This window comes from Schistocerca cancellata, chromosome 8, assembly GCF_023864275.1.
Source record: "Schistocerca cancellata isolate TAMUIC-IGC-003103 chromosome 8, iqSchCanc2.1, whole genome shotgun sequence".
Lineage (NCBI taxonomy): Eukaryota > Metazoa > Arthropoda > Insecta > Orthoptera > Acrididae > Schistocerca > Schistocerca cancellata.
The window spans coordinates 158,321,592-158,393,680 of NC_064633.1; positions in this window are offsets into that span (position 1 = coordinate 158,321,592).

Below are 72,089 nucleotides of genomic sequence, written 5' to 3' on the forward strand. Positions count from 1 at the left end.
CCATAATGATAAAGTGTCAGACTACCGAAAAAAGGTCGTGTTTTCGTTCCCTGATCTGTCTCAGGATTTTTATTGTCACTTCCGACAGTGACTATTAATGTCGAGTTGCACCGTGCTCGGGAGTCCACTTTAAAACTGCAGGTCCCCCTATACCTGGTTGGATATTTCAGTACGGAAGTTGGAGAAAGGCAGCTGTATACCATATCCAATGGGACCAAGCCTAGTAAAACACTATGGGTTGGCATGAGGTTTACCTTTAAAAAATTAAAAGTATACAGTATATGTAAGCATAGTGTACATGTAAGGTAATGTGTTACTGTTACGCACTTCCAGTTTCCAATTTTATTCTTCAAAGATGTACTTTTGGGAGAATTTGTTATGCATCTTGACAGGGGGCTATAGACAATTTCATGGGTATTTCTCTACTGTTTGGATGTCATGAACGCATAAGCGGCTTTGTACTGTTTGAAATTATCAGAGCGTAGTGTCAGCATAGATGCTGTGTCGCCTGGAGTCTTCTTTGGAGCCGGCCGGGGTGGCCGTACGGTTCTAGGCGCTACAGTCTGGAACAGCGGGACCGCTACGGTCGCAGGTTCGAATCCTGCCTCGGGCATGGCTGTGTGTGATGTCCTTAGGTTAGTTAGGTTTAAGTAGTTCTAAGTTCTAGAGGACTGATTTCCCATAGTGCTCAGAGCCATTTGAACCAATCTTCCTTGGACCACCTCTGCTTTGCAAGATGCCCGGGAGATGCGCACTGTTAATCGTGAGGTGAGGAGACACAGTAGTCGGCAGTTCTGCGTCATAAGTAGTAATACGGCATAGGCTAAGTGATACAGTTGCAGTTATGTTCTGAGGAAGTGGAACATACTGATTTACTGGTTAATTGCTTGAGATGAGGAAAGAGATTGAAAGATTTTAAGAATCATATTTTATTACCATTATTTTGATGAGTAATAGAACAGGATTTAATTTAAGGTAATGGATTTGGGATACTTTATTGTGGCAGCTTGCAGTTACGTATTCTTGGTTCAGACATACAGAGGCTTGAGTATAGGGAAAGAAAAATAGCGGTGCATAATTTTCAATTTGAAGTTGGGAGTCGCAGTAACTGTTGAATATTTAATGTCATTTTTACGAGTTGCATTTCTGAAAAGATTTCATTTGATGTTAAAGACTATTTATGCTTGTCCACTCAAGAACGGTAATCTTTTTTTGTGTATTAATGTTTTTGAAGCAAAGAAAGAAGTAATTTTTCAGTACAGAACCTTTGTAATCCGAAAACTAATTACGTTTGATGTTAAAATTTGTCCCGAGTCATTTCCGCATTCAAAATCCGTGCCAAAACATGAGTAAACATTTGTACTTACTTAGATTTGTTATTAACCAAGTACGCTTAGTCTTTTTTAAAAAAGAGAGCACATTGCACCAGGCGCAGCTCAGTAGTTAATTGTAGCTCAGAAAATGAGACGCTCTTTCAAGACAAGAGCAGTGTCACGATACTTCCATTATGCAACAGCTAAGACAAAATTCAGTACTAAAAAAGGGAATATTGAGATTTTTCTGGGGCCATTTTATCAGTTTAAAAGTTTAATGGTTCACGGTTATTAAATTCAGATAGTATTCTTGCCATTACGAATGTTTAAAAAGCAGGGAACCAGATAGGCACTTTCAAGTTACTTTCTCGCAGTTACATTTTGTAACGCATTGTTGCAGTCGAATTCCTATGTTCAAACCCTATGAATTCTTATGTTGAAACTTTCGTTTGCTGTTTTTTATTTAATTATCAATCGTCAAAGCAGAAAATGTATGTTGTACAAACCATTGTGAGACAAGGTGGTCAATGCCTTCATATATAAATTTGCTTAGGACGAAGAGAGGCATGCATGGGCCAAACATGGATCAGTAGGCAACCAAAAAAGTGACACCATGAAGGCAGTGACCGTCTTGTCTCACGGTATGATAAATGTATTTACAGTTATTGCGATTACTTCAGAGATTATAAACAATTTTTTTACATCTGTTTTGTTTTCATTTGACGGCGCCATATATATGCTCTTTTTTTCTTTGGAAGTGCAACAATTATATTCTCTTCAAAATCTGACGCAATTTCCCTAGTTTTATAAATGTCAGTCACAAACTTACACAGTCCTCGCTCCGCCTGTTAAACTGCAGAGCGCAAGAGCCCCACTGATATATTTCTTCAGTAGCTGAGCATCTGTTCCTTCAGAGTTGGTGCGAAGCTTTTTGAAATTCAGAATACACCATTGTATCTTCCCTATCACCTTCTACGCTGTGTACTTATTTTCAATTGACCTAATTTCTGCTGGACAAATTTCAAGTTTCTCCAAATATTGCTTCCATCTTCTCGCTTTATTTTAAGCTTTCCTTACTCAGTTTTTCAGACAGTAACGTACAATCTCGTAACAAGCTCTGAGGCATTCTGCAGCAATATTCGTTCCCGTGAGAAATTACACGATTAAAAATTGTAGGCCTGGTGCGTCATCGAATCCATGTTAGCGTATGCATGAAACTCTCTCATTTTTCCCCTGTTACAGTACCATTCAGTCGTCTAGAATGTTTTCTTTCATTCCGCATCCCGCAATAGAGGGATAACGGGCGTGGTAGCGAAGCGCACTTCACGTAATTTTCGGCCGGGATGTTTGTCGAGAGCCAGGCAGCGCGCATGAAGGCCTCGTTGATGGATGAATGCCAGCAGTGCGCGTCCCCACATGAAAGAGAAACCGTTGCTGCGATATTACACGCTCGGAGAGAAAGCAATGAGTGTGGTGCCGCAACGCCATCGATCGCCATAGCGACATTTATCTCCGGAACCGGGGTGGTGCCTATGGGCCGCTCGATATATGTTTATACTTCTTCCATTAAGCAGGCGGAGGGCAGTAATCGCAAATGCATCCTGTGCCAAAACTCAGAACTACTTCAGTGATGCACTTAGTTAGTACAACGTGTTCAGAAACTAAAGCAATCTTGTGGAAATATGTTTCTACACTCCTGGAAATGGAAAAAAGAACACATTGACACCGGTGTGTCAGACCCACCATACTTGCTCCGGACACTGCGAGAGGGCTGTACAAGCAATGATCATACGCACGGCACAGCGGACACACCAGGAACCGCGGTGTTGGCCGTCGAATGGCGCTAGCTGCGCAGCATTTGTGCACCGCCGCCGTCAGTGTCAGCCAGTTTGCCGTGGCATACGGAGCTGCATCGCAGTCTTTAACATTGGTAGCATGCCGCGACAGCGTGGACGTGAACCGTATGTGCAGTTGACGGACTTTGAGCGAGGGCGTATAGTGGGCATGCGGGAGACCGGGTGGACGTACCGCTGAATTGCTCAACACGAGGGGCGTGAGGTCTCCACAGTACATCGATGTTGTCGCCAGTGGTCGGCGGAAGGTGCACGTGCCCGTCGACCTGGGACCGGACCGCAGCGACGCATGGATGCACGCCAAGACCGTAGGATCCTACGCAGTGCCGTAGGGGACCGCACCGCCTCTTCCCAGCAAATTAGGGACACTGTTGCTCCTGGGGTATCGGCGAGGACCATTCGCAACCGTCTCCATGAAGCTGGGCTACGGTCCCGCACACCGTTAGGCCGTCTTCCGCTCACGCCCCAACATCGTGCAGCCCGCCTCCAGTGGTGTCGCGACAGGCGTGAATGGAGGGACGAATGGAGACGTGTCGTCTTCAGCGATGAGAGTCGCTTCTGCCTTGGTGCCAATGATGGTCGTATGCGTGTTTGGCGTCGTGCAGGTGAGCGCCACAATCAGGACTGCATACGACCGAGGCACACAGGGCCAACACCCGGCATCATGGTGTGGGGAGCGATCTCCTACACTGGCCGTACACCACTGGTGATCGTCGAGGGGACACTGAATAGTGCACGGTACATCCAAACCGTCATCGAACCCATCGTTCTACCATTCCTAGACCGGCAAGGGAACTTGCTGTTCCAACAGGACAATGCACGTCCGCATGTATCCTGTGCCACCCAACGTGCTCTAGAAGGTGTAAGTCAACTACCCTGGCCAGCAAGGTCTCCGCATCTGTCCCCCATTGAGCATGTTTGGGACTGGATGAAGCGTCGTCTCACGCAGTCTGCACGTCCAGCACGAACGCTGGTCCAACTGAGGCGCCAGGTGGAAATGGCATGGCAAGCCGTTCCACAGGACTACATCCAGCATCTCTACGATCGTCTCCATGGGAGAATAGCAGCCTGCATTGCTGCGAAAGGTGGATATACACTGTACTAGTGCCGACATTGTGCATGCTCTGTTGCCTGTGTCTATGTACCTGTGGTTCTGTCAGTGTGATCATGTGATGTATCTGACCCCAGGAATGTGTCAATAAAGTTTCCCCTTCCTGGGACAATGAATTCACGGTGTTCTTATTTCAATTTCCAGGAGTGTATTTAATTAGTTATTCATCGCGCGGATTTACTTTTGATTTCACATGATCTCATGGGGAGCAAAGTGTTCACTATACAGGGTTGTCCATCGATCGTGATCGGGCCAAATATCTCACGAAATAAGCGTCAAACGAAAAAAACTACAAAGAACGAAACTTGTCTAGCTTGAAGGGAAACCAGATGGCGCTATGGTTGGCCCGCTAGATGACGCTGCCATAGGTCAAACGGAAATCAACTGAGTTTTTTTAAATAGGAACCCCCATTTTTTATTACACATTCGTGTAGCACGTAAAGAAATGTGAATGTTTTAGTTGGACCACTTTTTTCGCTTTGTGATAGACGGCGCTGTAATAGTCACAGTATCTGAATCCTTACATTTGTCCTCTAGCCATTCCTGCTTAGTCGCTTTGTGCTTAATGTCAGTCTCATTTTTTAAACGTTTGTATTGCCCTTCACCTTACCAATTTGCTGCATTTTTAAATTTCCATCTTTCATCAGTTAAATTCAACATCTCTTGTGCTATCCAAGGATTTATACTAGGCCTTGTCTTTTTACCTATTTGATCCTCTGCTGCCTTCACTTTTTAGTCTCGTCAAGCTACCGCCGGCGGGTGTGGCCGAGCGGTTCTAGGCGCTTCAGTCTGGAACCGTGCGACCGCTACGGCCGCAGGTTCGAATCCTGCCTCGGGCATGGATGTGTGTGCTATCCTTAGGTTAGTTAGGTTTAAGTAGTTCTAAGTTCTAGGGGATTGATGATCTCAGATATTAAGTCCTATAGTGCTGAGAGCCATTTGAACCATTTGAACCATTTTCTCGTCAAGCTACCCAATCCTTTTTTACCATATTCCGTTCCCTCGTTCTAGTCAGCTGTTACCTAATGCTCCTTCTGAAACTCTCAATAACCTCTGGTTCTTTCAACTTATCCAGGTCCCATCTCCCTAATTTACTACCGTTTACCAAATTCTTCAGTTTTAATCTACAGCTACAGAGTCCATACCTGCCCCTGGAAATGTCTTACAGTTTAAAATCTGGTTCGTATATTTCTATCTAACCATTTTATAACCAATCTGAAACGTTCCAGTGTCTCCAGGTCGCTTTCACGTATAGAACTTCCTTTTATGATTCTTAAAGCAACTGTTAGCGATGATTAAATACCTTCTGTGCAAAATTTTTCCAGGCGGTTTCCTCTTTGATTCCTCCCCCCCTCTCCCCCCCCCCTCCAAGTCCATATACACCAACCATTTTCCTTTCTCTTCCTTTCTCTGCTATCGAATTCCAATCTCCTTTTACTATCTCCGTCATACTTTTCTTCAATCTCTTCGTCATTTGCGAAGCTACTTGGCACATAAACTTGTGCTTCAGTGGTAGGCGTGGGCTTCGTGTTTATCTTCGCTAGGATAATGCGTTCGTTAGGCTGTCCATTGTACCTTACCAGCATTCCTACTTTCTTATTCATTACTAAACTCACGCCTGTGTTACCCCTACTTGACTTTGTATTTATACCACTGTATTGGGTCTAACCGGAAGTCCTGTTCCTCCAGCCACCGAAATTACCAGAATAGCTATACAAAGTAAAGGCTTAGTAGAATAAAAGTATCAGGGAAGTATTGGTCAAAACGTGAAAATGATCATACAATGATATGGCCTGAAAGCGATGCCTATTGAGATATAGGCCAATCTGTTTTCTCATTCTCATCCGTCTGTTACATAGAAGCAAACATTACAAACAAAGCCGCATGTAGTTGCTACGGACACTGACACAGTCAGTCCTTCTTCACACTGAATCACGCGCTCTTTCAAATACTACTGGATCCATTAGGATTGCTTCACATGCGTTGGTCACATGCTCCTGTAACGTCTGCTCATTGTCGATGGTTTCGGCATACGGAATGCCTTTAAATGTCATCACAGACAGAAATCCAAAGGATTCTGGTCCGTTGGACGGGGAGGCTATGCTACTGGACGCCCTCCACCAATCCATCGCTAATGAAACGTTGCGGTAAGGTACCGTCGCACGATTCATAGGAAATAGCGCCTCGTCCCGTCTTTCTGCAACGATAAGCTTTTCCAGTAGCGCCCGTAATTCATCACTAAGAAATCAGTGGTACGCAGCACTGATTAGCCTGTCTGGTTAAGTGTATGGATCTATGAGTCTGTCATCGGTTATTTCTGCCCACGCATTGATACTGAATCTATCCTTATGCCTCACCACTATTATTGCTCCAGTATTTTGCATCTGTCCACACGTCTGTGTAGTGGTAATTTGCTACGCCATATCTTGTAGATACTGGCTCATCTGTAAATAAAATGCGACGGATCTTCAAAAACATATCCCAGCAGGTGCTGGTTATCGGACTTTCCATTAAAGGAACTGTTCTTCTGGTTTTGCCAAATACAGCCTCTTGTGGGAATATGACACTTTCTTTTAAACACCATGCATTTGAATCTGCCTTTAAAACCTAGGCGCGCTTCAGTCTGGATCCACGCGGCTGCTACGGTCGCAGGTTCGAATCCTGCCTCGGGCATGGATGTGTGTGATGTCTTTAGATTAGTTAGGTTTAAGTAGTTCTATGTCTAGGGGACTGATGACCTCAGATGTTAAGTCCCATAGTGCTTAGAGCCATTTGAACCATTTTTTTTAAACCTAGGCTTCACCTGTCAATGACGTGGAGATACAGCAGGAACGACACATGGTTCGGACTCTTTGTTACACTGCAGGGCCCTTCTCCCGGAAGAATCCACTGGGGTAGGTCAGGGACGTGCAAGTCACCGAAGTGGCGTCCATTTGAAAGACTTGCATCAGGGCGTTGAATCACATGGAATTAGTACTGCCGGATTCACTGACAAACAACGAATACTCTCAGCTGCATGGTGCAAAGTATTTTCTTCCTCAATTAAACAAGGCTCGCACCTGCAACATACACTCCTGGAAATTGAAATAAGAACACCGTGAATTCATTGTCCCAGGAAGGGGAAACTTTATTGACACATTCCTGGGGTCAGATACATCACATGATCACACTGACAGAACCACAGGCACATAGACACAGGCAACAGAGCATGCACAATGTCGGCACTAGTACAGTGTATATCCACCTTTCGCAGCAATGCAGGCTGCTATTCTCCCATGGAGACGATCGTAGAGATGCTGGATGTAGTCCTGTGGAACGGCTTGCCATGCCATTTCCACCTGGCGCCTCAGTTGGACCAGCGTTCGTGCTGGACGTGCAGACCGCGTGAGACGACGCTTCATCCAGTCCCAAACATGCTCAATGGGGGACAGATCCGGAGATCTTGCTGGCCAGGGTAGTTGACTTACACCTTCTAGAGCACGTTGGGTGGCACGGGATACATGCGGACGTGCATTGTCCTGTTGGAACAGCAAGTTCCCTTGCCGGTCTAGGAATGGTAGAACGATGGGTTCGATGACGGTTTGGATGTACCGTGCACTATTCAGTGTCCCCTCGACGATCACCAGTGGTGTACGGCCAGTGTAGGAGATCGCTCCCCACACCATGATGCCGGGTGTTGGCCCTGTGTGCCTCGGTCGTATGCAGTCCTGATTGTGGCGCTCACGTGCACGGCGCCAAACACGCATACGACCATCATTGGCACCAAGGCAGAAGCGACTCTCATCGCTGAAGACGACACGTCTCCATTCGTCCCTCCATTCACGCCTGTCGCGACACCACTGGAGGCGGGCTGCACGATGTTGGGGCGTGAGCGGAAGACGGCCTAACGGTGTGCGGGACCGTAGCCCAGCTTCATGGAGACGGTTGCGAATGGTCCTCGCCGATACCCCAGGAGCAACAGTGTCCCTAATTTGCTGGGAAGTGGCGGTGCGGTCCCCTACGGCACTGCGTAGGATCCTACGGTATTGGCGTGCATCCGTGCGTCGCTGCGGTCCGGTCCCAGGTCGACGGGCACGTGCACCTTCCGCCGACCACTGGCGACAACATCGATGTACTGTGGAGACCTCACGCCCCACGTGTTGAGCAATTCGGCGGTACGTCCACCCGGCCTCCCGCATGCCCACTATACGCCCTCGCTCAAAGTCCGTCAACCGCACATACGGTTCACGTCCACGCTGTCGCGGCATGCTACCAGTGTTAAAGACTGCGATGGAGCTCCGTATGCCACGGCAAACTGGCTGACACTGACGGCGGCGGTGCACAAATGCTGCGCAGCTAGCGCCATTCGACGGCCAACACCGCGGTTCCTGGTGTGTCCGCTGTGCCGTGCGTGTGTTCTTTTTTCCATTTCCAGGAGTGTATTTATACTCATATATTCATAAAGATTTCCACCAAGCTATTAAACGAAACAACGTCATCATAACAACTCGATTTGTTGTTAGATGCAGTGATATGTTTCTGCCCACTGAATGCAAATAATTGCAAAAGGGTACAAGGGCCTCAAAACGTTTCCGTAAGACTTTGGCGCAGGTGGGTGCATTTGTGAGAGAAATGTTGCAAGAACTGTGTCCATGAAAATCGCCAATGATTGTTGAATAAGTTAATAGCCTAAAGAAAAATGCAGAAAAGTAAGTACAAGCATCAGTTATCTCGTCTAAGTGCATACTGAGTACAACTAGCTGTATTTATTAATTCAGGAAAACGGAACTTTGACGTGAAACAAATAACTTCGTAGTCCTCTCGTCACGACATACAGAAATACGGGCCATGCTTACCACTCTGCAACTAGTCAGTTGTATAGGATAGTTGCAGCAATGGCTGAGAATTCAGAATTCAGTCCTGGCACAAGTGATCAGCTCTAAGCCGAAGACAGGTCACTCTATAGTAGTAAAGTGTAGGCATCTCTTCCTGAAGAGCTAGAAGGAAGTGATGGATTGTATTATGCCCTGAGACAAAGAGTCTATCTCCTCTCCTCCACTAAATCTAGCTGGTTCTGCCAGCGCTGGAACCTTGGTAGCCAACAGCAGTTTATTTTCCAAGTTCAAACCAATAAAAAGTGTTTTTGCCCAAGCTCTCTCTCAGGAAGGGGCAGAAGGCAGGAATTCTCCCGCATATTCAAGTTTTGTCCAATAGAAATGGCTGCACGTCCACACTTGGATGCCTCCAACACCGCTCCTAAATTAATTGTTATGAGCAACCATGGACCTCCTTACAAAGTTTAAACATCTGCACCTGCAGCCTCTTCTGGCCCCAACGACCCACGCCGAATGTGTCATTTTTCCCTCTTCCGTTTTCTCATGTTATCTTTTCTACAAGCGTGCTTTAGACTCCCCACACACTGAAAGTTTACCATGTGCTGGGAACTCTAGGTGTGCCACTCCCCAATGGCAACTGCCGGTAGTCCTTCCATTTGTCAAAAAACGGTGGTCAGTTCCCAGTGTGTACCCGACTGAATCCAGGCTTCCAGCAGCAACTTTTTCATTGTCTGCATTCCGTGGTCCCCTAAGAGCTCTTGTGTGTTCTCTCAGTTGGCTAGTCATGCCAAGTTGCAGAAAAAGACCACAAGGACCCATCGCTGTACAGAGTTAAACAGTACTAATTAGACTTGCAGCCATCAGTGTTGGATTTAACTGTGTGCATACCTTCACGCAGTATAATAATTCTAATGGATTGACTATCTCGACGTGGTACATCTCAGAAATGGCTACGAGAAACTTGAACAACAGATGCAGCCATGCGTGTGCGTCCTGTTGTAACAGTAGCAGCCGAATCAGCGAGTGTTGTGACAGTAGTGCGTGTTTTGACAGCTGTGGGGCCCATGCTAGGCCCGACAAGCTTTGTGGCAGTGTCAGTAGGTGGCAGCACTGCTGAAAGTATGAGAAACCTTGAGTGCAGGTCAGCTAGCCAGTGGCTCTGATCTCGCGGTGAGATAAATCCGGCCGTCAAGGTGGGCTTCCAAGAGTATCCGCCATGGCTGACTTGAATGAACAGAAAATGTCAAATATGGGAAACTCTGACAAAAAACAAACCCAGCCAGTGACGGAGAAGCCAGTAATATGGTTTTAGAGACAACATTTAAATGAGTGTATGAGTGGAAGCGCCATCTTGTTATGAGATTTATTTTTCAAGTTATTTAATGTCCAATTTTTCTGATACTACATTATCCTTAAAAATTAATAACTCACTGATCCCTTAAGTGATTCATACAATGGCTAAGGATAGGTATCTGGGAGTACTATGGAATCGTTATTGTACTTTTTTTTCGAATATTACTTATTTTCAATTTTGAGCATGAAAAAGTGTATGTTCTAGGAAATAAAAAATGAAATTGTAAAAGTAGTGGCAGCATTAGCCAATAGATGTAATTAGGGATGTATGTCCATAGTTAGTTTCAATTGTTTATTTTTATTGATGACATAACGACGCAAAATAGCGTCCATGGGCAAAAACACTATCTGTGACCAAAGTATTAAGGCTACAGAAAACCTGCGATCAGCATTAGACAGCTGATGAAATTTGCGTTTAAATTAATGAACTAGTTTCGTTGGGAACTTGTAATATTTCACGTGTGTCGATCGCAAATAGTATGAAACATTTTCAGTTTGTGGACACCTAAGAGGGTGACTGCACTTAAAAGTTTGCAGGTTCACAATTATGAAATTACTACTATAGACTTATGGTAAAGCAACTTCGACTAAATTCCGTCGATTTTTCTGATGTTTATCCGAATTTGTGACATTGACCAGTTTATTAAAACCCTCGCACAGAGAATCATTATTTCAGTAATAAAAGACTGTGAAATGTGAGAAGTGATAACTTGTTTTACTCCAATTTGTTAAAAATTAAAATGCTGTGAGAAGTGAACATTATTTCACCCACATTTGCTGCCCGCATATATTTAACTTGTCACTGAAACTATTTAGAGTTAAAGAAACAGAGGCCACAGCCAACATTTTACAAACCCAAACACGCATTAAGGAGATACTACGAATAGTGTTTGTCTTGCCTTCACTTTTTTTTATTATATGGTGATGCGCTTGGGGGCCCAAGGGTCGTTATTTTGTGAAAGTAACAGTGCTTAACCTCACTATTCGTCAATTATTTATCTGTCAGAGTTAGCAAGAAGAACACCTGACCATTTACCTTCATCGTAATTCAATCCTATACTTCGAAATCTTCATCTGAATAACGCGTTATTAATAAAATTACAGAACAGTTTTGGAAATACTGTCCTGTAACAAAATTATTTGAGTGTTTACAAATTTCCGTGATAAAACTGTGGGTATTAAGGTATGACGGTGGTGATTTCCAAACACCTTTAATTGCACATTGACTCCCATGTTCGTTTAACTGAGTGGTGACACGTCCCTCCTTAGTTGTAATATAAACATGATCACAACTGCACGGAGCTTCTTAAGCGTCTGCTGTACGCCATTTTCATTTTGCAAAATAGCTCTGACCACTATGGGACTTAACATCTATGGTCATCAGTCCCCTAGAACTTATAACTACTTAAACCTAACTAACCTAAGGACATCACACAACAGCCAGCCACCACGAGGCAAAGAAAATCTCTGACCTCGCCGGGAATCGAACCTGGGAACCCGGGCGTGGGAAGCGAGAACGCTACCGCACGACCACGAGCATTTTGCAGATGGTTTTGGTTTACACGTGGTTCTTATCCTATATTTATACAGAATTTTGCCAATGCGATGCGCTACTGCTTTTGTACACTGCAAGAAAGCTATAGGTCTCAGTGGTTTTTTACTCCTGTTCCTCTTCTGATGATACGGAGGATGTATTACCTAATGCATTTCTTCGGATGCGTAGCCACTGACCTGCAGAATACTTATATGAAACACCTAACTGGCTGAACAAGCATATTTCCAAACACCATTAATATATTTCAATTTCCAGAATGAGATTTTCACTCTGCAGCGGAGTGTGCGCTGATATGAAACTTCCTGGCAGATTAAAACTGTGTGCCCGAGCGAGACTCGAACTCGGGACCTTTGCCTTTCGCGGGCAAGTGCTCTACCATCTGAGCTACCGAAGCACGACTCACGCCCGGTACTCACAGCTTTACTTCTGCCAGTATCTCTTTATTTCAATTTTTTTGAAAAATGAAGTTTTTTTTGTACTCCCATCTTTCTTTTCTTAATGACCTTGCGTCAACCTTCTCATCTCAACGTAGCTACACAGCCTGCATCACCTATAACCTGTTTTACTTATTTTAATTCTTGCCCGCCCAAGTGTGTACCTGATAGTGATAACGTGGACATTTACAGAGACATTGTGCCCGGTAGACAGAGAGATCCGGCCGTACATCAGTGGCGGTTCCTCGCCATCAATGCCAATAGATACCGCAGAGATTCTTATCAGTGTTTCTTACTTCCTGCTAGAAACGTTTTGTCCACCAGAAATCTCATCAGTTTACTTTCATTCTGTTCCTGTTATTTCCTTTCACATTCCTCAGTGTTTCTTCGACGTTTAATCTGAGCAACATTTCATTAGTTGCTGCACCCATGCCTTACATCCTCCTAAAGACGAAATTGTCATTCTTCACCGCCCATTCCAATTTTCTCTTGGTTTTTGCAGCCTTTGTAGATTACTGTCTATGTGTTTAATAGTCTATTTATGTACTGCAGTGTTACAAACTCTTTTATGACACTCATTTTTCAAAACAGTCGCCTAATGTACGCTCGACATTTTATTCAAGTTTTTAGTATATTTTGAATTTTATGTATATATGTCATGTGGCTACAGAAAATGTGTTTTTTGCTCATTCATGTAACGGCTGATCACGGTGAGAATGTGTGACACCTTTAAAGACGAGCCGCACTGTCGATTAATTGGTCATAAGCTGTAACGCGCTAAGCCCATGTTCCCTCAGAGCAACGATTATGTACTACCCCTTTTTTCAGCTAGATTCTTATCATGATTAATATAAAACTTTGTTCTGTAAAAATTCAGGCTGTACTTTTAGGTTCCTGCCTAACCACCATCCCGCAAGCAGTTCGAATCATTTTAAAACGATCATTTTAAGTGGAATTGCTGCGAGCGAACGGATGCTTGGCATCACTTCCTTCGGCCGTTCGGGTGAAAACAAGGCCTCCCTAACTTTTAACTGCCCGATAACGGAACTGGCTTCAGTCAAGCCTAATTTCATTAGATAGGCTTGATTATTTTAATATACAAAGCTTATTACATTAATAAATCTTTATTGAAGATTGGAAATTAGATAAATATTTGCTCCGGATTTTCATATATTGAATTTTATGGAGGAGACGGAAATTAATTTTATCGGAAGAACACGTAAATTTTATTACACGCTGGAGCCTGGAGGGTTGTTTTCCGATCGCACGGCAAAAAGCTACTGAATTATTTATGCATTTTAAAACAAGTTTTATATAGAAGAGTTTGATTTAAAATTTTTGATCCGTGTACAGAAGTTATCTGCCACTCAGCGGCGTTTTAATGAAGGCTGTTGACGACGGATATATTAGAAGTGTATCACATCCCTGCTCTAAGTATACTATTATCTTTTCCATCTCACGCTGTATAAAAGCGAACCTGCAGTCTGAAAAAGGGAAATTGGTATTACTAGTTAATGAAGAATGTTGGTACACAGCAGAGAACATAGAACACTGATAGAGATTCTTTGCTGGTTGAATCGTTATGTGATGTTGAACAAACTTAGAGGAGATGAAATATGATAGTGAAAATAACGACTACGACGCCACCACAGCATCGGTTCATTCGTCCACAACCGCTGAAAATTTCTGAAAAGAAGTGCTTTTCCTATGCAGGCTGTTCGCTTATTTTGAAATGAATACTTTATTTCATTATTTAGTAGTTAACTAATTTGACATCTGTTTCATTTTTAGGTGTTGATCATGCCATGTGTTTTCCAACTTCAGTAGTTACGTTAACGAGTTTTAATATGTCGTGTATTCTGGCACACTGGGAAAACCCGCTAAAGATTTACACTTTTCCATTCTACGTATCGACTTCACATTTTTGACAGTTCTGCTCACACCTACCGCAGCCGTACAAATGTGCAAAACTCTTTTCAGAGGGGTCATCATTTATTGCTTTTTTTCCGAAATGATGAGTGCAATATAACTTGCTTAACCATCGCAGTTCTTATTACCGTGTAGTTTGAAAATATCGAAGTGGGCGAAATTGGCTAACTGTTAAATACTGAAAGAATCTACGATATTTATTTCAAATAAAAGACCAACTCACGTAGCAAAATTACAGCATTGTCTTTAAAAATGCTGTGTGTTTACTTCAGTCTCATTCGTCTCAGCATTTGGAAAATCTAATTCCAGCTTATATTGCCGTAAGCTTTCATTAAGTCCACAAATATTAGACAAAAATCTCGTTTTTATACTTTCACACATTGCGACAAGATCGCGGATGGAAACAGCGATCCAGAGAGCGTAGAAAGATTTTATATTATTTCCTCCAATCATCACAAAATTTTTTGATCCTTAGACTACCAACTTCAGTAAGCAATGACTATCTTCAGATGGGATACGGAATACAATTAGTGAACAGATTACGTCTTAGAACAATAAAATATGCCATAGCGAAAAATTATTACTCTCACGGATATGGAAACATGCGCTCAAAATATAACAAGGCATACCTGTTTCATAATTTATTCTAAAATTACAAAGCCGTAGTGGCATCGTCACAAAATATACACAAAATCAGCATAGCATCGTAGCACATATTTAAAATGTGATGTAAACCAGGCCACAACTCTGCCAGAGTCATACAGTCTCTATGGCTACAAGTCATAACGAACTGCAGTATAGCAGCCGCAACATATGTTTGTGCCGTAAGCACGTTAGATGTCGCTATTGTAAGTCTACACGTATTCGTCAATTGTAAACACTATACAGTATGCAATAAGTAAAGAGTACAATAGGTAAAACCTATAATGAACTCGCCCATTGTATAAGATATAACAGTGATAAAGTGCACTAATTAAAAACATGAATAAAGATAAATTTTAAATCGTTAAAAGTAAATGGTTAAGTGCTAATACGAGAGTCATTGCAAAAATCAGAGTAACTATTTTTTGTCGCGAAAATTCTTAAATATGCAAATGGAAGTTTAGTTCATATGCAAACATTACATAAAGGGAAATGGATGAAAGCGCACACCGCCAAACAGATATAGCACGAGAAAAAGACGAAAAAAGTTTTGTCATTGCAAAAATATTTTACTGTGAATAGCAACACTAAACAATAATACAGTATAAACTACGCGCATTCCATGGTATCAGGAGCTCCCCAAAAATCCACTGAAACGTGACACACGCCAGATGGCAGTCCTTTCCAGGAGAACGAAATGTGAAGATACACCACAGTGTGAGTTGAGCATTCGCTCATGGTGAGGCCACGAGCATTCAGCTTCTTTCAGAGCGTTGGCAATATGTGATGGGTTCGTTAGAAGACTATTTCGGGGAGCTGTAAGATGTCACAGGTCCGTGGTCTTGCCCTGTACATTGTGTACTGTAGCAATTAACAGCAAAACACTTTTGGAACCACAAAATTTGTTTCGTAATTTTTCTCGTGCTATATCTTTATGGCAGTGTACGTTCATCCATCTCCCCACATATAATGTTTATATATGCAGTAATCTTTTTTTCTTTATTGGATTTCGATTTCCCCCCCCCCCCCCCCTCCCTCTGGGGGTGTGGTCTGGCACCAACGTAACATGCTGCTCTTCAGCCTACAGCAAAACGTAATGTGGAGATATAACAATAAAAGCAAGTGAAACGTCCCCTTAGAACAATTGTACAGGACTGTGCTTAAACTGACACACAATATGTTTTTAGCGCAACGCAATCTGACTATCAAAGATCCCTGTCAGATTGCGTTGCGCTAAAAACATATTGTGTGTCAGTTTAAGCACAGTCCTGTACAATTGTTCTAAGGGGACGTTTCACAAGTGATAAAATGGTGACTGTTTAAAACTGTTACATGGCGAAATGTTGCAAAGAAAACATAAAAAAAGAAACCAAGGGTCAATGAAGCTGATTAAAAACAGACAGGCACAATTAAAAAACACGGCGACAGTCTGTTTTCTGTTAGCAACACTTTAAAAAGGAGACGCACAACACTGAACACTCACCTAAAACACTGCACTATAGAGTACGAAGGCATATGGGCAAGGGGAGGCAGGACACAGACACATGGGGGGGGGGGGGGAATAGTTGGGGAGGAGAGAAAAAGCAAAAGAAAGCGGGGGGGGGAGAGCCGATGGAGGGAGAGGGCACAGAAAAAGGGGGTGAGCAGGGCGGACGCGAGAAAGGAGTGGGGAAGACATTGGAGGGGCAAGCAAAAGGACTCACGGGGAGAGAACGGAGCCAAAGGGCAGGTGGGGAAAAACAGGATGGAAGGGGGGAGAGGGAGCCCAGGAAAAGGAAAGAGAGAGGGACAGGGAGGTGAGGATCATGGTTTATAGGAGGGATAAATGGAGGGACAGAGAGCATCATCTGGGAGGGGGAGTTGTTGGAAGCCACCTCAGGAAAGGAGATGAAGGGTGTAAAGGTGGAGGGTAGGGGGACACAATGGTGAAGGCACAGCAGCAGTTGGGGGTTGGAGAGGAGAGAAGCGACCAGGGCATGGGGGGGATCAAGTCGGCGAGAGGTGTATAGGTTGTGGATATGTTTGAGGAAAAGGGATAGAAGGGGGAAAGGAAGCAGATCATAGAGCATCCGTGTGGGGGATAGAAAGTGTATACAGAAGGTGAAGCAGAGTGCATGGCACACAAGGATCTGGAGGGACTTATAGAATTTGGTGGTGGATATCCAGGTGGGACTGGCGTAACAGAGTATGGGACAGATTAAGGATTTGTAGGTGTGGAGGATGGTAGAGGTGCTCACCTCCCATGTATGGTCAGAGAGGAGTTTAAGGAGATGGAGGCAGTTGTGGGCTTTTTATTGGATAGAGTGGAGATGAGGGATCCAGGTAAGGAGACAGTCAATGGTGAGTCCAAGGTAGGTGAGAGTGAGGGGGGGGGGAGGTGGACAGAACAAGCACAGATCGTAAGGGAAAAATCAAGAAGTCAGAAGGAGTGAGTGGTATGACCTACAATGCTTGCCTGGGCCTTGGAAGGATTGATTTTTGAGCAGCCACTGGTAACACCATGTGGCAAAAACATCAAGGTGATTGTGGAGAAGGCATTGGGACCATTGAAGAGTTGGAGTGAGAGCAAGGCAGTCTCATTGGCATACTGCAGGAGGTGGACCAGAGTGGGGGTTGGGGCATATCTGCCAGGTACAGAAGGTAGAGGAGAGGGGATAGAACAGCGTCCTGAGGCACACCGATGCAGGGGTAAAAGGTGCGGGAATTGGCATTATGGATGGTAACGTAGGAGGTGCAGTGGGAGAGGAAGGAGGCAATCAGACAGACATAGTTGATAGAAAGGGAGTAGGTCTGGAGTAAAACAGGAGACCGGGATGTCATATGCAGCTGTAGGCCATTTCTAGGTCTAGGGAGAATAAAATGGCAGAGCGACAGGAGTTAAGCTGAAGGGAGAGGAGATGAGTGAGGTTTAGGAGTTGGTCTTCAGCAGGGAAGGAAGGTCAAAAGCCACATTGGGTGTTGGGGAGGAGGTGGTGTTAGTAGAGGTGGTGATGGATGTGCTGGGTAAGGATGGATTCCAAGAGCTTGCTGAACACCGGGGTGAGACATATAGGGCCATAGGAAGAAGCATCAGATGGAGGCTTGTTGGGTTTGGAGAACATCAGGAAATGGGAGATTTTCCACAGGTCAGGGTAGAAGCCAGTGGCAAGGATTACATTGTAGAGGGCGGCAAGGACTGCAAGGAAGGAGGGAGGACAGTGTTTGAGATGGCGGTAGGTAACTCGGTCGTGGCCGGCAGTGATGTTGCATTTGGTGTGGAATGTGAGGTGGATGTCCTGTGTGGTGGTTGGAGTGTTAAGTTCTGATGGTGGTGCATGGCCCAAGTACTGGTAGCTAGGAGCAAGGGGAAGAGTGGAGGTATCCATATGGGCGATGACATCAAGGAAGAGGGAATAATCAAATTGGGGATCATCTGGAATGGAAAAGACTTCCGAAAGGTGGAGGCAAAGTGGCTGGCCTTACTGAGGTTTTCAGAAAGGGACGGTCATCAAAGAGGAGAGGGTACTGCAGGGTAGGGCTGTTCCCTACCCATTAGGTGGTGGAAAGCAGACCAATACTTGGAAGAGTTTATTGGGAGCATAGCGTTGAGTTGTGTGTCTGTCTGTCGCCAGGCATGGCGTTTCTTTTGTAGTAAGCATGTTGCGGATGTGTCATTGTAATTGCCAGGGGCAGGTGAGTGTGTCCCAATCATGAGTGTGAAGGAAGGAGCAGTAGAGGCGACAGGATTCACGAAGGAGAAGGACAGCCTGTGGGAGTAGGACTGGTAGAGATATGGGTGGCTACAGCGTCAGACAAGGTCTATTGGAGGAAGGCAGCAGTTCGGGAGATGCTATCGGGAGATTGGAGGGTAGGGTCATGGCGTTCGACCTGGATGTGCATGGAATCCTGGTAGGCATCCCAGTTGGTGTGGGAGTAATCGTCGACAAGCTTGGGAAGAATGTCAGGGTGAGAAACAGGGCAGAGATGGGGACCATCAGAGATAGTGAGGAGCACAGGAGTATGGTCGCTGCCAATTAGATCAAGGACTTCTGTGGTGATGTGCCCAAGGAGATTGGGAGAGGCTAAGAGTATGTGAGGATTGGTGTTCGGTTCAGTTTGGGTGTGTTGGGGGAGGGGAACCAGATCTCCCTGGAGGGTGGTGATAAACTAATGCCGCCACTGGACTTCAGAAGGAGCACAGCTGTGGATATTGAGGTCTGCAGCAATCACATAGGTGAAGAACGTGCAGTCAATGTGGGCTATGAAATTGTACAGGTTGGGGGTATGAGGGCAGATGTACATGGTTCCACATGTGATGGTAAGAGTGGGGAAGAAGAGGCTGAGGGTGAGATGTTCAGCAAGATTGTTGAGGAGAGGTTGGGGCCAAACAGGGAGGTGCTTGAGGTGGCTGATATCAACCCCACCAAGTGCCAGGAGGTGCAGTGGAGGGTGTAAGGGGCTGTGGAGACAGAGATACGGGGTTGGAGGAAGGTTTCATTTAGGATGAAGGCATCCATCTGGTGTCATTTGGGGGTGTGGAGAAAGAGGACTTTGTGGGTGGGCAGCGAGTAGATATTATGGTAAAGGATATTGTAATGTTGTCGCAGCATGGGAGTGGAGATTTAGACAAGGGTGGTGAGGGTAGGTGAAGGTGAATATGCAGTAATCTTCCATTTGCACATTTCAGAATTTTTTAGTTCATTAACATTTATGAGACAAAAATAATTGCCATGACTTTTGCAGTGACCCTCATATATGATTTTAAAGTAATGACATACAGAAGAACGAAATTATAAAGATAATTAAATAACTCAATTTTGATAGAATAGCTAAGGAAAGAAACAGAATAGGATGACAACAAAATACTAAAGTAAGTAATCAGTGACATCTTTTGGTGTAACTGGCAGAATGTAGCATAGGAACTTAACCACCAGAGGGCCTCACGTACCCTGCAACACGCCAATCCAAGAAAAGTATAATAAAAATGGTAACAGTCACTAACTAAAATTATCTTGTTAATCAGATGTATTACATAAACAGGAAAAAGAAAATCAAATGCGATAGTAAACGAAAAACGTAACAAATGGAGCAAATATGTGATGCACACTATACTATGTAACAACAGGGCAAGATGTGTATACGAACAGCGTTCAACTGTTAATCACTTCCTGTGGGGTGGACTCCCACAACTTCCAAATCAAAAGATTCCGCCGCCTGGATTACTCTCAGGGCACTGAGCACACCGCTGCCGCCTGCTCTCCACTGCCGTCCGTCCATCTGCCGTCTGCTGCTGTCATACAACACCCAGTGCTCACTGCTCTGCGCTCGCCACCACCACCCCTGTATTTGTTCTCTTTTCCCATTGCTGGTAGACAACTCATTACATCATGGACACCCCCACTACCATCATCATTTAAACCTCCCCTTCCCCTGCACCCACTGTTAATTCCAGGAGTGCCTCCTCTGGGCTTCCCCATCTACTAACCTCCACTCCACAGTCTCCTCTCCACCTCTGTATCCCCATCTGCATGCAGCTCCTGTGGCTGCTCTTGCTCTTGCACCTGCTCATGCTCCTGCTTCTGCTCCTCCTTCTTCTCCTCCCCCCACTACTTCGGTCCTGCCCCCTCTCCCACCACTACCACTCGCCGAGAAGACTTTCCCCCAATCACCCAGCTACGACCACTCCTGCTTGCCTGCCAGAATCACCGCGTGCCACACTGCAGTTGCCACCACAGAGTGCACAACCACCATCCAAAGTGCCTCTGCCTCACATGAGGGGCATGCCTCCCACCACTTCACAATCTAACCAGTCCCTCACCCTCCTCCCAGGCCAGCCCCACCAAAACACCTCCCAAACACCCAAGTGGGGACCTCACCTTCACCCCCTCCTCTAAAAAACCATCACCTACCCCTCTTCCTTCTGATCCCCGCCTACACCACCCTTCCTCCCACATCCCCAGCCTCCACCCTGTATACCTTCTTCCTTGCCAACCCCGATCCTAAATTCCTTGATCACTGCACCCTCATCCTCGAAAACTATAAATACATCCCCAGTGCTCCCATTGCCCAATTTATTCCCCACACAGACGCTTGTCCTCATCAAACCCCCTCTCCCTCTTACCACACTGATCTCCTCCAGAAACTCCCCCACATCACCTTTGGCCAAAATGCATTGCTCACCCCTTTCCTCACCTCCACCTCTCCTCATCAGTACCAACCCCCTTGATGTCCTCCAATCCTCACTGCTGTGATCACAAAGCTCAGCCCTGTGGTCACGGAGGAATGGTGTTGGTGGAACTGAATGCCCACCCTGCCCTAGAAACCCATTTGGCCCACCATATCTACAAAAACTCCGGCCCTACCTTCCTCATACATGTATATAAATAGCCCCCCTGTAAAGCATCCCACTTCCTCAAACAGTGTCCTAGTCTCGCTTCTCCTCCTTCCTGCAACAGCTGCAATGAACCCCTCCCCACCTACACCTCCAAATGCAAAGCCAAACCCCCTCCCACTCACCCTGAGTTCCCTGTCCCCATTCGCCCCATCAGCCAGCCCATCCACCCCAACAATTCTCTCCGCCCTCCCCCTATGGCTGAGGACATCATCCATTTCTTGAATCTTGTCCTAAAGAATATCCAACCCTTCCAACACCCCCACAACTTCCCTCCCTTACTGCCCACTCTGTTTTCTATTTGAATACCTGTGCGACCTACTCCCAAAACCAGGCCCACTTTACCTTCACACACCAAGATACCCTCACTTAAGCTCCTCTCTCCTCCTCCATCTGCTCCCTCCCCCCTCCCACCTCCTGGAGCATCAACATTATCATCTCCTATACCTAAACATTGGCCCCGTCCCTGCCAATAAATACCTCTTCATGCATACCAAGACCCAGCACCAGGTCAACCCCTTCTTCCTAAATGAAACCTTCCTCCGACCTCACCATGTTGTCTGCACCTCTACCTAACTCCTTCTCCATGCTGACAACTCTCTTCCCCTCGCATAAGGTATGGTCGCTAATGGCCACCTCAAGCATATCCCTGTTGGGCCACAACCCCTGCTCAATAACTGAACATCTTCTCCTCAGCATCTTTTTCCATCCCTAACTGTTAGCTGTGCCACTATTTATGTCTGTCCCACAGCTCCTCTCCCCTATGACTTCATTTCCCATGTTGACTCTACCTTTTCCACCTATGTGATTGCCACCGACTTCAACATCCACAGCTGTGACCCTGCCACCCTTCAATGGTGGCATCAGTTCCTTGCCACCCTCCATAGTGGCCTCATTCCTCTCCCCCAGCACAACTGTCCTGAAAGGAACTCCACCTCACATGTCGTACTCGCTTCCCCCAACCTCCTTGGTCGTATCGCTGCAGACATCCTCGACCCCATTGGTAGTGACCACCTCCCCATCTTTCTCACCATCTACTGCACCCATCAGCTGCCTCCTGATCACCACCCTGCTGCCCCTCCAAAGTCCATCTATGATTAACACCATGCCAACTGGGATACCTATCAGGAATCCATTTCCCCACAGGTCAAAAGCCGCCCCCTTACCTTTCACCATCCTGCTGATGTCACCCATGCCTCTTCTTTCCTCCAGCAGACCATTACTGACGCTGTGGAGGCCCATGTTCCTACCAAACTCATCCACCCTCACCACCATACGCTTCCTCCACAGGCCGTCCTTCTTCTCCATGAACCCCACAGGCTCTACCACTCCTTCCTCTTTACCCATGACCAGGATACACTCCTCCTTACCAATCTTCTTTCTCTACAACTTAACTTCTGCCCTTTCCCTCTCCTCTGTCTCCTGTTCACCTCCTCCAATCTCCTGATGACACTGCCTTCTTGGCCCTTTATCCTACCCTTCAAACGCACCTCGACCAGTTCACTGCTTGGTGCAACCAGTGGCTCCTTTGCACCAACCCCTCCAAGACCCAGGCAATCATTGTATGTTGTACGACCCACTCCTTCGGCTCCACGATTTTTACCTCACCATTTATGGTTGTCCTATCCACCTCACTCCTTCCCTGAAATATCTTGGCCTCACCTTCGACTGTCACCTCACCTTGACTCCCCATCTCCTTATGATCCAACACAAAGCCCACAATAGACTCCACCTCCTAAAACTCCTGTCTGACAGGACATGGGGACTGCATCCTTCCACCGTCTTTCACACCTACAAATCCTTGATATGCCTTATTCTTTGTTATGCCAGTGTTGCTTGGATTTCCGCCGCTCCCAGATTCTATAAAGCACTCCAAATCCTAGAAACGTCATGCACTCTGTCTCGCCTTCCATAACTGCCTTCTGTCCCCCATGCAAATCCTCTATGACCTTATCCCCTTCTTCTTTTCCTCAAACAACCCCTCACCAAGTACATCGTCCAGTGACTCGTTCCCCCCACCCCCTGGTGTCTTGTATCCTCTCTACTGCCAGCCTGTTACTGCGCCTTTACCGTTGTGTACCGCCCTCTCTCCATCTGCATACCCTCCACCTCATTTCCCAACGCAACTCCCAGTACTTACCCCTCCCGGATGATGAGCTTCTTCCCGATCTCTACCCTGTAACGTCCCCTTAGAAAAATTTCTGAATTACTGTGCTGATAAACCTCTTACATTATTTGCTTTTCAAACAGCTGAGCAAAACTGAACGTACTCAAATATTCACTAAAGTGAAACTTCCTGACAGATTAAAACTGTGTGCCTGACCGAGATTCGAACTCGGAACCTTTGCCTTTCGCGGGCAAGTGCTCTACCATCTGAGCTACCGAAGCACGACTCACGCCCGGTACTCACAGCTTTACTTCTGCCAGTATATGACAGTATATCTGACGAGATACTGGCAGAAGTAAAGCTGTGAGTACTGGGCGTGAGTCGTGCTTCGGTAGCTCAGATGGTAGAGCACTTGCCTGCGAAAGGCAAAGGTCCCGAGTTCGAGTCTCGGTCAGGCACACAGTTTTAATCTGCCAGGAAGTTTCATGTCACCGCACACTCCGCTGCAGAGTGAAAATCTCATTATGGATTCACTAAAGTGACACACAATATTTTTAGCGCAACGCAATCTGACTTTCAGAAATCCCTACAAATGAATGGCCCTGACTAACATTAACCTATACCTTTCACAAATCACTTACCTCACCAAAAATATTCGTTACTCGAACTACTGCAATACAGCGAGCGCCACTACTGCCAGTTAAATAAAAGATTCAAACTACTGAAGGCACTAACTACTGATAGGGATAGTTAGCAAATGAAAGATTTTGATAGAGAACAAACAATGTATTTACCTTAATAGTGTTGAAAAATCATAATATACATAGCAGTTCATGACATCCAGTCTAACAAATTTCAAAACTCCGCCATTTCTCTCCCCACATCCACCACTGCTGGCGGCTCACCTCCAACTGCGCAACACTACGCGCTGTTAACATCCAGCTGCCCAACACTACAATGGCAGACAACAATGCAAACTAGCCACAGACTGCACACAGCACAGCCAGTGATTTTCATACAGAGCGCTACTTAACGTTGCCAATAAGAAAACATAAACAGCCTACTTACAACCCCTCCCACCATCTCTAACCCTACCTTCCCCTCCCACCCCTCAGGGCTCCCTCTCCCCTCCTCCTCTCTTCCCCTGAACGGTTTTCCTCCCTCCGACACACCCCTCCCTTTCCTATGCCCCCTTATGTGTCTCTGCGTGCCCTCCTGACTTTCATTCCCTCTTCATTTCCCACCCCGCCCGTCTCCTGCCTCTTGGTGCGATCCTGACACCCATTTTTTCTTTTGCTCCCACCCCGTCCAGCTCCCCTCTTCTACTGCACCTCCCTCCCCCCTCTTCATCCCTCCCCTCAGGCGCTCTCTCCCTCGGCAGGTCCCTGCTGGTAGGTTTTATTCTTCATGTGTGCTCCATCGTTTACAGTGTTTTTTTTTTAGTTTTTTAACTTGTGCGTGTGATTCCAGTGCCTTGTAAGTGCTCCACGGCTCGCCAACTTTGTTCTTTTAACTTTATGTCGACACTTTTTTTAAATGTGCTACAATGATCGTCCCCATGTCAGTGTATATTTTAAACCCTACTGTCTCCATTTATTATTATGTCTCCCTTTTTCCGCCTTTCTTATGCATAGTTTCCTCTTTTTATTTCAATGTAATACCACTCGGCTGAAGAGAGGTGGATTGAGCCACTGCCCCTATGGGGCAGGGGTATGAAATCACAATAAAGGAAAATAAACGGTTAATGTGTTAAGCAACTCATCCATAAAACCGACAACAACTCGCTAGGGCATGATTTCGTTATCAATGAAGATATAACCCTTTTTCCCAGGAAACCACTGGTCCAAATATTAAGAATTTTCAACAGCTTTCTTCAGAAGAGATACTTCCCAGAGGCACAGAAGACGGCGAAGCTGGTGCCACTGCCAAAACCAGGGAAGGATCTCTCTCTCCCAAACAAATACCGCCTGGTCAGTCGCCTACAAACGCTGAGGAAGCTCCTAGAACGGGTATTACTCAAAAGACTGCAAGACACTATTGTAAGGGACAATGAGATTAGATCGGAACAGTTCTAATTCCAAAGTTAACTATCCGACGAAATTTTACTCCTCCCAATTATCGAAACCATGCAAGACGACTTTATGCACGTCTCAAAAGATGGCGGTGAAAAAAGGTACGCGAAATTCGAGTTCCGTGAAAATCATGAAACAAAATGAGTTTATATGCAACCAGTGCAGAAAAACTAGTTTAATCCAACCAGGGAAATGTTATTGCTGTAAGTTAAAAGTAAAAAACGTACATGAAATCATCACAAGATCGAAAGCAAGAGAAAAGACGTAAGCAAGTTCAGTGCACAACAAGTGTAAACATTGTGACGACTTTCGTATTGTGATATCCGCAAGAAATAGTGAAATAGAAGAACTAAAAAGGACTGTAATCCAACTAGAAAAACAGTTGGAAAATCGGGACTGTAACAATCAAGAAGAACAATATCAACACAAGCTCCAAACAACATCGGACGCCAGTGAATTAAACGAAAAAAGTACAGCAGACACAAGCACAAAACTTGGACATATCAAAGTAACTGCTTCAAACAAAACTCCAAACGAGTCTGAAAACAGTGCAGCTGAAAAACAAGTGAGTCCAGAAACTATTAAAAAACCGCGGGAGTCACGTTCCGTGAAATCTACTAGTGTTTCAAAACATGACCAACGCAAAAAAGACAAAAAAGTACTAATTTTTGCCTATAGTCACGGTAGCCAACTGGCGGAAAAAGTGACAGGCACACAGTCAAACCTAAGCGTACAAGCCTTTATAAAGCCAGGGGCAGGAATGGAAGAAGTTACGGAGTCTCTTGCAAAATCGTGTGAAAACCTTGACTTTAATGACGGTGTCGTAATTTGTGCAGGCGCAAACGAAGTTGGCAGAAATAAAGGTAAAATACTCATCACAGTTCTCGACAGTGTGCTGCCCAAATTAAACAAAACAAGCGTAACTGTGGTAAATCAACCCCATAGGTATGACTTACCGCCCTGGTCATGTGTAAACAAACTGATAGAAAGAGTGAACATTGAGATAAATGAACTGTGCAAAAAATATCCTTATATGAATCTAATAGATGTCAGTACATTAAACAGAGACATACATACCAATCACGGCCTACATTTGAATTACTATGGTAAACAGTTCTTGGCTGAAGAAATCTGCCATCTTGTAAACAAGAGTGACAAGAAGCACAGAAAGATTGCAGGTCAGAGTACCTTGGAGAAATGGATTACTAGGGAAGACTCATCTCGCCCAACTAGAAGAAACATCAGGCAGCCTCCTCATCTGAATGACTTTTTACTGCCAAAAGCAGTAGCTACAAATTGCACAAACAAGAAACATTTAAACTGAAGGTAGGTGGTACTGTAGATTTTCCCACAAATTCTGTAATAAAGATCTTTCACCAAAATATTCAGTCCCTAAGCAATAAAGTAGAAGAACTAAATATTTTGTTAATGCATGAACTAGAGGATATTTCCATAATGTGTCTTTCAGAACACTGGCTTGACGAGAACTTAATTAAATCTGTCTGCCTACACAATTTCACTCTGGCTGAGTACTATTGTAGACCTAGTGGTCACTATGGAGGTGTAGTCACGTATGTAAAAGATAATATAGAGGTTACTAAAATAGATAATGTTACCTCCCTAAGTTGTGAAAAAGACTTTGAGATGACAGTGATAAAAATTACAAAATTAGGTTTGATAATAGCTACAGTGTACCGCTCTCCAATGGGAAAGTTTGAGGTATTTTTAGAAAAAAATGGAAATTTTCTTAAATAAGCTGCACAAAACAAGGTGTGATGTAGTATGTGGTGACTTTAACATAGATTTTCTTAGTAAATGTAAATAGAAAACCGCCCTTGGCAATCTCATTAAAACACATAACCTTACAGCCACAGTTAAAGTTGCAGCGAGAATAACACCAACCAGTCAGACAGGTTTAGATCAAATCCTGATTGATAAAGAGAAATTGGAGTGGTCAGTAAAAGTGTTTAACACAGGATACAGTGACCACAAAACTCAAATACTTACCACCACAAAGGAAGGAAGACTGGTTAAGAATAACTTACTAAAGGTCAAGAGAAGGATCTACAGGCAGAAAAGCATTGACCACTTTAACTCACTATTGCATACTGAAGACTGGTCTGATGTCTATGAAAAGCAAAATCTGAATGCGAAATTCAATATTTTTCTAGAAAAAATGGTAAAGCATTTTGATCAGCCTTCCCTCAAAAAATGGTAAATATAAGAGAGAAGACAAGAAGATTACTAAGGGAATCAGAACTTCTTGCCAGAAAAAAAGGGAGCTCCACAGAATCTGCAAAGAAAATAATGTCACTGAGGAAATGCATACTCACTACAAAACATACACTAAAATCTTACAAAAGGTCATAAAACAGGCAAAAAGAATATACAATGATTACTACATAAATAATTCTACAAATAAAGTGAAAGCTATATGGGACATCATTAAGAAAGAAACTGGCAAAAATAAGAGAACTGAGGAGAACATTGTCTTGATACACAACAATAAAAAGATTTTACAGCCTACAGAAACAGCAAACATATTCAACAAATACTTCACTGGGATAGCTGAAAATTTAATAAAAACTAATTTTAGTTCAACTCAGCATCAAGTGCTAAACAAGTGCAACAGTAATAAATTTTCAATGTTTGTGGACCAAGTAAGCAGGGAGGAGACATTGAAGGCTGTCAGAGAACTAAAGACAACATACTCAGCAGGAATTGATGGTATACCGAACAGAATCCTAAAACTCTGTATCCAAAATATAATTGACCCCCTTACTCACTAATGTAACTGTTCCCTAGAGTCAGGCATCTTTCCAGATCAACTAAAAACATCAAAAGTCATCCCTCTTTTCAAACCTGGTTACAAAGATGAAGTAATAAACTATTGTCCCATTACATTAACATCCTGTTTCTCGAAAGTAATAGAAAAAATTATGTGTAGAAAGTTGTTAAAGTTTATAAGCAATAATAGTGTGCTATCTAATACTCAACACGGCTTTAGAAGCAAGAAATCAACGGAGACACCAATCTATGAATGCATATCTACTGTATTAAAAACAATAGATGAAAAACAACAAACAACAGGTATATTTTTGGACCTAACCAAAGCCTTTGATATGGTAAACCACAAAAGCCTATTGAAGAAGCTAGAGCAGGAATTAGGGGGTTGGCAAATGATTGGATTCGTTCGTTTCTCAGCGACCGTAAACAAAAAGTATCCATCAGACATATAGATGATAAAGCACGAATAATCACAGAATATGTATCATCAAAAAGCCCAATCACTTACGGAGTACCGCAAGGGTCGGTAATGGGACCCCTACTTTTCTTGTTATATATCAATGATTTGGATATACATATTGATTCCCACAAAGTAATACTGTTTGCTGACGACACAAAAATACTGGTAAAAGCAGCAAAAAATGAAGATATACAAGAAGAAGTAAACACAGTTACAAAACATCTAAGTAATTGGACAGCAGAAAATCAGTTGATAATAAACTACAACAAAACAGTAGCCTTAAATTCCCATAACCACCAAAACACCACATTGATATAGCCAGAAATAAAAATCAATCAACACCCTATTGCAAATGATGAGGCTACAAAATTTCTCGGCATCTGGATACAAAGAGACTTAAAATGGGACAAACACATAGAACAAACTAATGCTAAGCTGAGCACGGGCTGTTATCTTCTTAGGGTTCTCAAACGATGCATAAATGAACAGGCACTATTGTGTGCCTATTATGCGTACTTCAATGCCCATCTCAAGTATGGATTCATATTCTGGGGAAATTCTCCAGCAGTTCAAGGGACTTTCAGAATACAAAAAAGAGCCATTAGGATTATGACAGTCCTGCAAACCAATATTTAAAGCACTGAATATACTACCTCTACCGTGTATGTTTATTGTTGACACACTAATGTACGTAAAAAAGTATATGACCGGAAATGATGATAATACCTTTAAAAACAAAGATATACCTGATTATAATACTCGAATAAAATATAACTTGCATGTACCCCCAGCCAGTACCAGTCTGTATCAGAAAGGTACATGCTATCTGGGTATTAAACTCTATAATAGAATATCAAATAGTATAAAATGCTTACAAAATATTAGTACTTTTGAAAGATCTGTCAGAGAACATCTGCAGTACCACTGTTTCTACTCAGTAAAGGAATACATGGACCAGAATAACTGTTAAGAACTAAAGCCACTGTAATTTGGTTCATTGTATCATTGTAAGAACTACAACTATTGAAATTGGTAGCATGTTAAAAATGATTATTTAAATATGTATCATTTTGAACTTAGTAATAAGTCCAATATCATCCTGTACACTGTACTACATATGATCAAAGGACTCAATAAATAAACGATACTAGACAATTTGACTGTTCATGAACCACGAGGAAGCTTACAGTAAAGTATGGCGCCAAACTGTAATTGTCAAGCTGAAGAAAAACACCACCATAAACGACTGCTGCATAAAACTACTCGATAACTTCCTTCATGACATGAAATTGTATGTGCGCATCGACGACAAGAACCCTGCCAAGAAACCAGTCCATGCCAGTATCCCACAGGAATCTGTAATCTCGCCAGCACTTTTCAACGTTTATATCAACGACATACCTGCAGTTCCACATTTGTTGAATAGCTTCCACGCTGAGGATACACCGTTTTTAGCAAGAGACAGAAAATGAGATCAAGGAATTACGAGAAGACGCGACTACACAAGAGTAACATCAGCCTGGATAAGCTGTGGCCAATATTTTACAAGACGCCGACCAATCGTCCGTAGGAGGCTACACATAGGAAACCAACCTACCCCTTGGCCGCCTGGGCGCTTACTTGGACACAAAATTATTCTTCACGCATCATGCCGCAGAAAAGAAGCAAACCGGACTAAGAATACTAAGACCTCTCATCCCTTTCTTCTGAATGTAGCCACGAAGATGAGATCACACCGAGCCGTGGTGGAGGCCACGCAGCTCTGTAGAGCGACTTCCTTGGGCCACAGCATGCGACATCAACTTCAAGAAGCTTCAAGTCATATGAAACAAATGTCTCCGATTGACCTTCAGAGCACCCTGTAGGATAAGGACAAAGGAACTCCACGATGCACGCCACAAAAGATATCTGCGCCAAAAAGTGCGGGAGAAGGCCCAAAAGCTGTTTGACAAGATCGACTCACTACGTCATACCACTCATCAGTTAGTGACAGGAGGCACAATCGTTCCCCAACGATGGCACAAATACAAAGTTCTACGATCCATCCTGGCAGACGACGGAGTTGCACCTGCAGGACACTAAATTTAAATTTCAAGGACAAAGCGCATTAAAACAATAGATAAATGAAAATAAAAGCACGCCCACCATATACTTACAGGTAAAAGGGCCCTTTGTGTGTCCAGCACATGTAAATAAAGAGCAATAAATGAAGTCTGACTTCTCTCCACTACCTAACACACAGGCAGCAAAACCGCCAAAGGTGATAAGGCTCCACCACAACCACACATAAGTAAAAAAAAAGAATCATGAATGTCAAATAAAGTAAAGTAGGCAATGTTGGGGTTGTTTTGGGGGAAGGAGACCAGACAGCGAGGTCATCGGTCTCATCACATTAGGGAAGGACGGGGAAGGAAGTCGGCCGTGCCCTTTGAAAGGAACCATCCCGGCATTTACCTGGAGCGATTTAGGGATATCACGGAAAACCTAAATCAGGATGGCCGGTCGCGGGATTGAACCGTCGTCCTCCCGAATACGAGTTCAGAGTCTAACCACTGCGCCACCTCGCTCGGTAGTAGGCAATGGATACAATATCATGTTGCCTGTTGAGCACCTTAGCTGGCCTTTGCGTTTTGGCTTTATAAATTTCAAATTCTCCCAACAAATCGAGAGCACGACCCGTTTGCGCTCAGTGAAGAACAAACATACTTTTTTCAATACTCTGTGGCCGGCCGCGGTGGTCTAGCGGTTCTAGGCGCTCAGTCCGGAACAGCGAGACTGCTACGGTCGCAGGTTCGAATCCTGCCTCGGGCATGGATGTGTGTGATCTCCTTAGGTTAGTTAGGTTTAAGTAGTTCTAAGTTCTAGGGGACTGATGACCACAGACGTTAAGTCCCATAGTGCTCAGAGCCATTTGAACCATTTCAATACTCACTAAAATATAGCCAATTTCCTCTAAGTGTAACCCACAGGCAATTTTGTTACTTGGCCGTAAATGCTCCTTAAACCGTACATTAAAAGTGCAGCCGGTCTGCCCAATATAATACTTACCATAATTATTATACTCTATCCTTAATTTCCCATGATTCGCTGCAGATCTAAGACGATCATTGCTGACTGAAACTGGTAATCTAACGACAAAAGAAATTTGTGATCATTGGTGCAAATAAAAGAAATTAATTTTTTGTACTTCATCCGTCTTTGTAATACTAACTGCGAAGTCAGAACCGCATTTTTAGTTACTTTTCCTTTTTCAGAACCAAACTGATCTCCGTCCAGAGCTACGTCGAGCTTCCTTCACATCTGTACATTATTATGTCCATCACTTTACAGTCACGACATCTCACACAAATCATCCAACAGTTTCCGCATTTATATGCCTGTGCCTTCTTCGATATTGCGATGCCAACGCTTTTCTGCGAATCTAAAGATAAGTCTCTAGTTTCATAGATTTAGACAATATTCCAAGTAATGTGCTCCCTTTTAGACAACATCCCAAATAGTGTGATAACTCCTGTGCCTCAGAAAGTTTTAGGGAGCCCCGTAGGTATGTCATAGACTTCTGTGGAATTGCTTAAGCTGAGATCATTCAAAGTTCTGTCATACTTTGACTACATTGCTAGATAGACTGTTTCTTCAACACGAATTTCCCCTGCCCAGCTTTCTCTTCTATCACACTTTGAGAAAGTTCTTCTACATGATAAGGGCCTTGGATAAACATTTTTGATCTGCCTTCCCTATTCTTTCACTTAACAGTAGTCCTCTTCCTTTCCTTGGGAGCTTAAACGTCCCTTTTTATTGTTTTGAAGGTATATATAATCTTCCACACGTCTCTTCGTTTTTCCTGCAATCATATCATTCTCAGTTTCTTTACAAGTCACACTCTTGTACTTCTGATTTAGTCTCTTTAGACTTCCTCTACAAAATTATGCGTTCACCACACCTGTGGTGTGCTGTCGTGTCTTCAAATGGTTCAAATGGCTCTGAGCACTATGGGACTCAACTGCTGAGGTCATTAGTCCCCTAGAACTTAGAACTAGTTAAACCTAATTAACCTAAGGACATCACAAACATCCATGCCCGAGGCAGGATTCGAACCTGCGACCGTAGCGGTCTTGCGGTTCCAGACTGCAGCGCCGTTAACCGCATGGCCACTTCGGCGGGCTGTCGTGTCTTAATTATTTCCTCCTTCATTACATTCGACTTCTCTTCTACTGAATTACTAGTGGCTATTTTATTTATGCCGTTGTTACAGCTTCATAGAATTCCCACTTCCCCTCCCTCTTTACTCAATTTCAGTAATCGAATTCATTTTGTACTCCTTTCTCTTTTTCTTCCTGCACTTCCAGCCTCCTATCTACCGTTATTGGATTAGGATCTAGACGTACTTTCTCGCCTGAGTTTTCTTTCGATCCAGCATTTAATTTCTTCATCTTGATCTAATGATGATGTAGTCGTACAGACCTCTCTCCTGTTTGCATTAATGCATGCAGAACTCTGATTTGGGCGCGACGAATTGACTATTGTGGTGAACGGCATATACTGACTGCGAGAATCGGACTCCGTGCTACGAACGCATCTCTATGTCTTACCGAACCAATGATTTTGTTTTAGACACTCTTTGAGAAGGAAATGGAGAGATCGAACGTGTGAGAGGAGAAGTGATTGTATTGTTGTTAGACGCCATTATGGTGTATAATAAATGTTCAAACAGTTTTTTGCACGAAATAAAATCCAATAACTAACATCAAGTATTCAAGGTGTGTATGTTTCTACACCGAAATTAGTTAATTATCACGGTACAGGTATTACGAGACGAAGATCGCTCGAAGATGAAGTTTGGAACGATAGTGCGAACCTGCATTTTCCTCGGTCTGAATTCGTCGAGTGATTATCTCCGAATTAATAAACTTCAACTTGCTAAATTGTTGGACCTATCCTCCAGACTCATCAAACAACATAGCACACAGCTGTGCCGAACGATCTGCATAGCGAGTACAGGTTTTAGAGATTTCAGATGGAGCAAATAACGACGAGGAAATTCCACGAGATCGCCGCTGCGGAATACATCTCTTGCTCTCGTGCGGTATTTAAAAGGAAATATTTAAATTTTTCAGTTTTTTATTAGAGTTAAGATAAATGGAAACAAAGGACTAAGGTAAACCAAATAAAACCGATAACTAAAACTATAATTAAAATAAAAGCAGCATAAAGAATACTATTAGTAATAATAAATAAATTAAAGCAAAAGCACTCCGTCTACAGGCCACAAGTGGCCCATCGGGAGCATCCGACCGCGGTGTTATCCTCAACTGAGAATGCGGATAGGAGGGGCGTGTGGTCGGCACACTGCTCTCCCAGTCGTTACGATGGTTTTCTTTGACCGGAGCCGCTGCTATTCGGTCGAGTAGCTCCTCAATTGGCATCACGAGGCTGAGTGCACCACGAAAAACGGCAACAGCGCATGGCGGCCTGGATGGTCACCCATCCAAGTGCCGGCCACACCCGACAGCGCTTAACTTCGGTGATCTCACTGGAACCGGTGTATCCACTGTGGCAAGGCCGCTGCCTGATAAATAAATAAAGATTATTTTAATTAACTAACTAGCAATAATAATATATTATAAGTGCCCCACTCTTTTGCCTACAAAACCCTATTTTTCAACATACCTTCCGTTCAATGCGACAGCCTTGCGTCTTCTTACTGGGAGAGCCTGCATGCCCACATGGTACCACCCTGCTGGTCGACGTCAGAGCCAACGTCATGCTGCGTAAATAATCTCCCTATCATCCGCATACTATTTCCTGCGAAGTTCATTCTTCACTGGACCAAACAAATGGAAGTCTGAAGGTGCGAGATCTGGGGTGTAGGGTGGATGAGGAAGAACATTCCAATGAAGTTTTGTGAGCTCCTCTTACGCCTACTGACGTCTGTGAGGCCTTGCGTTGTCATAGAGAAGGAGAAGTTCGTTTGCGTTTTGTGGCAACGATCACGCTGAAGTCGTTTCTTCAATTCCCTGAGCATAGCTCTATACACTTCAGAGGTGAACGTTGCACCATGAGGGAGGACATTAAACCCAAAAACCCCTTCACAGTCCCAGAAGACTTCGGTCAAGACTTTATAAGCTAAAGTCGTCAGCACACGGACTGTGCATCCGAACGTTGAGCGTTGAGCGCGCCCAGTTTCTGACGTCATAGCGTGGAATAGCACGTTCGGGAGTCTTTCCGAACGTGCATATCAATATCTGGCATGTCAGATATTCTGACCGTGCGTCTGAGCGTTGACCAATGAGATGGCACAACGCCACATACGTCACACGCACGCCGTCTCCCTTCAGTACAGAGTTGTGAGGCGCCATATTGGCATTCATTTCAAGCCTATATGTATATATGCCGTTTCTGAACACCAGCAAATTGAGAATCACTGGAAAACCCGTTGTTAACTATGTGATTCGTTCCAATAGAATAATGAGAAACATCATATTCGTGGCAAAAGAATTATTGTCACTTGCGTATTATGAGAGTAGGCTATTGGAAGGCAGCGACACACTTAAGATCCACCCAAATCCCATTGTTCTTGGTCAATTTGTTATAATTAAATTTCAATTAGTAACATATCTACGATTAAGGTTTTCAGTAAGGGCTAACATAATATGATTAACTCCAGGGGTGTGTTGTTGGTTTAGCGTAATGAGTAGCGTCGCTGCTATGTACTGAGTTGTTCGCGTCTTCACGCTTTAACATTTTTTCCTAACATTCTCGTTTTTATTAGGTTCTGATACTTTATTATTAGTTTACTGTAAGTATATATTATTATATTTGATGTTATGTAAACCTTTTTTTGAGAGGTGACTTTGTTCGATTGGCTTAATCTACAGGACAGCTTACGCTACTTGTATAAAGATATTTTGCTCCTCTTTCTTTTACGCTTTGTAATTGACATGTTGCAAAGTTTCTGCTACTGGGTAGGAACAGTGATCAAGTAAGACTGACCTTGGGGTTTTACTAAAATGTGGGAATGATGAAATAATGTTTATCTTATGCGGAGAAGTATTCCAAATTTGTATCGCACTGTTTGTAATGGAACTTTTATAAGCCTGTGTCCTTACTGATTGGACATGGTACTTTCCTTTTCGTGGACGATGGAGGAAATGTGCGTTTTAATAGAGCTAACGTGGGAATTTTACGCGCGCCCATTGAGTAAACAGTGTGATTTGCGAACTAGAAACATACCTCAACTGCCGCTGGAGTGCGTTGCGATGGCATATACCACGTTGGGGCCCACGTACCGAATGCGCAAGTCGCATCGTTCCTGAGCGTTCAGCAGCACGTTGAACTCGGCACGCTCAACGCTAACGTTCAACAGCACGGTCCGTGTACCGACAGGTTAAGAATGTGGCTCTGAACGTTTTCTTCGGAGGAGACATGGATTACTGTTTTGATTCCGGTTCTAAGTGAAGAACCCTTGTTTCATAGCCTGTGACAACGTAGGAAAAAAGCTGTCACGATCATCTTCTTAACGCGCAAACAATTCCCCACAGTTGGTTTTCCGTTGTTCTTTATAGTCTTGTGTTTGGCGACAAGGAACCCAGCGGTCACACATCTTTGAGTACACCAATTGGTGGACCAGTGTGTCAGCACTACGAACAGAGACTTCCGGTTGACCAGCGAGGTGTCTGATTGTGGCCTGACGAACACTACAAATGAGAGTGTCCGCAAGTTCCGAAACTGCAGGAGTCACAGCTGCGAGCAGCCGGCTGGCATGCGGGATATCGGGTAGGTTTGCGCGATGTTGTTGCGTCAATGACGGACGCCGCGGCCAACGATTCGCTGTGCTTTTGTTCACGGCTACGTCTCCGTAGACATTCTACGAGCGCCTATGAATGTCTGCGATGCTCTGGTTTCCCATCAAAAATTCGACGACAGCTCTTTGCTTGGAATGCACCTACATTACATACGCCATTCTGAAGGCTACTTATAGCGCCGCCATTAGCAGGAACTTCGTGAAACTACAGGGCTGAAGCAGGTATATTTCGCGTTGTCCCACAACAAAGTCCATATTTTTTCAACCTAAATTAGGCGAGAAAAAATTTAACATCCCTCGTATATAAGGAGATATTGCACAGTGGGTGTCTCACTTACATATCCCATTTGAATGTTGGTTGCTTCTGACAATATCGTGTCATATCTCGAGAAGGAACGAGGAATGTTTGCGACTACGTGTCGGAATCCGATAACGGCAGATCTTGGCTTACCGAGAATACCGTCTTTCGTTTTCCATTATTGATGCTCACAGTGGTTGGGCCCACAAGAGTACCATGCGAATGTGGAATTAATGGGTTCTGTACCATGTAGGACCTCAATAGCGTCACGTGAGTAGCGCCCGAGAGGACAGATATACTGTTCGATCGACCGTTTAGGGTCAGACAGCCACGTCTCGTATATTGAGTGAGGATAGGGGCTTGTTTGCCGAAAGACAAGCATCCAAACGGACAGAACGATGACGCCTGAAGTATATGGACTGTCAGCACAGCGACCATTCTTGTAGCTCCCCTTGACTTGGTAACAGAGAGAGATAAGTCGCCAATGTTGTGTCTAAAGACAACGCTGGACACAGAGTGGCACCATGTCAACCTTTCACAAGAGTTTGTATCTGCTGACAGTATGAATGAGATATATGTACAGTATTTAACAATCATTTTCAGAGCATTGCTGGTGAATTAAATAAAAATTTAGTGTCTGCAGGGAATCATATAACTCTCTTGGGAAATGCCTTTCCGAGATTGATATCTGAAATACTTCTCTCTGATACACACAACAGGGACATTGAGTCAATAATTAAATCGCTGAAGACTAAGGACTCTCATGGTTATGATGGAGTGCCTAGCAGAATATTAAAGTACTGTGCTGCACATGTTAGCCTGCAATTAGCCATATTTGTAATTTTTCCCCTAGGAATGGTCAGTTTAATGAGCGATTAAAGTATTCAGTAATAAAGCCGCTTTATAAAAAAGAGAGAAAGGGATAATGTAGATAATTTTAGACCTATTTCTATGCCATCATAGTTTGCTGAAGTTACTGAAAAAGCATTGTATGTAAGGATAGTTGACCATTTAATATCGCACGACTTGCTCTCAAATGTACAGCTGGGCTTTAGAAGTGGTTTGAGAACTGAAAATGCTATATCCTCTTTTCTCTGTGAGATACTGGATGGGTTAAACAAAAGGTTTCGAAAGCTAGGCATTTTTTTTATTTAACTAAGACATTTGATAGTGTTGATCACAAAATATTGCTCCAGAAGTTGGACAGTTATGGAATATGGGGAGTAACTCACAACTAGTTTACCACTTATCTTAGCTTACCTTAGCAACAGACAGCAAAAGGTCATTATTCGCAATGTTGAGAATGTGGGGTCTGAGTAGAGTACAGTCAAGTGGGGGAGGGGGGAGGGGTCCCCCAGGGATCAGTGTTGGGGCCACTCCTGTTCCTTATTTAAAAATGATATGCTTTCTAGTATTACAGGTAACTCTAAAATATTTCAGTTTGCTGATGACACTAGCTTGGTAGTAAAGTATGTTGTTTGCAACATTGGGTCGGTTTCAGATAGTGCAGTTCTTGACCTAAGTTCATGGCTTGTAGAAAATAAAATAATGCTAAATCACAGTAAGACTCAGTTTTTACAGTTTCTAACACACAATTCAACAAAACCTGACATTTTAATTTCACAGAATGGGCATTTGATTAGTGAAATTTAACAGTTCAAATTTCTAGGTGTTCATATAGGTAGTAAGCTGTCATGAAAATCCCACGTTCAGGATCTTGTTCAGAGACTTAATGCCTCCATTTTTACTATTCGAACGGTATCTGAAGTGAGTGATCATTCGACACGAAAATTAGTCTACTTTGCTTATTTTCAGTCGCTTATGTCGTATGTCATTATATTTTGGAGTAACTCTTCCCATTCTAAACGGATATTTTTGGCTCAGAAACGGGCGGTTCGGACAATAAGTGGTGTGAGTTCACGAACCTCTTGTCGACCCCTGTTCACAAGTCTGGGTATTTTGACATTGGCCTCTCAATATACGTATTCCTTACTGCCATTTCTCATTGACAGTATTAGCTTATTCCCAAGAATAAGCAGCTTTCACTCAGTTAATACTCAGCAGAAATCGAACCTGCATTTGGATCGGACTTCCTTAACTCTTGTACAGAAAGGTGTGCAGTATACTGTTGCATCCATTTTCAATAAGCTACCGCTCGAATTCAAAAATCTTAGCAGTAATCCACACGCTTTCAAATCGAAACTGAAGAGTGAAATACGTATGTATTCAGTGTATTCATTGACAGCGATGGCGAGGTATGACAGAATCTCCGACCAGAGAGTTATTTATCGTGACTAGTCAGCGCTTGACCGCGCGCGATTTCAGTAGCGTGTAGCGAGCCGGCAGGAACAGTAGTTGTGTGTGAGGAGTCGGCGGGCGTCGACATGGGTCTCTGGTCACGGTTCTGGACGAGGTATATTGTTATCGAAGGTTATGAAGCAGCATTGCGCTCAGCTAATAACATATGTTAATTGTAATTAATTTGTTCAAGGGTTGCCCCAATAATAATTTTCTTATAAAGTAACTGTTTTAAACAAAAGATTCATTTCAAGTCAAGTAATACTTCCTATGCATTCCCCCCAAGAATTAAAAATTAAACATGGGCCAGCATTGCACGAAGCTGTGCCGAAAAACAAGAGCAGATATTGATGGAGTTTACTGATGTAAGAATTTTGGTTTTTTTGGTTCAGGTTTAATCATTGCACAGGGCCGAAGGTCAGCGCAGCTGCCCTTATTAAATTTATCAGGTTCATTTTAGCGTTAATTTTGTGGGGACTTAATATTTTTGCGCATTTTTATCATTGACTTTTATTACAACGGGGAGGTTACACTTGGCGACATCCGGACCAGGATCGTATTTCTTTGAGAATCTTCTGAAAAGTAGCCAGATATCTGCTCTTATTTACGTAATATAATTAGCATTTGGCGCGACACTTTTACTAATTTTGTGATTTTCTCTCACAGGTCATCGGCAATTTGTTGCTCTTTGTTGTATTTGTGTTTGTTGCATTTTGTATTGTCTTTGTTTCATTATTGAATAATTGTGATTAGTGTAAAAATGCCGCGAAAAACTATTAATAGTGCATCGCGAGGTATAATGAGTGAAATAACCGATTTAAATAACTTCACCGATAGTACTTGTGACACACAGTGTATTGATGACAATCCTCCGTTTACTGACAATCAGTACGTAACGACCACTAATAATGATTTTGATCTTAGTGATGAACAGACGAATTCAATTGTGTCCTCTGTTAATTTAACGACAATTGATGACGCGGGGCGTTCTGTTGCAATGAGCGCTGCCCAGCTTAACACACCCGGTTTGCAAGATTTACGTGAGAAACAGATAAATTTCTCTAATGAAACCGAACAGTACAATCAGAATGCGTCGGATTTAGTTAATTCCGAAATAGTGATTAACAGTGCACATCCGATTGGCAAACCGTTTCAGAATTTACAGAATGACCAAATAGTCACACAAAACGCGACCAATGCGGGTACGCCATCGAACAGCACAGAGAATAGAGTAAGTAGTATTGACATGGATCGATTCATGGCATTAATGATACAACTTAACGAGAATCTCAGACAAGAATTTAAAGAAAATTCCAAACAAATTAGTGAATATAACAAACAACTTAGGGAAGATTTCAAACAACAGAATGAAAGACAAGACGACAATCACAAACAACTTAAAGAAGATCTCAAACAACAGCTTAATGAAAATAACGATAATCTCAAACAACAACTTAATGAAAAATTAGACAACAATTCCAGACAGCTTAGCGAGCAGATTACAACCGTTGTCGCGCAGTGCCATGATACGAAAGAACAATTACGTGAAGAAATTGAGGCTTGTGCTAGGAAAAGTAGCGAAGAAATTAGATCTGTTGCGCAAGAATTAAGGGATATGCAAACCGCTGCAACAGAATCACTTAGAGACGAAATTAGTGCAGTCGGCAAACAATGCTCTGAAAAAGCAACACAGTTACGCGACGAGTTTAAATTAATGACAGCAGAACTTTCGCGCACACTGGATGCAAGAGTAGACGAGAAATTCGAACAACAGAACAGTCAAATTGACGAGCGTTTTAATCATTACCTACAGAACAGTGATACGCGTTTCCGTAAATTTATACAGGATCAGAATAAAGTAAAACGACAAGTCATGGAAACAATAACCGCACAGAGACAGGAAGACAAACGTAAATTGTTCGCGAAAGCAAAGACATACGTAGATAACAATATTGCTACAGTGTCCGACGAAATTAATACCATCAAGCGGTTGAATACAGAATTACGTGATGAAATTTCCGATGTTAAATCGAAAACAGATACACACACAGTAGATTTTCAAACAGTGACCGACAGACTCGAACAATTAGAACTAACACAGGATTTCGATGTCGTCAAAGCTGACGTTAAAAAATTGAACGAAACCACACGTAAATTACAAAAACAGATTAATGCTTCTGACACTAAGAACGATGATCAGGTAAAAATACTGACTGAAAAATGTGATGAATTGGCCAGTCGTATTGATATTATTGAAAGTAGTAATCACAGCAAATCGGACGATACTGCACCGATTTTGTTTAACCAAACACCTGAATTCCAAAATTTACAGCAGACAATCAATGAGATCGATTCGTCCAATAACACATTGCGTAGAAAATTGTCAAGTTTACAGCAAGAGGTAACAGAGATCAAAAATATTTCAGTTAATAACACATCACAGCAGACGCCACTTTGCGAACATTTGTCAGACTCACGCAGCGCGTATAATTTAGGTAATCTACAGAGAGTACGTGAGTTAGATTCAAAACAGTCACAGTCAAACAGATTCCCATACAATCCTGAACCTGTTCCGTCATACAGAGATGATAATTTTGATTACAAACATTTTCTGTCAGTGAGAAAATTTAAAGTGTTTAAAAATGACAGAACACAGATTCACCCACTGGATTGGATACAACAATTTAGCTTTGCTTTTCCACCGACTTGGCCCGTAACGCATAAACTTGAATTTATTTGCAGTTTTTGGAAGGCGAACCGGCAACTCGTATGAGACCGATCGCGAGGCAATGATATTCGGTAGAAGAGTTTCAGAATGCTTTTCTGTCAGCGTATTGGTCAAAGACGACACAGCGTGGAATTAAAGATCAACTAATTAGTTTACCAAATTATGAGAACACAAATTTTCCCAGTGTCACGCAATTTTTTGAGCATATGGTACAACAAAACCAGTACTTAAGTGAACCATATAGTGAATCTGCACTCATTCAATTATGTATTTCTAAATTGCCACGAACATTAAGAGTGTCACTTTTAACGGGTCAGCAAAAAGAAAATATTTCGGTATTCAGGGATCTGTTGCAGCTTTTAGAAGTGCAGCAATCAGATTATTCTTTCGTGAATAAAAATTTTTCATATAACAACCAAGGCCAACAAACTTACAGTAATTACGATCAACCACGCAATTTCAATAGCAAAGCTAATAGACGCTTTAGGAACGACAACCACCAGAACTTTAATAGCAGACCAAATTTTGATTATCAGTATCGACAAAATTATCAGCAGGAACATGAACCACATTTTAGTAACAATAGACGTTTTTCACAACAACAGCAACAAAACCAGCCGGTTAGCATACCTAACCAACAATGTAATGCACAAGGTCAACCTAACTTTAATGTTTCGCCGCGTGGATGTATAGTCCCTGGTACAACAAATAGTAACGCACGGCAGCAAAGGAACAACTATGTTCAGAAAACACAGTATTTCAATTCCTATCGCAATGCACCGTATAGGAATGACTATTACGACAGACGTAAAAATAATGACAACAATTTTCAGCGTACATTTAATAACAGTCGGTCTTACCAGCAGCAAAATGATCAGCAACAACATATTCTCATGAATGAACCCGACAGTAGGTATCATCCAGAGCGTAATACGTCTGGAAGAAATAACAGAACAGTTCAAATAGTGGAAATGCCACAGAATCCTCCTGATAATAATAACATGTCAGATAGAATCTGACTAGATACTGTACAGGTTGCATCTTCCAGTAATACAAGCACTACTTTTGATAAGCAGAATGTTGTTCACGAAAATGTAATTACTTTCGACGACATCCGAGACACTCTTTTACAGGAAAGACCAGTTGTTCAAAAAACCATTTCACACCCTGTCATCGAAATTATAATTGGTCCATCGAAATTTTCAGCAGTAATCGATTCCGGATCACCTATGTCAGTAAAAAATGAAGAAACTTTCAACGAGTGTAACAGAGAGAATACCTATCCTACATTACCATTAGGCAAAACGAAAGTGAAGGGAGCTGTATCGAGTAAAGGAGTAGACGTTAAATTACAGACACATTTATCATTTTGTATTGCAGGTCACACATTTTACGCAAACTTTTGGATTGTTCCTTTATTGACAACAGACGTTATTTTAGGTACTAATTTTCTGGTCCAACACGACGCCATTATTGACTTTCAAAATTCCTATTTAATGTTAAAGGATGAAAATGTACAACTGGCTTTAGAATTTCAGCACTCATTATCTGCGGAAGAACAAACAATTAATCGCACAGAGGTCATTTCCGTATCACGTAGCATAGACTGTAATTCCACATTGTTCACAGATACGTACGTACACAACTATAATACTCCAGACGAAGCCGACTATGACGTAATACAGACGATTTCAGATAAAGTTAAACAAAGCAGTGCAAGTACAGACGACGAACGCACGCAACTACACAAAATTCTTTTACAGCAAGCTCCAGTTTTTGACAACGTTCCTGGTACGATGTCCGGTTTTATGTATGAATTTCAAGTCAAACAGCACGACACATTTAAAGCAAAGCGTTATCCCATTCCATATATCCATAGAGAACAAGTTAAGAAAGAACTACAAGCTATGCTTGACCAAGGTATTATTGAACCGGCAGTTAGTCTGTACATAAACCCGCTCCATATTGTTAAGAAAAAGGATGGCTCACTTCGTCTTGTACTTGATTCGCGTCACATCAATGACATAATTATTAATGAAACAGATCGACCACAGACACTAGAGGAACTACTACAGAAATTTCACGGTACTGCTATTTATTCTACATTAGATCTGAAATCGGGATTTTGGCAAATTCAGCTCCATTCGAACTGCAGAAAGTACACAGCATTTCTCTGTTTTGGTGACTGTTATCAATTTTGTAAAATACCATTCGGTTTAACTATTTCTTCAGCAGCTTTTATTCGCGGTTTGAATACAATACTACCGACAGAATGACAACGTACGTAGACGACATTCTTATTGCAGAAGCTAACTGGACTGAACACAATATGATTCTTGAACAACTGTTGCAAACTTTTCGTGCACAAGGACTCACAGTTAATCTCAGGAAATCGCACTTTGGTAAAACTTCTATAAAATTTCTTGGACGTGTAATTTCAGCAGAAGGCATTGCGCCTGACCCGGAAAAACTTCAAGCTTTACGTGACTTTACTGTTCCTACGACGAAAAAACAACTACGCAGCTTTTTGGGGTTAATTAACTTTTTTCGTAAATTTATTCATTACTCTGCTTTAGACACCCCCAGATTATGTCAATTGACAGGTAAAAACACTATTTGGCCCTGGGATAAGCAAGCACACTCTGAATTTATCAACCTGAAACATGCTTTGTTGAATGCACCACTTTTATCGCACCCAGATCTTACCAGAAATTTTTCCATTGCGACCGACAGTTCTAACACCGCTTTAGGCGTACATATTTTTCAGGAGTTTGAAGAAGATGGCTCTACAGTAATTAAAAACATCGCATTTGCAAGTCGCATTCTGTCACCTGCTGAAGGAAATTATTCTGTTACAGAACTAGAAACATTATGTGTTGTTTGGGCTTTTACAAGATTTAGGCATTTTCTTTATGGAAGACATACCACCGTTTACACAGACCACAGAGCGATACAATTTTTACTTTCGGCTAAATGCACACACGACAGATTAATCAGATGGAAACTTTATCTGCAGGAATTTAATTTTACAATAGTTCACATTCCCGGCACACAAAATGTTGTAGCAGACGCACTATCTCGTTCTCTTAGCAACAATCAGCAAGACGTCGCAACCAACTTCTGCAAAACAAATTCCAGCGTCATGTACATTCAACAAGTTGCATTTGAAAATTTTATTTCGTCGTCATTACAGGACATAGCACAAGAGCAAAGTAAAGACAACGTGTGGAAAGAGATTAAACACCTCTGGCAAGATAGGAATAATGTTACGATTAGGAACCATTACACTGTACGCAATGACATTCTGTTTCGCCACTCTCATCCTGACAGCAACAATTGGTTATTAGGCATTCCTGACGAACTTGTTAACAAATTAATCTGGTACACTCATTTAAGTTACGCACATTACGGAGCTAGAAAATGTTTTCTTATACTGAGACAGAACTGTTATTTTACCAACATGGAGAAACGTATTCGACGAGTTTTAGCGTCATGTAAAATTTGCGAGAAAGCTAAGTCAGACACAACTTCACATATTCCACCATTATATCCCATTGTACCTGTTAAATTAAGACACATGGCCGCTGTAGACATTTTTGGTCCGATTCCCAGAACTAATAGAGGTTTTTGCTACATCTTTGTTGCTGTTGAACTCACTTCAAAATTTGTTACCTTCACTCCGTTACGCAAAGCTACTGCTAAAACTGTTTCGAAAGCATTCGTAAAACATTTTCTATTTCATGTAGGGCATGTGATGAAAGTAATTTCCGACAATGGATCACAATTTCGATCTGCTATATGGACACGTATGTTACGAGCTAGAAACATTACTCCGATCTATATATCCAGGTACCATGCTTCTTCGAACCCTTGTGAACGATTAATGAAAGAAATTGGTAAACTGTGTAGAATTTACTGCCATAAAAAACATATTGATTGGGACACACACATACTCTCATTCCAAGAAGTAATTAATTCCATACCAAATGAATCCACTATGCTATCTCCGTCTGTTATACTGAAAAATGTTGAACCACCTAACAAAATTAAAGAATTAGTAAACTTTCCTACATCTCGTCGACTACAACACCATGAAATAATTGACATTGCGCTGAACAACATCAAACGTGCCGCAGAGCGCCGGAGAAGACAACAAAAACAGGTTTGTATACGCCGTGATTTTCACGTTGGACAGAAGATATTAGTACGTACACACTATTTATCCAACAAAATAAAAGGTAGGTGCAATAAATTTGAGCTTCTTTACGCAGGTCCATATCGGATTCGCAGCATTCCTCACCCCAATGTTGTACACGTCGAAACTTTGAGAACCATAAAATCCAAAGGAAACCACCACTTATCCAACATTAAACCCTTTATTGAATGAAGATACTTTATGATTTGACATGCTGTAATGCCATTTGCTAATTTTATGATCACTTATGCAATTATATTCACATGACTACTTACTGATGATTATCGTCTTTTTTTTTTTTTTTTTTTTTTTTTTTTTTTTTTTTTTTTTTTTTTTTTTTTTTTTTTTGGCAAGTGCCCGGCAAGGTAAGGTTAGCAGGTCGCTCTTCTTGTCGTTACACATCAGACCGTGCACATTTTTCCAGATAAACTTACGTATCTTATGAATAATTATGCAATTTTATCTAGTGACACATTAATTTTATTAAATTCTCTCTCCATTAAAGTCTTCAATTCTCGCCTCTATTTACTACACAACATACAAGCTGAACACAAAGAAGGTCACATTTCTTGTCATCATTTTTTTATGTATGTATGATTGTTTTCCTGTTTGTTTATATGCATTATGAAATAGTTAAGATATAGCAAACACCAGTTGACTTTGACATTTTTGCCCTATGATATCTCAACATCGTGACTATTTTTACATTTTTTTGCTGCTGCATTGTGATATTCTGTGTACATTTTGCTTTTGAACACTGTCTATCTTTTTGACATATTACGTTTTCTGTCATGCTATGCTGTATGGTTAATTATATCACTATAAACCAGTTTTTGTCTAATGGGTATATGATTTAAATGCAAGACATTAATCTTTGTTCATCATTTTCAGAAAGAAATAACGTGTAAAGGAAATAAATTAAACAGAAATGGGAATTTCACCTACGGAATAGACGAAAGAAGATGCAAAAAACCTTATGAGGAAGAGTAAATGGATCAGAATTAACAAGCATTAACAAGAATATACTATACACATCGTAGAATAGCAGTCTTAACTAATTTTTTCTTTCAGAATACGAGGCGATTGATGCAGGCTGTCAGACAGAACTACACATCTTAGTTTTAGTGATGAAGTATGCTACAGATAAGGAATAGTTGTAAAATGAGTAATGAAGTGATTTTTTTGCAGATGATAATGAATGCTGATGAATACTGATGAAGAATATGCTACTATGGATAATTAAGTTTTTCTTTACAGGTGATGATGATAATGGAATTATGATAATATAGATAATGAAGTGATGGATAATGAAGTTTTTTTTTTTTTTACGGATTAGGGTAATGTTGAAGTTATGTATTTATGCTATGTAGTTATTTAAGCATTTGTTGCAGTTCGTTTTGACAGTATGTGTTATATTGCATAGTAGGATGACTGAAAGTTTTGGAAAGGACAGCTAGGGAACACACTTTATACACATTTCACTACCTGTTAATCCGAGGTCACTACTTTTCAGCATAAAATGCGTTTCTTCCTTCAGATTAATAATCCATTTTTTTTGTATATTTTTTGCAGGAGAAATTATTTATAAAATTAATGTGGTATAAGTCTATGTTATTTATGAATGTGATCACATATACTCTACTTGTTTCATAACCTTGCTACAGCTGACTCATGACGAATGACATTACACATCTTCATTTGCAGCAATAAGTCAAATGCAAATATTATTATCCCACAGCAATTAGTTATCGATCTCAATGCAATGCATTGCTGCCATATATATAATACTTTGTAATTAGGCTATGAATGCCCATGTTCTCTGTAAATGACTTCTGATGATTTGTAATTATGCAATGAATGCCAGTGTTCTCTGTAAAGCACCACATGAATATTATGACTTCTGATGACTTATAATTAGGAAATGAGTACCAATGTTCTCTGTAAAGCACCATATGAATATAATGACTTCTGATGATTTATAATTAGGCAATGAGTGCCAATGTTCTTTATGACTTCTGATAACTTGTAATTAGGAAATGAGTACCAATGTTCTGTATAAAGCACCACATGAATATTATGACTTCTGATGATTTATAATTAGGCAATGAGTGCCAATGTTCTTAATGACTTCTGATAACCTGTAATTGGGAAATGAGTACCAATATTCTCTGTAAAACACCATATGAATATTTTGACTTCTGATGATTTATAATTAGGCAGTGAGGCCAATGTTCTGTGTAAAACGCCAATTTATGAACATTATTCTGTAATACTACATACATGGTACAGAAATGTTCAGTAACTGGGCAATGAATGCCTCAAACTACTAATGTAATTCTCAAGTGAAGACTAGTATGTGACTTAATGTCCTTCACCTTCTGGCCTAACTACCCTGAATTACTGCAATATCCGTTGTCTTGTATATCCTCTTGATCATGGAGCACTATATTTGATTTTTGCACTAATTCTACGTTGGTGTACCTTACAAGGACGTGGTGTTGACACGACATGCTGTCCACCACCTTGAGGGATGGAGATGCTATTATGGTCCCACTGTTTGGTGTACCTAATGTACTACCAAAATGACAACATGAATATTACTACGACAGTTCAGTGTCTTGGATACACTGATTAATACTTCTGGGAAAAGAACTTCAGATTGTTCCACTTGGTGTTGTGCTACAGTAGAAAGATATGGACTTTCTGTGCAGCTGCGTGCAACCTAAAGTGCTACAACCATGATGCAATCCTTCACTTTCCTATCCTAATTTTTGTAACATAGTGAAGATCATTTTTTGCTAATATGATTTCTATTTATGACCAATACATTTTTTTTTATTTGCTGATATATTCTGAATTATAGTGCATGCACCTTTGTCATTGTTCTAACATGATTTCTACTCATTGTATGTACATTTTTTTCATTTGCTGATATGTTCTGAACTACAGTACATGTGAATTTATGTCATTTGTTAATGAGATTTGTACTCATTATGTCTATTTGTTGTGAAAACTTTGAAGAATTTTTCAGTGCATGTGCACTTATGTCATGTGTTAATATGTTTTGTGCTGAACGTCAGTAAGTGTGCACTTTTGTCATTTATCAATCTGATTTGTATATACATTTTTCTGATTTGCTGATATGTTATGTACTCATTGTATATATTTTTTTGTCATTGTCTGATATGTCTTGTACTCGGTGCATGTGCACCATATTTACTTCATGTTCTACATCTGTATATTCTCAGTTTGTAAAGTTAATTAGTTAAGAAAAAATTTGTTGCTCATGGCAAGTCCAAATGACTCACCATTGCTGCCAAATTTGCGCCCCCCCCCCCCCCCCCAGTGGAGGGTTATGAAATACGTATGTATTCAGTGCATTCATTGACAGCGATGGCGAGGTATGACAGAATCTCTGACCAGAGAGTAATTTATCGTGGCTAGTCTGCGCTTGACTGCGCGCGAGTTCAGTTGCGTGTAGCGAGCCGGCAGGAACAGTAGTTGTGTGTGAGGAGTCGGCGGGCGTCGACATGGGTCTCTGGTCACGGTTCTGGACGAGGTATATTGTTATCAAAGGTAATGAAGCAGCATTGCGCTCAGCTAATAACATATGTTAATTGTAATTAATTTGTTCAAGAATTGCCCCATTAATAATTTTCTTATAAAGTAACTGTTTTAAACAAAAGATTCATTTCAAGTCAAGTAATATTTCCTATGCATTCCCTCCAAGAATTAAAAATTAAACATGGGCCAGCATTGCACGGAGCTGTGCCGAAAAACAAGAGCAGATATTGATGGAGTTTACTGATGTAAGAATTTTGGTTTTTTTGTTCAGGTTTAATTATTGCACAGGGCCGAAGGTCAGCGCAGCTGCCCTTATTAAATTTATCAGGTTCATTTTAGCGTTAATTTTGTGGGGGCTTAATATTTTTGCACATTTTTATTATCATTGACTTTTATTACTGCGGGGAGATTACAAGAGTTTCCTCATGGGTCACTCTTTCTATTCTTTCGAGGAGTTCAAATGGTTCAAATGGCTCTCAGCACTATGGGACTTAACATCTGAGGTCATTAGTCCCCTAGAAATTAGAACTACTTAAACCTAACTAACCTAAGGACATCACACACATCCATGCTCGAGGCAGGATTCGAAACTGCGACCGTAGCGGTCTCACGGTTCCAGACTGAAGTGCCTAGAACCACACGGCCACACCGGCCGGCTGAGGAGTTCCTTGAAAAATTAAGCTGATTGTTGTTGTATTGTTGATTGCGTTTACTTTAATTTATGGACTGATTTTTTTCGGATTCATAAACATTTATTTTTATCTGTTATAACTTTTATGTTGTAATTTCATGTACTGTGACGTTCCATGACCTTGGAGATTTGCTCCTCAATTTGGTCCTACGGAACTTGATGTGTAAATAAATAATAAATTGATGTATCTATGTGTGGAGTCTCCAAGGACACTGAAAGTTTCCAGGGTATATGTGTCATTGTCAGATGAGCCAAGCGCCTGGCTTAACGGTATAGGGTGTGCCACTGTGTGCACAACACAATGGCCTCTGGATCGCATAGTGGGTAATTTGGACGGCTTCCAGGACAAGTCACACTTCTGAAGATTCGTGGCTGTGTCCTCCATGACGATGTCTTTCAACAGGACAACGTAAGACCGTGTGTCGTGAGCTACCTCAGTACAGAGCATATTGGTCTGTTGTCCGAGACCGCACATTCTGCAGATTCCTCACCCAATGAAAACGTTTGGACATGTCTTACCGAGATACTGGCGTGCCACCACCATCCAACGCCAGCCGGAGTGGCGGGGCGGTTCTAGGCACTACAGTCTGGAGCTGCGCGACCGCTACGGTCGCAGGTTCGAATCCTGCCTCGGGCATGGATGTGTGTGATGTCCTTAGGTTAGTTAGGTTTAAGTAGTTCTAAGTTCTAGGGGACTGATGAACTCAGATGTTAAGTCCCATAGTGCTCAGAGCCATTTGATCCATTTTTGAACCATCCAACGATCTATGAGATCTGGCGTGGAGCTGAAGAAACATGAAATGACGTACCAAATATCTGTCATAGAATATCATCAACTAAATCCGCATCCGGCTGATAGGCATTCTTACTGCCAGAGGTGGCAGCTCTGTGTACTTAATTTCGAACCCCACACTACTTACAACTCTTAAAATACGCCCACGGAAAAAACTTGCAACACAAAGAAGGAAATGTGTGACATAAACTAAAGTTGGTAGGCGTGTTTCTACATCTGAAAGATGATGTATATTCAAATTTCGTTCCATTCACAAATGAGTGGTACAAGTAGTGCCATTATGAGGATGCGAATCAGCTTTACATACACGCTACAACGGTCGCGAAAGTTAGTTACCTTTGAGATTGGACGTGGTGAGTTGAAGTTAGTAAATAATTGCTTTAAGGCGACGAAGACGCATGTCACTCAGTTCGAACAAGGTCGGGTAACAGGGCTGCGAGAATCTGCATGTTTCTTCTGTGATATTGCAGGAAGACTTGGCAGGAATGTAGCCGCTGCACATGATCGCTGGCAGCGGTGGTGACGACAGTATACGGTTGTAAAAAGACGGGGCTCCGCACAGCCATTTGGCACTACAGCGAGGGAAGCGCATAGTGTTCGGCGTATGGTCCTGCCGCATCCTACTACATCTGTAGCAGCAATTTGAGCAGCAGTTGGCAGAGAGACAACGAACTGTTACCGATCGATTACTTCGACGACAGCTCCCAGCCAGGCGACCAGTTTCGTGCATTTCACGGATCCCAAAACATTTGCAGCAGTAGTGGTGTGAAGCGAGGGCTCATTTCGGGGCAGGCTGGAGGTCCGTCGTGTTTTCCAATGAAAGCTGGTTCTGAGTCGGTGCCAGTGATGACCGTGTGTTGGTTAGGAGAAGGTAAGTTGATGGCCTGTCCGCGTGCTAGACGCACTGGACCTACGCCTGGAGTTACGGCGTGGGGTGCGATTTCGAACGACAGCAGGAGCACTCCAGTGGTTATCCCACGCTCCCTGACTGACAAGCTGTACGTTAATCTGGTGATTCGACCTGTTGTGCTGCCATTCATGAACAACATTCCAGGGAGAGTTTTGCAACGGGATAACGCTCGTCCACATACCGTTGTTGTGACCCAACATGCTCTTCAGATTGTCTACATGTTTCCTTGCCCTGCTCAGTCACCATATCTACCTCCAATCGAGCCATCACGGGACGTCATTGGATGACAATTCTAGCATCACCCACAGTCAGTATTAATTGTCCCTGTATTGAGAGACCAAGCACAACAGGCATGGAACTCGTTTCCATAAACTGACTTCCAGCTCCTGTACGACACAATGTCTGCATGTCTGTACGCTTCCATTCAACATTCTGTCGGTTACAGCGGTTATTAACGTACCAATTTTCGTATTTCAAAGGGTTATCTCACGCTGGGCAAAGGCCTTGCCGCGGTAAATACACCGGTTCCCGTCAGATCACCGAAGTTAAGCGCTGTTGGGTGTGGCATGCACTTGGATGGGTGACCGTCCGGGCCGCCATGCGCTGTTGCCGTTTTTCGGGGTGCACTAAGCCTCGTGATGACAACTGAGGAGCTACTCGACCGAATAGTAGCGGCTCCAGATCAGAAAACCATCGTAACGTCCGGGAGAGCGGTGTGCTGACCACACGCCCCACCTATCCGCATCCTCATCTGAGGATGACAAGGCGGTTGGATGGTCCCGATGGAGCTCTTGTGGCCTGAAGACAGACTGCTGCTTTTATCTCACGCTGACATTAGCCTGTGAACTTGCAACGTTAATCACTTAAATGTGTTACCTAGACCAACATATTTCCGAAATTTTATTACTCTAAGCTAATTATTTTTTAGTGTTGTGATTTTTTCCCAGCAGTGTATGTTCTTCCTGCTGTACTACAAACACAAAATAAGTAACATTTCGTTATTTGCTATCCTTATCATTTCTTTCATCCACCCCACATTCTGAAGTCACTGCGTCTCCCATTTCGTCTGCAGTTCATATTCGCTTAACGATTGATGAGCAGACTCAGGCTACTGTTCAGTCCATAGAGAAACTGAAAATATAGACACTGCCCTTACTTGACCTGGATGACAGTATTTTAACTCACTTAACAGAAATAAATTATATCTAATCTACAGTGACTGAAGTTTCTTTTCATGTTTTCCGCCATGGTCGCTCTTCTGGATACATTATGAAACAAATATAAAATCATGCGCAGTTAAGGGCGGACGTATGTGAAATTACACGCTTACATAAAGCTAATGGAACTTTTCCTAATCGAGAGATAATTGAACCAAATTTTTCACATGTTGCCATTATGTTATAGGCTATAATCTGGGAGTTTTTCAATTTTTTTGTCACCGCAGTTGATCAGAACGCTGCTGGATACTTTTAGAACACATACTATCCCATGAGGGCCATTTTCTCAAATGTTACTGTACTTATCACTTCCAAAATGTGGTAGGCTATTCTTAGTAACTATGTAAATAAATCTTTGTACCAGTTTTTTTTTAATATCGGCTTTAGAAACCTCGCAACATTTTTTTTTAAATTTGTGTATGTAATAGATAGCAACGTTTATTTCAGAAGAATTTAAATAAATTTGACAGTAACGCACTTTGAAAAATTTTGTACCACAACAAGTTGTGTTTCAGTATGTACGAAGTCTATAGCAAATTTCACCTTTTCATCTGCAATGGTTCAGCGGAAAATGTTCCTTATACAATGACAAATGTAATTGTGAGGAATGCATGAAAAAGATTTTACTAGCGTTAATGCCAGAAATAAGTACGTTAATGCCGACCGTAACAATACATTTGGTTGTTTTGGCCTTCATGTGCTCTTTGTGTCCAGACTGATGCTTCTGCTGCACCCTTTTGGCAATATGCATCACTGACATTTCAGAACTAGTTATACGCACATATTATCAATGTTCTTCCATAGGTTTCCAGTGAATCGTCCTGTATGGAACCATAGTCTGATATGATGCTGATTCTTCCAGTATTACCATCACTGATCACTAGACTATCGTCAGGTGAGGCAATTTTAACAACAGCAGATGAGCAAAATGTTGTCTTTCGGCGTCTCCTCTAAATAAGGTTATTAAAGCTATCGTTCATGTTTTGCGTTACACCATATGGCCATTTCTTTAATAAATCATAATTAATCGCATGGTAAATGGGCTGACAGCTTTCTGTACTCTACTAACGTCTTCTCTGATGGCAGGAAATAATAAAACATCGCAAACAAGAAGAGAGTCACGTAGAAAAGGGAGTGTGGCACTACGCATTCGTTGAAACAAGATGACTTTTACGTCATACGTAGGAGAAAAGAAACTCTGAAAACCGAAAACAGAATTTCTGCATGCTACAGAGCTGTCTGGTGGCAAAAAAATTCAACGTTTTTGACCAGTTTTACATACATCCCCCATTAACAGAGTGAGAAGTCTACGTTAGTTTCATATTATACATAAAGTTCAGTTGAATCATAATTTGTGTGGACTTTAAACGCTATGTTACACACATATTCACCAATACAGCAAGAAATACGTACCTCCAAACCGCGAGCTCCTAATGAGATAAAGTGCTCAAACTTGGAGCGCACAAGTATATCAGCAGAGAGTTGCAAGTTTGTGGCCGCAGAACCGAATAATCCACGACGACATAACGCGAGTTCCGTAATCCTCAGTGTCTCTCGTTTCTACGGCAACGCTGTGACGTCAGTAAACAAGCTGAGGTTCCTCACTGGCTGCTATGTGTGGACAGAGACTACTGAATTACTGCCTCTGTTCTACCAGCTACTGCCTTCCTGTGACAATATTTGCCTTTAAGGTACCGTACCATCACAATTGTAAATCTGTCGAAAGAAACGTTTCATAAGGTGAGATAGGCGCCGGTAAACGGCGTGAGTCTCCCGCACCTTGAAATATAACGTGGATATGTGGCAGGTGCTGCACAACGTGTCCAAAACTGTAAGTGTGTTATTTATATAATGTTTCAACAAGTCTAATCATGATGACATAGCGCAGAATTTCGCTAAAATCTGATTCCACAATATACTGCGTGTTGTGCCAAGATACTAAATTTCACATCGAACAATGGAAACCGTCACGTGAATAAATCAATAAGTCCAATAATTCACAACATTTCGCACAGAAAATCAGTATAAACATTTGTATAAATTGGCACCGCTTCTACAAATAGAAACTCCGACCATATGCCAAGTAAATTAAAAATGAGCCTTCGATCTAGATGATGCTGTGGCTAGCACATTAGTTTCGCATTCCCCTAATCTCTAGTCGTGAAACATTTGTATAAATTGGCACCGCTTCTACAAACAGAAACTCCGACTATGTGCCAAGTAAATTAAAAATGAGCCTTCGATCTAGATGACGCTGTGGTTAGCACATTAGTTTCGCATTCCCCTAATCTCTCGTCGTGATTTATGTTATCCGATTCTCTAGGTCACTTAAGGCGAATGTTGGAATGGTTTAGATGACACGGGCGGTTTCTTGCTCCCTTCTTTCAATGTCCGAGCTTTAACTCCGTCTTTCATGAACATGTCGTCGACTGTTCGTTCTATGCTTACTCTTCTTCCTTTTAAATGTGAGTCGATTATTTTCCCCGTTTTCGTCACAGCAACAACTGCGCACGAGAAACATCTTTGATAAATTACAGGGAAACAGGAGTCTTGCAAGACCCAGCTGTCTTTTCTTTGGTTTATACAAGATGTCTCTCCTAAGAGACCCTCAGGCACACCTTCTCTGGTGTTTCAGCAGACATTTGCAATTTCGTTTTTGAATTTCGTAGTTGGAGTCAGCCCAAACAAATAGTGCTCATCACGTTTTTCGTGCGACACCCATTGTCAACAGAAAGCGTCGATTTGTTTCCCATTACAAACAAAAGGTTCTGAAATCGGAATTTTACGTTACCGAGCGAGGCGGCGCAGTGGTTATTACAGTGGACTCGCATTCAGGAGGACGACTGTTCAAACCCGCTTAGGGTCATCTGATTTAGGTTTTCTGTGATTTCCCTAAATCTCTTCAGGCAAATTCCTGGACAGTTCCTTTGAAAGGACTCGGCCAGTTTACTTCCCCATCCTTCCTTAATCGGATGGGGCCGATGAACTCGCTCCTCGCTGTTTAGTCCCCTCATCCAAATCAACCAACCAACCAATTTCACGTCCCAGTCGATAGATCGCACCCAAGTAAATCTAATCCGATGTATTTTTAAGGGGTTAATAAAACGCGGAGAATAAACAGAAACCCAGCAGCGATTAAGCAGCGCTGCTGCATGGCGATAGCTAACGGCTCGGGCCAAGGCAGTGCTGTCACTGCTGTATTACTGGCCATTCTTCGAGTCTTGTTGTCCCTGTTAATACATGAAAGACGTGACGGGTAGAAATTGTTTAGGTAGAGACCACTTACACAACACAGAAACCAAACTGCAACGATAGTTTCTAGAACGCGGGAGAGTGGAGGGTGGCCGCGCGGTTCTGGCGCTGCAGTCTGGAACCGCGAGACCGCTACGGTCGCAGGTTCGAATCCTGCCTCGGGCATGGATGTGTGTGATGTCCTTAGGTTGGTTAGGTTTAACTAGTTCTAAGTTCTAGGGGACTAATGACCTCAGCAGTTGAGTCCCATAGTGCTCAGAGCCATTTGAACCATTTTTGAGAGTGGAGGGTGGAGGTTGGAGGGAGGAGGGTTGGGGGATGTGCTGGACCTAGGGGTGTGGAGAATTCTTAATATTCTGAAACACGAATGGCGATTTATAAGTAGCCATGCAGCTGGCCACGAATTGATTTCCTGTCTCAAACTTTTCATCTCAGATAGAACTTGCAATTTCCGTTCTCAATTATTTGCTGGATGTTTTACAGTCTCTGTCTTCCTGTACAGTATCTGTCCTTTACAGCTCTCTCTAGTGCCATGGGAGTTATTCCCCGGTGTCTTAGTAGATTTCTTATCAGCATTTCCCTGCTTCCTGTTAGTGTTTTCCTAACATTCCACATTTCTTTCCTCGTCGATTTGCGGAGCACCTCCTCATTCCATATCTTATAAGTCAATAGAATTTTCAACATTCCTCTGAAGCACCACATGTCAAACACTCCCAGTCTCTTCGTTTCCGGTTTTTCCACAGTTCATTATTTACTAACATACACTCCTGGAAATGGAAGAAAGAACACATTGACACCGGTGTGTCAGACCCACCATACTTGCTCCGGACACTGCGAGAGGGCTGTACAAGCAATGATCACACGCACGGCACAGCGGACACACCAGGAACCGCGGTGTTGGCCGTCGAATGGCGCTAGCTGCGCAGCATTTGTGCACCGCCGCCGTCAGTGTCAGCCAGTTTGCCGTGGCATACGGAGCTCCATCGCAGTCTTTAACACTGGTAGCATGCCGCGACAGCGTGGACGTGAACCGTATGTGCAGTTGACGGACTTTGAGCGAGGGCGTATAGTGGGCATGCGGGAGGCCGGGTGGACGTACCGCCGAATTGCTCAACACGTGGGGCGTGAGCTCTCCACAGTACATCGATGTTGTCGCCAGTGGTCGGCGGAAGGTGCACGTGCCCGTCGACCTGGGACCGGACCGCAGCGACGCACGGATGCACGCCAAGACCGTAGGATCCAACGCAGTGCCGTAGGGGACCGCACCGCCACTTCCCAGCAAATTAGGGACACTGTTGCTCCTGGGGTATCGGCGAGGACCATTCGCAACAGTCTCCATGAAGCAGGGCTACGGTCCCGCACACCGTTAGGCCGTCTTCCGCTCACGCCCCAACATCGTGCAGCCCGCCTCCAGTGGTGTCGCGACAGGCGTGAATGGAGGGACGAATGGAGACGTGTCGTCTTCAGCGATGAGAGTCGCTTCTGCCTTGGTGCCAATGATGGTCGTATGCGTGTTTGGCGCCGTGCAGGTGAGCGCCACAATCAGGACTGCATACGACCGAGGCACACAGGGCCAACACCCGGCATCATGGTGTGGGGAGCGATCTCCTACACTGGCTGTACACCACTGGTGATCGTCGAGGGGACACTGAATAGTGCACGGTACATCGAAACCGTCATCGAACCCATCGTTCTACCATTCCTAGACCGGCAAGGGAACTTGCTGTTCCAACAGGACAATGCACGTCCGCATGTATCCCGTGCCACCCAACGTGCTCTAGAAGGTGTAAGTCAACTACCCTGGCCAGCAAGATCTCCGGATCTGTCCCCCATTGAGCATGTTTTGGAGTGGATGAAGCGTCGTCTCACGCAGTCTGCACGTCCAGCACGAACGCTGGTCCAACTGAGGCGCCAGGTGGAAATGGCATGGCAAGCCGTTCCACAGGACTACATCCAGCATCTCTACGATCGTCTCCATGGGAGAATAGCAGCCTGCATTGCTGCGAAAGGTGGATATACACTGTACTAGTGCCGACATTGTGCATGCTCTGTTGCCTGTGTCTATGTGCCTGTGGTTCTGTCAGTGTGATCATGTGATGTATCTGACCCCAGGAATGTGTCAATAAAGTTTCCGCTTCCTGGCACAATGAATTCACGGTGTTCTTATTTCAATTTCCAGGAGTGTACAATGCCGTTCTCCAAACCTACATTTGCAGAAATTTCTTCCTCACATTAAGACCGATGTGTGATACTAGCAGACTTCTCTTCGTCAGGAATGCCCTCTTTTCCTGTGCTAATCTGCGTTTTATGTCCTCCATGCTTCGTTTGTCATGTACTACTTTGCTTCCAGTCCGCTGCTCGTGGTCTCGCGGTAGCGTTCTCGCTTCCCGAACACGGGGTCCCGGGTGCGATTCCCAGCGGGGTCAGGGATTTTTCCTGCCTCGAGATGACTGGGTGTTGTTGTGTCGTCTTCATCAACATCATTCATCCCCATCACGGTCGGAGGATGGCAACCACCTCCACTAGGACCTTGCCAAGTAAAGCGGTGCGGGCCTCCCGCATCGTTCCCTACGCTCTGTCAAGAAGTATGGGGCTTCATTTCCATTTTATTTCCACTTTGCTTCCAAGGTAGCAGAATACCCTAACTTCGACTTCTTCCTGTTCCCAAATTTTTATGTTAAGTTTTCCGCCAATCTCATTTCTGCTACTCTTCATTATTTTCGTCTTTCTTCGGTTTACTCCCAATATGAATCTGTACTCATTACACCGTTCATTTCATTCAACCATTCCTGCATTTCTTCTTTGCTTCAGCCAAGGTTACAAATATCAGCGACTCTCATCATTTATATGCTCCCCTTTATTTACCCCATTGTTTGTTCGACTGATAGATAGAACAGTAGGGGCGAAAGACTGCATCACTGTCTTACACCCTTTTTATTCCGGCCACTTCGTTCTTGGGCTTCCAGTATTATTGTCCCCCCTTGTTTCTTGTACGTTTTCTATATCACCTACTCCAATTTTTCTCAGAATTTCGAATATCTTGCACCATTTCACTCTGTCAAATACTTTTTTTAAAGTCGACGAGACCTATGAACGTGTCTTGATTTTTCTTAGGCCTTGCTTCCATTATCAGTTGCAACTCAGAACTGCCTCTCTGGTGCCCCTACCTTTCCCATAGTCAAGCTGATCGTCATCTAACAGTTCCCCAATTTTCTTTTCCATTCTTCTGTATATTACTCTTGTTAGCAGCTTGGATGCATGAGCCGGGAAGCTAGTTGTGTAATACTTCTCACACTTACCCGCTCTTGCTATCCTTGGGGAGTGTACGGATGATATTTTTCAAAATGTCCGATGGTTTGTCTTCGGACTCATAGAGACTACTCGCCAACCTGAATAGTCGCTTGATTGCACTTCCCCTAATGATTTCATAAATTCTGAAGAAATCTTATCTATCCCTTAACCCTTCCAACTGTCTGCTTAGACAAAAGTAACATAAATCTTGCACTATAACACACGAGTGAATGTATTTCACACGTTATGATGAATCCGTATCTCGCTAATTTTTTCACCAGGGTGTATCAATATATCTTCCAAAAAGTGTACATAAAGAGGATGGAAGGTACTGAGCCATTTGATATTGTAAGCTATCAACAATGTCGTTTTGAAAATCGGTCGCGTATATCAAACGTATCACACATTAAAGCCGATACTGCAGACAAAAGATCTGTTTTTCTAACAAATTCTTTTATGAACAAAGCAAACATTGCCCAGGATCTTCTGCTTGAGTCATTACAAACAAATCTGCATCTTGAATAACGAAATTAATTACTCTCTACTTGAAGTTACGCGTACAAACCTAATTCTGGCGAATGTAGGACGTGGCCTCTCTTCTGGTGAAAGTATAGGCAGACTCCTTGTTGGTTATCAAAGTAAAAGGTGAAGGGCGTATGATCGTCGCTGCTAGCCGTCCAGTCTGTGCTTATGGCAAAACAACACGCGGTCGCCGTCTGCACTGGTGGGTCCTCATGAATATGGTTTGCCTCTGGGAAGAGGATACTACGAGAAGCGAAACCTAGTTTCCAGGCGTGGTTACTGACTGGCACCGTTCCACGAGAAAGAACAGGATCAGTGCCGCTACAACAAGGGGCTGCGGGTAATTTTTCAGGACTGTAATCACAGTCCACCGTGTACGGAACCGTTTTACAACTCAGACGTCATCTTTCAAAAAACAAATTTTCGCAGAGGAAGTGAATGTAAGAAGAAATGTCAGAAAAAAGGAAACAGAGGTCACATTAGTCTCCTGAAACTAATTTCTAGGATGGAATCAGAAACATGTGTCTTCATCTAAATTGTACGTTCTGCCTCTATGAATGAAACCTAAAGTTAAAAACTAAAAAATAATAAGAGAAGCAAGAAAGAACAGAAAACGCTGAAAAGAACGATTAAGTACGTCTATAGCTAAAACAATGTCAGATTATAAATATCTCTATTTAGAAGTGAAATTAAAAGTAACTTCTCAGTAGAGACTATAAGACATACGCTACCTAGCACAAAAATATCGACTAAAAACATAAAACCCATCATAAATAACAAAAATACACGAAAGCCTGAAATGACTGTAGAAAATAGAAAAACCAAGGAAATTTAAATATCTTGAATAAATCATCCAATAAAATTAATTACAGCAAAAATATAATTAAAGAAAGAATAAAAAGACTAGTAAAAGCATAATGTTTATCTAGGAACGTCTACTACGAGAAACTTTCTCTAAAAATAAATGGAAGTCTCAACACTGTAGTGATTCGACCAGAGTAGTTAAGTGAACGCTAATGGCTAGCAAAGAATTTATCACTAGACAGATTAGAAACACAAGGAAGAAGGACTGCAAGAATAATAGTTAGAGCAAAACAGCCAACATGAAAGAGTAATACGAGAGGTGTCAGAATATATAGAAAGTATTAGAGGTAGTAACATATAACGGTATAAGATTCAAAAAACTGAAATAAGAAAAACTTTCCTGAACCAGAATGAAAAATGCTCTTATCATAGCGCAAAAAAAGGGGAATACTTTTTGGGAAGAGTTAGGTGTGTAAAAGAATGGATCTAGGTTTCCTACACATCTGGCAGCTTCAACGACATTTAAATCATACCATCTTGAAATCTTCGCGCGTTTTTACTTCTTAGTATCAGTACCCATGTCATGTAATACAATGCATCGTGTCAAGTAAAGTAATATGACATATGATGTCGTGGCACATAACATGACTCATGCCCTCATGTCACCGAACATGGCAATAAAGTTTAGGATATATACATCCCCATTCCTGGTACTTCGTATTATAGACGCATCCCACTCTCCAGAAGCACATAAATGTATATCTGTTCTTACATCCCTCACCACACATGTAACAGGGAGTGGATCTGGCGGAGAAATGGTCCCATCGGGGAAAAAATCAACCTGTCCCCTCCAGCCAGAAATCAAAAAATTGTTTTAGCGTTCTCTCAGGAACAAATCCACCCCCAGAAATTTTATCCCACCAGGGAAAACTGTTTCAGCTATTATATGTATATATTGTATACTGTTTACTACGACTGACAAATCTTCTAAATTTTGGGCTTCAGGGACTTAAGCCCATAAACTGCGAGATGCATGTGCGCCAACACCCTGCAGCTGAGAGAGCTCACTGTATGGGGCAAACAGGGTTAACTAGTAAAAAAGCGCGGATATGTCAAGATGTTTCACTTTAAATATCTTTGAAGCTGTCAGATAAGTCGAAAAGCTAGGTCCCTTTTTTTACATCCATAACTCTGCCCAGGACGTTTTCATCCTTTTTGTGCCATGATACGAGCATTTTTCATTCTGGGTCCCAACTTTTACTCTATTATAATTTTGACATTAAATCACCATAGCTTAACAACCGATATAGATTTTTATTGATCCAGACGACAATTGGTCAGGTATATGTTTCTAATTGTTTTTCGAACCATGTTGCTTGAGTTGGACATTCTTAGTCTGGCTCCTCTATGGTCACCTGCCTGGTATGATTGAGCTTGTCCAGTATAGCCCACTGTGTCCTCAGGGCACACAAGCCTCCTCACCACCTCAAGGTCACATGTCTGTGTGAACTTTTTGTTTTATTTTTTATTTGTTTTATATTTTTTAATTTTTATTTTGTTTTAATTTTTTTATTTTGTTTTAATTTTTTTATTTTGTTTTAATTTTTTTATTTTGTTTTATTTTTTATTGTGTATTGGTTTTACAGATACATCCATTTTAATAACACACACGAGACTATATACACAGACATATGAAAAAAATCATAAATACTGAGTAAAGCACATAGAATAACTGCAAAAATAAATACGATACCTAACTAAATTGTAAATATTGTGTGAAGTTTATGACGTTAATGTATGTAAAAGGTTTATATTACATAGATGAACTTACAATACGACAATATTACATAGATAAACTTACTTAAAAGCGCACTATATAGCAAGCTGAATCATTGGCACAACAAATTATAAACTATTGAAGAGCATACATCTTGGTTTTATCTCTTATCTTAAAATTCTTCTCATTGTTTATTTAAAAAACATTTTATACTGGTTAGAAAGGAGCTGACCTTTTTTCTTACTATTGTTTTTATAGCAGTTTTCAGATTAGGTTCATTTTGTACGTGCTCACTGATAAAGCTCTGAATGCTCGATCAAATGGTATATCACTTTGTGCAGGGCTGGGCGTAATTCTGATCTGGTACATGCTTTTTTTGTGCACGTCCAAATATTTTTCGATGATTTTCAGACACTGGTGAATAAAATCTCTAACGTATTAACAGCGAAAGTATTGCAAACTATAATAACCAATTTTCTCCAAATATATTCAAATACAGAGCTTAAAATACAACACATTTCTATGACACACAGTTTTATGTGCAAACGCGTGATTTGTCTCACGTAAAACCCGAACAATGAGAGATTTTTGAAAATGCTCCGTATAATTACCGTAAGAACATATTTTGGTATAATCTGTATCACTTTAAACCGTCTTAGCACGTGCTTAAAACCGGATTTCACATGCATTTCATGTTCAAATCTAGACCGCTATACCGTGACAAGCTTTCGCAACACAACAGGAAGATCTTTAGTTACACGTATTTGTCAACCTTCTTACAAAATTTTAACCGATTCGCACAAGTCTGAAACATAGAAGTTGCGCACGTAAAAAACTCACAAAAACGTGGTTTTTCACGTAAAATCCGAATGAAACAAGATATTTGAAAGTGAGATTTCAATTTTATCGTAAGAATGATTCTTTTTTGTTTATTTGTAAACTGTTTCCGCGCATTCAATTCACATATGAACTGGTTTTAGGTGCTACATTTAACTCGACTTTAAACTATCGTATCACTATAACGGATAAATATTAATGGTTAAAAAGTATTTTGTTTTGACTTATCTATCTTCGTGAAAAGTTTGGACCGATTTTTATAAGTTTAAAGTACACAAGTGGCACGCTTTAAAACGTCCCAGAGAAACTTGTTTCTTGCAGTTAAAAATAATATTTTTTCAAACGTAATAACTTAGCTTAGACCAAGGTCCGATACACCGGTGGACCAAACTTGATTCATCAATCTCGCTGCAGTTCGGAGTACTTAACGGTGAATGTTTTTCCACGTAAAATCAGAACGTGCACGTAAAATCAGAACGATGATGACTGCTTATGCACGTAAACTCCGAACGGTGATCATATAAATGGTGCCATTAGCTGAGCATTAATTTCAGCCCAATTAAAATCTTTTGCAGAAAGAATCAGTCAGTTCACACAATTTGCTTGGGCGCCAGCTCTAGTTCGTCGCACTGCAACATAGCTAGAGTAAGACAGATGTTCGAATGACTATACAAAAGGCCACTTATCACGGCTAAACCAAAAACTTTTTACCCCATCTTTTTGGCTCAAATAGGAACCGAGCACCAAGACCCCCCCCTCTCTCTCGCCTCCCCCCCCCACCCCACCCTCCCACCGAAACCGTGATTTTGCGCGCGACTTGTTCATACATATTTGTTACAGGGCTTCCGCGCTGTAACGACAAGAAGGTAAAGGTAAACGATCAAGTCTGTGGCGCAAGCCCTCCACTGCTGGTAGAGTGCAACTCTTCTGTCCCCAGCGGCATTAGGGGAGGGAAGAGTGGCGGGTCCATCTTCCCAACCGCTCTTCGCCGTTGGAACACTTATAAGGAGAGACACTCGCACGGAGCCGATGGCTCTTGCCGGGCTAAACCAGTTTTTCACAGGTACAGGGACACAAAGAAGTCAAGCAGTTCAGCACAGCTAGTGTTCGAGCCGGCACACGCTCACACCATAGTCGTGAGCAACTATGTATCGCTTCAGTGTGGCTCGTTAACGTGTTTCGTGGCAAATTTATTTTTAAGACAGTTGTTTTAATGATAACTGACAATGACATTCAGCATAATGTGAACTGACAACGAAGATCAACATCTCATTTAAAATTTTGATGGTATAAAGAACGGGGTCAGCAAGGTAAGAAAGACGGTATTTCTTACGACTGTTGCAGCCTTATGATCACAGCCGTTTTAGGACGAAATTTACATTGGCAAATTTATATTTCGTTACCGTTTTATTTAAACGTTAAACATATAAATTCAGAATTTCAATGAATAGTACTATTTTGTTTGTCACTAAAGGGTCAATGACTGGTGTCAATTTTCGAGTAATAATAATTCGACGACAAGCTCTTAAGTTGAAGTCTACCAGTGAGCTTCTGTGGGTGGATTTTGTTCTCTTCATTGTGTAAAAAAACAGCATGTACATGTGAGTCTAAACATCGAGATAATCGTAGCTGCATACTAGTAAAGTTGTGAAAATTTACATTGAGGAAACAGAAACCTACGAGACTAAGTTTGCTACGGAACTAGTCACGCAAACTTCACACTGTAGATGTATAAGTTTTAGCTGTAGGCGAGTTTCCACACTGTCAACATAATCCGAAAATCAGTGAAACTGCGCAACCCTTGCAAGATGAAAAGCAGCATGGGAACCAGATCTAAATGTAGATTTATTCGTTAAGTGTTTCTCCTGAAATCAAAAATGCTTTTCATATAACTCTTCAGGCTTTCCCAGCGATCTAATGACATCTTGGGTTGTCGGGTGTTCTGCCGGATATCAGCGTCGTACTTGCACGATATTTCGGTCACGTAGCTCGAGACCTTCATCAGGTGCGACCTGAGACTGCTCCTCGAGTGTTTTTTTTTTTTTTTTTTTTTTTTTTTTTTTTTTTTTTTCACATTTCATTCCCTCCCTTATGGGGAGGGCGGGCCTTTTTAGAGCTTGCTTTTGCTCTTTTTCGGCCGTTGGTGTTTAATACAATTTTTGCCTTTTATAGATACATTAGCTTGCAATTGTGCCAAGCATTGTTATTTTGGTATAATATTGATTTTACAACATATAATTAGGTGTTTAAAAAGAGATAATTGAATAAATTAGGGTATAAGAAAAAATTATAAGTTTAACAAAAATATAATGACGAACAAGAGAGATGTAAGTTAAACAAAACATAATAAGTTTAGCAAAGATATATCAGTTATAGGAGAAAACATAGATTAGAAAGAAACATATAACAAAAACATAATGATAGAGACGATATAAGTTGAACAAAAACATAGTAAGTTTAGCAAAGCATATTAGTTGAGTAAATACCTATTGTTAGAAAGAAACATATAAATTTAAGAAAAACAAACTTGTAAATTTAGGAGTGTCATGTTACTATGAGTCCTATAATTAGGAAGGTTTTCGTTTTATTGTTTTTTGGTGTATGTGATCGTTTCGTTGCTGTGTGTGTGCGTATGTGTGACTGTGCGCGCGTGTGTGTGTGTGTGTGTGTATGTGTGTGTTTGTGGGGCCGTTGCCTACATCCTGGCGTCGAGGTGGGGGGGACAGTGGGTGCCGCTTACGAGTGGGGTCATGGTGGGAGCGAGGTCGGGAAAGTGGGATGTCGTATTCTGTGCTACTGTACGCGCTGGTTGTATGTATTTGAATTTAGGGCGCCTTCTTTCCCGGATTTGAGAGGTTAGCAAGTCTTCCATGTCTGGTCGTTTCGTCAGTATGTGTTTGCCGTAGTTGGCGCGTAGTTTCGTTAGTCGAGTTTGTAACGGTTCTATGTTTGTGATGTCATACACGTCGTTGCTCGGCGTCTGGGGGGGGGGAGTTTGGTGATGCTGCGAAGTAGTCTTCTTTCGGTTCTGTAGAGTCTGTCTGTCTGGCTCTTCGCCAGACCAGCCAGGGGTGCGGCTGCATACTCCATGACAGGCCTGACGAAGGTCTTGTATGTGTGCAGGGCTGTCTCCAGGCGGCAGCCGTGGAGGCGACCCTGCACCTGTCGTATGAGTCCTTGTCTTTTTCTTGTTCTGTTGAGGAGGTAGTTGATGTGCGTCTGCCAGTTTAGGTGCTTGTCTAGGAACACGCCTAAGTATTTCGCGGAGTTAGTGAGCGTCAGTGGCGTGTTCCATAGGGTTAGTTGTAAGTCGCCAGTGTTTTGGTTTCTGTTCTTGGTTCGATGTCTGTGTTGGAAGAATATGGTCTGTGTTTTGGTCGGGTTGGGTCGAATTCGCCACTGCGTCATCCAGGTCTGGAGTTTTTGTAGGTAGTCTGTCGTTTTCCGTTGTATGGTCCTGGTGTTTTGTGCTGTGCACCAATATGCAGTGTCGTCTGCATATAGTGCGACTGTCTCGTCTGGTGTCGCCGTGGTGGGGATGTCTGCTGTGTACAGCGCGTACAGGGTCGGTGACAGGATGCCTCCTTGTGGGACGCCTGCCTGTGGCGTGAACGGTTCGGATTGTTGATCCCCTACATGGATCCTGCATATTCTGTTACTAAGGTAGGCTTGTATTATCTTAATGAATTTGGTGGGGATTCCTAGTCGGCTTAGTTTGAGGAGGAGTCCTTGATGCCACAACTTGTCGAATGCACGCTCGATGTCTAGGAATACCGCGAGCGTGCATCGTCCGTCGTTGAATCCCTTAGTAATGCTGTTAGTAAGTTTAAAGAGGGGGTCATTCGTCGAGTGGTTGGGTCTGAAGCCTGCCTGGATTGTCGGGGGTAGTCCTTTGTCTTCTGTGAATTTTCTAAGTCTGTTCGCTAATATGCGTTCGTAGGTCTTCCCTATAACGTCGAGCAGAGAGATTGGTCTGTATGAGCGGGGGTCAGTCTTCGGTTTGTCAGGCTTGAGGATCATAATTGTCTTACTCGTCTTCCAGTTGGTCGGTAACGTTTCATAGGTGAGGCAATAATTGAATATTATGGAGAGAATGGGGATGAGGATGTGGGGGGGGGGCTTTCTGTAGGTGGAGTCGTCGGATTTCGTTTTGTCCAGGAGCGGAGTTACGTCCTGTGTGGATGGCTTCGGCTATTTCAGTGTTGGTTATTTCCTTGGTCAGGTTGTGTTCGTTCTCTGTGTCCACTGTTGCTGTGGTGAGTATTCCATTTAGTTGTAGTTCCACTGTACGTCTGTGTACTTCGTCAAAGAGGTTGTCATTGGGGAAGGAGTATACCTCCTGCAGTACCTGTTTGAAGATGGTGGCCTGTTCACGTTTGTCTGTTGTCGGTTCGTTGTTTGTTATTAGGGTGAGTTCAGTAGTTCTTCGTTGTCCCGTTAGTGTCCTGAATTTTTTCCAGAATTTGCCTCCACTCCTGTAGTCTAGTTGTTTGCAGGTGTCGTCCCACTGTGTTTGTCTATGTGTGGATATTATGTTCTTGACTCTGTTGTTTAGTCTGTTCCAAAGTCGTCTTAGATCTGGGTTGTTCGTACGTCTTATCTCTCTGTGTAGTCGTTTCTTTTGTTGTATTAGCTGTAGGGCCTCGAGCGGACCTGGTCCAGTATTTATGCCTATGGCCTTCCCCCTCCACCAACGGCTGCAGGCGCTTCCTCTGTGGTCCGCGCCCATTCCCTGCGACCTGTTGGAGCGTTGCTGCTCCGTTTTCCGTCCGCTGCGGTTCTAGGTGTTCCCTCTGCGGTCCGCGCCCACTAAACCCACTCCTGGGGCTTTCATCTACGGTGTGGAGTACCAAGCGTTCCCCCTGCGGTCCGCGCCCGCTCACCACGACCTGTTGGAGCGTTGCCGCTCCGTTTTTCGTCCGCTGCGGCTCTGGATGTTCCCTCTGCGGTCCGCGCCCACCAGTCCCACTTCTGGGTGTTCCATCTTCGGTCTGGTGCGCCTGGCAGTCCGTCAGGGGCTCGTTTACCATCTCCATCTCTCTGGTTCTTCTGTTTGTGTAGTGTTGCAGCTGGCCCCGTTGCTCCTTTAACAATTCCAGAGCCGGATCCCAGGCTCTGCTTAGCTGGTACCCTGTGTCACGATTCATAAGATCGTCAGCCATTTTAATCTCTATCGATTCTCTTATAACACTGTCCCAGAATCTGGGTGTTTGTGCTAGAATCTTGGTATCCTCATACTTCATGGCATGATCTAGTTCCAGGCAGTGTTCAGCAATGGCTGACTTAGTCACCTGTCTTAATCTAGTGTGCCTCTGATGTTCTTTGCACCTGATCTCCACAGTTCTTGTCGTCTGGCCAATGTAGGACATGCCACATTGACAAGGTATGTTGTAAATCCCTGGTTTTCGTAACCCCAGGTCGTCTTTGACACTCCCCAGCAGTCCCCCGATCTTGTTGGATGGACAGAAAACACACTTGATATTGTGTTTACGGAGGATCCTACTGGTTCTGGCAGAAATAGAGCCAGCATAGGGCAGATATGCCACCTTCTTTGCTTCATCTTGGTCTTCTTCAGGAACCTGTGGTATAGTGGCTGGTCGGAGTGCCCTCTCAATTTGTCTGTCCGTGTATCCATTCTTGGAGAAAACTGTTTTGAGACGTTGTATCTCTATGGGTAGATTCTCTTGGTCTGACAGGGCACGTGCTCTGTGGACCAAAGTCTTCAGAACCCCATTCTTCTGTGCAGGGTGGTGACAACTGCTGGCCTGCAAATATAAATCAGTGTGTGTTGGTTTTCGGTAGACACTGTGGCTAATTGATCCATCTGCTTTCCTCTGGACTAGTACATCCAGAAATGGCAGCTGGCCATTCTTCTCCAGTTCCATGGTGAACTTGATATTAGGGTGGCATGAGTTAAGATGTTCAAGAAACTCATTGAGCCTATCCATCCCATGTGGCCAGATCACGAAGGTGTCATCCACATACCTAAAGAAGCATGTGGGTTTAAATGTGGCTGTCTCCAATGCCCTCTCCTCAAAACTCTCCATGAACATGTTGGCAACCACAGGGGGCAGTGGGCTGCCCATAGCTACACCTTCAGTTTGCTCGTAATATTGGTTTCTGTACAGGAAATACGTGGATGTCAGTGTATGACTGAACAGGTCCAACAGAGCACCGTCAAATTTCTCTGCAATCAGTTCTAGTGAGTCCTTCAGTGGGACCCTGGTGAACAGCGATACCACAACAAAACTAACCATGATGTCCGAATCTGTGATGTGCAGTTGCTTGAGGCGTTGCAGGAAATCTTCTGAGTTGCGGATGTGGTGAATACATTTCCCCACATATGGAGACAGGAGACCTTTCAAGTACTTGGCTGTTGTGTACGTAGGTGCCCCAATATTACTGACAATAGGACGTAGGGGCACGCCCTCCTTGTGTATTTTAGGCAGACCATACAGTCCAGGTGGCACTGGCGCTTTTTCCCGTAGTTGTCTGATGATCTTATCGGGCATCCCTGTTTCCTTCAAGAGAGCACTAGTCTTCTTGGCCACCTTGTCCGTGGGGTCACACTCCAGAATTCTGTATGCAGGGTCCTCCAGAAGTTGGCGTACTTTCTCATCATAATCCACCCGCTGCAAGATGACAGTGGAGTTCCCTTTGTCTGCTGGTAGTACAACAATGCTGTTGTCTTCCCGTAGTTTCTTGAGTGCAAGCCTCTCCTCGGTTGTGATGTTCGATTTCGGCGGCCTGGCCTTGGTGAGGGCCCTGCAGGTCTCTCGGCGGACTTCCTCTGCCACATTAGGTGGAAGTGTGGCTGCAACTTGCTCTACTGCACTGACGAAACCTGAAATGGGTACGTTTCTAGGGGTCGTAGCAAAGTTGAGACCCGTGCTGAGTACCTTTAAGGTTGTATCATCAAACTGTATGCCACTCAGACTCGTCACCGTGCGTGTCTCTTCCATCTGCTGTACTTTCTTGCTCATGCGGTCAAACTTTGCAGATTGGCAAAGCGGGCGCGGACCGCAGGGGGAACGCTTGGTACTCCACACCGTAGATGAAAGCCCCAGGAGTGGGTTTAGTGGGCGCGGACCGCAGAGGGAACACCTAGAACCGCAGCGGACGGAAAACGGAGCAGCAACGCTCCAACAGGTCGCAGGGAATGGGCGCGGACCACAGAGGAAGCGCCTGCAGCCGTTGGTGGAGGGGGAAGGCCATAGGCATAAATACTGGACCAGGTCCACTCGAGGAGCAGTCTCAGGTCGCACCTGATGGAGGCCTCGAGCTACGTGACCGAAATATCGTGCAAGTACGACGCTGATATCCGGCAGAACACCCGACAACCCAAGATGTCAATGCTTTTCATAGTGAAAACTTTGGTAGCATTATTGAGACGGTTATTTCTGTGTTCCTATATCATGAATGCCTTCTTGAATCATCTCGTTTACAATTTTTTTTCTTTTTTTCCTAATTTTTGGGCATCGGCTTGCCACTGTTCGTCTTTCAGGTGCCATAATCTATTGCATGGAATTTCTTGAACGGTTGTCGTAAACTGAATTTTTTCGTTGTGTTCAAAGTTTTGAAGCACGTCTCTGACCGCTTTGAAGTTCCTAACCCGACCATCATGCTACTTTAAAAACAGCTACTCTCCGTTTTAAGAGGTGGCTCCAACCTAAAACTTCAACTTTTTCAAAAAAATTTAATGGCTATTTTACATCTTTGGAGTGATTACTTTTCGACCCCAAACCGATTTGGCTGTATTCGAATTACAAGTACGTCTAGGAAATCTTTGAAACACGGAGTGCGTAAAGGGCTGTAGCACACCGAAAGATGCCAAAGATAATTTTTGATTTCTATCATCTTCAACCAGAAACCAAATTTTTTTTTTCAATTCAGTTCATTATAATTTATTCCTACGAATACTACAACTGCACCTACTTCTAAACCTTATGTTCTACACTGTGGTTGTGCATGCCTTGACAATCCTCGAGTCTGCGCATACCCGTGTGGTGGCCACAGCATGTTTCTGTTTCTTTTTATTTTCTCTTTTCTTTTAATTAAATGTGTGCCTGTTATTATCTCATTGAGAAACGCATCTTGTGATTTATTGCCATTATTTTGATATTCAAAGCGTGCAGTTGATCTTATAGACTGAAAGTTAATCAGTTGCCTTTTAGATATCTGACGTGCTATCACACTGACTTCAGTGCACAAGTTTTGATCACTTACAATTGTTTGCAGATCGCAGTCTAATAGTCCGTAGTCTCTCTCTCTCTCTACCTAAAAAACGGGGCATCTTAGAACGACATAATCC